The following is a 72089-nucleotide window of genomic DNA, read 5'->3' as shown; positions in this document are numbered from 1 at the left end:
AAGTTATGTACCATTTGTGATTGTTAAATTACTTTTGCAGTTACAAAAGATAAAGTGTGATATTTTTTTCTTGTAACATTTATAAATATGTATACCTATAGCTTTAAGAATCATCAAGAAAGACTGAAACCATACAAAGACTGAAAGAAACACGCAACAAATTCACACTCATCAACGGTCAGTAATTGCATATTGTTGCATCAATTCTTTTATTATAGAATGAATATGAAATGAAAACTCTTTTTAATAACCTGTATGTCACAGCCAAAAATTACAAATATTCCAATGGGCATGAGGATGAAGGTAATACCTTCGGTATTCCTTCCCTCCTCATGGGAGGCAGTATAATAATGGTAATTTTCGCCTCACAAACGTTAGTATACGCTCAATAGTAAACGCCTGATGGTCTGAAGTTATCTAACTATTGTAATGTAAAAAAAAAAATGAACTATCGCATAGCAGCGACAGAATCTAGTATTCTTTATCTTTGCCGCTCCTGCACGGCGGCTGTGTATCTCTATGTACACGTACCGATTAATGATGTAAAAATAGTTCTATTGTTTCAAGACAAATGAGACCTTGAGCGCTTCAGCTTTTACTGTTTCTATTCCTAGAAAGGCGGACACGGACTTTCTGCGTTCCGCAATCTGTGTTTTATAATTTGTGGAAAATATTCTGTAAAAGTGCTAATTGTCTTCTCAATCAGAAAACATGTATGTTTATGTAATTAATTACGAGCAGGCACTATCAATAGGACATTAATCTCAAATATTGCCTGTTACGTGCAAAGTTTTTGTTAATATGCACCAGCTATTGTAACTGTAATATAAAATGGTACGTAGCATTAAAAACGTGTTATATATGAAGTGTGCTTATTTAGACAAATTAACCTTACGTATCTCCATCTCCGCATTACTAGAATGTTAATTTCTAGAACTTAATATCACGCTGATGGACCGAACGCAGCATTGAGGCAGGAGGAACACGATCGTTTTCCTATTTCTGAATCTCGTTATCCTATCATTTCTGAATCAATCAGTCCTGTCCTTTTTAATTGTGTAGTGTTGTTTTTCTTTTAGTCAGTAAATCTTTTGCTCCCTTAGTGTCGATCCGGGTATGACTGCATTGCAGTCATGAAAACGCACGGAAATGATAATGTTGCTTCCTACCAATCTGAAATAAATTAATCTGCTGCTCTATGTCCAAAGAATGTCAGGTATTTAAAAATATTTACCAGGTGAAATAATCATTACAGTGACTTGTTACAATAAGACAATACAATTAATCTCTTATTCTGTTGCCAAGTTACACACAAAATTTCATCTTCAACACTACACTAAAGCAGACTTGCAATACAATTAAAGTCATTACGAACAGCTTCAAGTTATTTTAAAGGACAACTTCGAAATAAAACAGATTTCAGATTTAAGGTTTATTCTGCAAGTCTTCATATACACGGACGGAGATACAGTTTATGTGATAGCGCATTTGCCTCTTGAAGTCGGCACGCAGCGGTGACGTCATGTCCTGTCTCGCGTCAGCTTCGGTTACCGACGGCTTTTACACATCAGCTTTTGCTCCACTGGCGACTTATACCCGGCGGCGACGTCGTAGGAATCTCAAAGTCAGACTCACGTTCCTCTCCCAGCTGCGTTCCTTCCAGACTATTGCCTGAACTCTCCTAGCGCCTATTCTTTTATAGACTTTCGACAATGCGAACGATAGTTTCCGTGGAAATGTGTCCTGACGTCAGTGCTTCTCCCATTGTCTACAACAATTTCCTCTTTAACCCGGCGGTGCACGCACCTCCAAACACGACGGCAATACACGCAGCTGGTCTCACAGACCCTTGCAGTTTCTATCTTTCTGAATTTGCATTTATATGTATATTATGGAGGGAATCGTTAGTAAATGAAGTAATATCATTAAAAATCTGTTTAGTAAATATATTTAAGGGATAAATTTAATATTTTGGTCAAAAATATTTATACAAATAGAGATACATAAAATTTAGTTGTTACGAAAATAATGCATGTAGTCAATCAGTCTTGGCATACAGTAACAGAATATTCAAGGCAAATGTATTTCTTGCAGTTCTTACAAATATATCTTGTTTTTCTGTTTTTGCTTCTGCAGTCCACACGCCGTCCTCGTGAAGCCGCAGTTGATTCCACTTCAGAAATTTTCACACTGCAAAGCTCTCAAATTCTCTCAGTTATCTTCCTTGGCAATATTTTTGACATTACTCTTTGCTGAAGATGATCGTGCAAAAGCGCAAAAGAAAGCTGCCTCAAAAACTCTCTTCTTCTCAGTTGTTCTTTCTGATTTGAGTTGAAAATAACAGCAGCGTTTATCGCACCTGTGTTCATGATGCTATAAAAAACAACCATTGGCCATCTTCTTGTGTTTCTAGCTACATTATATGTTGCACTCATTCCGTCTACACCGTCAACTCCACCCTTAGTAAGCTTATAGAAAGTGATAATTCCTGATTTTTTACCATTCCCTGTATTTTCGTCAATATTTTCATTGTGGTGCATCGTTGACAGTAGTAATACCACTCTATTTCGTTTCGGAACATAAGAGACTACGGTGCAATCTTTCTGAAACCCAAACATACATGACTTTTCTTGTCGATTTTTAGTGTTAATAAATCCGCTTGGGACTTGTCTCTAGTTCTTCCTGAGAGTACCAACGTTGGTCGTCTTCTTCGAAATCAATGTGTTTGCAAGCTCGTAACTTGTAAAATAATTGTCGCAAGTTATGATGGACTATATTCAGGATAGGTTGGCAAAGTCTCTGAACAAGTTCAACTGGTCTGTTGTCCTGTCCGCAAGGGCTTTCAGGCTGTTGCCCAACATACACCTCCATGTTGAATGTGTAAAAAATTCTGGGCATCCACTACTGCAAAAACATACTTGTTTGCCTTATTTGGCATGTACTGTTGGAATCTGCATCTTCCACGGAATGCTTCTAGTTTATCATCAAGCTGTCGCATATTCAGAAACTGTATAAGCCTTCTGAAAGTTTTCAACAATTAGACTGAACACCTGTCTTATCACCGCCATTTGATGTTTCCTCCCTTTCCATTCTCGTTCGTTTATCGTCGAAACTGAGGCAGAAAACGAAATCTGTTTATGCCCATTGTGAGATGAAATATTTCAACTCCTGTGCCATCTGTTCGCCACAAATCTTGTAGACTTAGTCGATGGGCACGCATTACACCAGCGTAGTACAATAATCCCAATAAGGCCTTTATTTTAGCTTTATTAGTTTGTTGTGCATCTCTTGCCCTTGAAAAGTTTCTCTGAATACTTTGAATGTACCTATTAGTGCAGTCAATGAGTATGTGTATAACGTTTTCATCAAAAAACATTTTCCAGCAATGTAGAGGATTTGTAGCACGTCTCGTAGTACCTTTCACACCTGGTAAATGAGTTATGACAACGTGTGCGGGAGTTCTTTGGCGAAGCACGTGAGTCCCATACTGTTCCGTCTTTACCGACAAACGCATCACTGTCAGCACCGCAATCACTGTCTTCTGATTCATCACTCGACGTCTTTTGTTCAGTGTCGGAATCACTTTTCCACTCTGGGTCCTGGATTTCTTCAAAGTCGATTCCTCCATCTTCAGAATCACCATCGTCACTTTCAACCATCACTTCTTCAATCAAGTTCCTAATTCTCTCCTCCTGTGCCTCGTAAGAATAAGCCATGATGCAGTTACAACACGAACAACACACTAAAATAAGGTACAGAGCACGAAAAAATTGTTCTACCACTAAACTAAGCAGGTACCGAAACTATGCGCGAGCGTGGATAACCTTGGCGGAGCTAACAATAAACTGACACCAGTGCACGCAGCTGGCCTGTGAGACCCTAGACCTCTTTTTTGTGAGCTAACCGGAAGTGCTATTGCTGAAATACCAGATATACCATACCAAACGACTCCTATTACACTCACTTAAAGATACTGAGAAGATAGCTTCTTGGAAACAACTTTCAGACATTGCATTAATGTGGAAATATTCTCCTTGATCTGACATACCACCTGCGTGTACTGACGGGTTAAACAATGGCATTATCCACCAACTGCCACGCAAAGAAAGATTTATAAATTATTTTTCAGAAAGTTTGAGATTCAGCCCACCACACGTTTCTTACGCTAGTTGCACTCGTTTCTCCAGTACGACTTTCGACTGCTTCGTGATCATAGGTGCGTCCAATACTACTGCCTTTGACTTCTTGGGGAAACATGAAGTGGCAATCGATTAATAAGTCATTGTACTACCGGAGGATATTAGTAAGGAATTTCGTTTTATGACTGTAAATTCTTGCTTTTGTGTAACGTCTTTCCGCAGTCGAGAGAGAGGTGTCAGCTACATAGTACTCAACACGACGCTATATGAAATTTATGCTCCTTATTTGCTTGAATGATTAGTACTTGATAATTTCTTTGTCACATAACAGCACCACCTGTCTACAAGAAAGTTATCGCAAGTGATCCGCAAAATCATCGTCCAGCATCTACGACCACCATTTGTCGTAGAATTTTAGAACGTATTCTGGCCTGAAATGTTATGAGGTATGTCAACAGAATGACCTTTTAGAACCCAACCAGCATAAATTCCGAAAACATCGACCATGTATAACTCAACTTGTGCTTTGCTCCCATGAAATCCTGAAATCCTTGGATCAAGGCATTTAGAGTAGATGCAACATTCTTTACTCTCGATGATCATTTGACTCTGTAACACATGAAAGTTTATTAATGAATGTTCGATCATAGGAATATTAAATAAATTTGTCACTATAGTGAGAACAGGCGATCTACGGATCGGAGCGTGGAACGTCAGATCCCTTAATCGGGCAGGTAGGTTAGAAAATTTAAAAAGCGAAATGGATAGGTTAAAGTTAGATATAGTGGGAATTAGTGAAGTTCTGTGGCAGGAGGAACAAAACTCCTGGTCAGGTGACTACAGGTTTATAAACACAAAATCAAATTGGGGTAATAGGGAAAATAGGAATGCGGGTAAGTTACTACAATCAGCATAGTGAACGCATTATTGTGGCCAAGATAGATACGAAACCCACACCTACTACAGTAGTACAAGTTTATATGCCAACTAGCTTTGCAGATGGCGAAGAAATTGAAGAAATGTATGACCAAATAAAAGAAATTATTCAGATAGAGAAGGGAGATGAAATTTTAATAGTCATGGGTGACTGGAATTCGGCAATAGGAAAAGGGAGAGAAGGAAACGTAGTAGGTGGATATGGATTGGGGCTAAGAAAAGAAAGAGGAAGCCGCCTGGTAGAATTTTTCACAGAGCACAACTTAATCATAGCTAACACTTGGTTCAAGAATCACAAAAGAAGGTTGTATACATGGAAGAACCCTGGAGATACTAAAAGGTATCAGATAGATTATATAATGGTAAGGCAGAGATTTAGGAACCAGGTTTTAAATTGTAAGACATTTCCAGGGGCAGATGTGGACTCTGACCACAATCTATTGGTTATGACCTGTAGACTAAAACTGAAGAAACTGCAAAAAGATGGGGAATTTAAGGAGATTGGACCTGGATAAACTGAAAGAACCAGAGGTTGTACAGAGTTTCAGGGAGAGCATAAGGGAACAATTGTTAGGAATGGGGGAAATAAATACAGTAGAAGAAGAATGGGTAGCTTTGAGGGATGAGGTAGTGAAGACAGCAGAGGATCAAGTAGGTAAAAAGACGAGGGCTAGTAGAAATCCTTGGGTAACAGAAGAAGTACTGAATTTAATTGATGAAAGGAGAAAATATAAAAATGCAGTAATTGAAGGAGGCAAAAAGGAATACAGACGTCTCAAAAATGAGATCGACAGGAAGTGCAAAATGGCTATGCAGGGATGGCTAGAGGACAAATGTAAGGATGTAGAGGCTTATCTCACTAGGGGTAAAATAGATACTGCCTACAGGAAAATTAAAGAGACCTTTGGAGATAAGAGAACCACTTGTATGAACATCAAGAGCTCAGATGGAAACCCAGTTCTAAGCAAAGAAGGGAAAGCAGAAAGGTGGAAGGAGTGTATAGAGGGTCTATACAAGGGCGATGTACTTGAGGACAATATTATAGAAATGGAAGAGCATGTAGATGAAGATGAAATGAGAGATACGATTCTGCGTGAAGAGTTTGACAGGGCAGTGAAAGACCTGAGTCGAAACAAGGCCCCCGGAATAGACATCATTCCATTGGAACTACTTACGGCCTTGGGAGAGCCAGTCATGACAAAACTCTACCATCTGGTGAGCAAGATGTATGAGACAGGCGAAATACCCTCATACTTCAATAAGAATATAATAATTCCAATCCCAAAGAAAGCAGGTGTTGACAGATATGAAAATTACCGAACTATCAGTTTAATAAGTCACAGCTGCAAAATACTAACACGAATTCTTTGCAGACGAATGGACACACTGGTAGAAGCCGACGTAGGGGAAGATCAGTTTGGATTCCGTAGAAATGTCGGAACACGTGAGGCAATACTGACCCTACGACTTATCTTAGAAGCGAGATTAAGGAAGGGCAAACCTACGTTTCTAGCATTTGTAGACTTAGAGAAAGCTTTTGACAATGTTGACTGGAATGCTCTCTTTCCAGTTCTGAAGGTGGCAGGGGTAAAATACAGGGAGCGAAAGGCTATTTACAAAATGTTTCCGAAACCAGATGGCAGTTATAAGAGTCGAGGGACACGAAAGAGAAGCAGTGGTTGGGAAGGGAGTGAGACAGGGCTGTAATCTCTCCCCGATGTTATTAAATCTGTATATTGAGCAAGCAGTAAATGAAACAAAAGAAAAATTCGCAGTAGATATTAAAATCTATGGAGAAGAAATATAAACTTTGAGGTTCGCCGATGACATCGTAATTCTGCCAGAGACAGCAAAGGACTTGGAAGAGCAGTTGAACAGAATGGATAGTGTCTTGAAAGGAGGATATAAGACGAACACCAACAAAAGCAAAACGAGGATAATGGAATGTAGTCGAATTAAGTCGGGTGTTGCTGAGGGAATTAGATTAGGAAATGAGCCACTTAAAGTGATAAAGGAGTTTTGCTATTTGGGGAGCAAAATAACTGATGATGGTCAAAGTAAAGAGGATATAAAATGTAGACTGGCAATGGCAAGGAAAGCGTTTCTGAAGAAGCGAAATTTGTTAACGTCGAGTATACATTTAAGTGTCAGGAAGACATTTCTGAAAGTATTTGTATGGAGTGTAGCCATGTATGGAAGTGAAACATGGACGATAAATAGTTTGCACAAGAAGAGAATAAAAGCTTTCGAAATGTGGTGCTACAGAAGAATGCTGAAGATTAGATGGGTAGATCACATAACTAATGAGGAAGTATTGAATAGGATTGGGGAGAAGAGAAGTTTGTGGCACAACTTGACCAGAAGAAGGGATCGGTTGGTAGGACATGTTCTGAGGCATGAAGGGATCACCAATTTAGTATTGGAGGGCAGCGTGGAGGGTAAAAATCGTAGAGGGAGACCAAGAGATGACTACACAAAGCAGATTCAGAAGGATGTAGGTTGCAGTAGGTACTGGGAGATGAAGAAGCTTGCACAGGATAGAGTAGCATGGAGAGCTGCATCAAACCAGTCTCAGGACTGAAGACCACAACAACAACAGTGAGAATTTATTGATAGGGGGGACGCAGTATATTTTCTTCAACAGAGAGTCATCGACAAGCGTTAATGGGTTTACAGGAATATCCCAGATGTTGAGGCCCCTGCTATTCATTATTATATTAATGACGTTGCAGACAATCGTAATAGTAGCTTCAGATTTTTCGCAATTGATGTGGTTATTTATAAAGAATAAAAATTATGAAGATAAGATTTAACGGAGGTCCAAGGATTGTAGAATCACTTTAAATGTTCAGAAATAAAAATTGTGTACCCCAGAAAATAAACTACAAATGCTCAATCAGAGAATACCATCCATACGAGTTATAGGCCAGAAGAGGTTATGTCAAGACTATCTGGTGTACAGTAACTCTATTAAATTGAGCTATTAGGATCTTATTTACAATTACCACTAGACGAGCAGTCTCACCAATTCAGGGATTGCACATATACTAAAGGTTGCCTTTCGGAATCGCTAGTGTACCTCTTTCTAAGAAATTTAATGTAGTTAAATTTTTCACTGGGATATGTTTTTGCTAGAGGACGTAATTTTCGAATTATTCGATGAAAACGTACACATGTGATCTTCAAACGCGTTTTTCTCGAATAACACTAAAAACGTGGCCTCCAGCGGAAATGGATCCAAGTACAAAATTTAACTATATAAAATTTCGTACAAAGAAGTCCTGTATGTTTTTTCTGTAAGACTAATAGTTTTCATTAACGAGTGAAAGAAAATGAAATTCTCTTGCGCAGTTTTTAAGGGCATGGTATGTCTATGAAATCCAGCAATGGGGACACCTGAATCATCTTGCATCGAATCGTAAATGACATTAAATGACACAGCAATATGTGGAAGCTATAAAGACAATCTATTTGCCTATGAACCTAAGGAGCCTTCAGCAATTTCTCGACTAAATATAATAATTTATGCCAAATCCAGCCCAGATAGCCAGACCCTTTAACAATCAACGCAAGTAAGATGCAAAATATTGTCACAGGAGTGGCAGGAGGCTTTTTACAAGTTAAAATATTATCTACAATCAGCTCGTTTCCGGAATCTTATGACCCGTCAAAATGCCTCATACTGGCCGCCAACGTGTCTGAACATGGCATCAGGGCAGCTCTTTCTCACATACGCTATGCTGGGTATGAACAAGTCATCACATACGCAGCTAAAATGCTCAATTTAGAGCAGACTCCAGGAGGAATCCAATGCTGTGATACGTATTACGTAAACTGAAGCTACATCGGGCTACATCAGGACTTTGTGCGGAATCAGTGGCGACGAGTGAAAACTGTGTGTCAGACCAGGACTGTATCCGGGATCTCCTATTTACTAGCAGCTGTGTTAACCATTGTCACCCACACAGTATTCATCGAAAATTCCCGGACTAACTCGACATGCTCGCTGGTCGACTCACATTTCCACCTTGTAACACCTGTCTGCAGTCCCCATCCACGCCTTCCATGCATTTCGGACATATCCAAAAGGACAGTGACCACACGGGGTCGGACATACCCGAAAGAACAGGTGACATATATTCATATACTTGATTCGCCTCGAAATGAAATTACAACCTACAGTGAGAATGCACATTTACGTTCGACCTCTAGCAGGAATCTAAAATTAGTGAACATTGGGGACATGGACAAGGACTGTGGATAGGTGGCGCTGGATGGGAGTGTGAGTCGGCCAGCGACCATATCGAGATATTCCACGCAAAAGTGATAAATTCCTGGTCCAGGTGGCGCAGTGGTTAAAGTAACTGCCTAATAAGCAGGAGATCCTGAGTTCGTGTCCCAGACCGGCACACATTTTCACTCACCGCTGCTGATTCCGCACAAAGTCCCGATACAGATGGTATCCTTTCTTCTCTCCTCTTTCCTCCTTCAGTTTACGTAACCATTAATTTCCTTGTTCGGTCATAAAAATCGCCTTCCAGGAAAAACAGCACAACGTCTACAATGGTGAGCCCTCTTCTTCAACTATTATAATTATTCGATTTAATGCATATGTCTATAAGCCTTTTTCTAGTTTTTATCAGTAATATCCCCTGTGAAAATAAAGCACAGTTTTTCTCAAAGGTCTGACTTTTTAACACATTACATTGCGTTATCGGATCCCACTTTCACTTGTGCATTTAAGCAAAACATATTTGTGCTTGACAAGTGGATGTTCAAATTCCATAGGAGCATCACTTTCAGTAACGTACTTATCCGTTTCTCCCATAAAATCTGGAATTGAAACAAAGAGATGGTGTAGGCATATATTACGACCGCCGGCCGTTGTGGCCGAGCGGTTCTAGGCTCTTCAGTCCGGAACTGCGCTGCTGCTACGGTCGCAGGTTCGAATCCTGCCCCGGGCACGGATGTGTGTGATGTCCTTAGGTTAGTTAGGTTTACGTAGTTCTAAGTGTAGGGGACTGATGACCTCAGATGTTGAGTCCCATAGTGCTCAGAGCCATTTGAACCATTTTTTTTTAATTACGACTTTGAAACGTCCCCTTTGAAAAATTTATACAAGACTGTGCTTAAACTGACACACAATAGTCTTTAGCGCAACGCAATCTGACTTTCAATAATCCCTACAAGAGAATGGCCCTGACTAACATTAACCTATATGTTTCACAAATCACTTACCTCACAAAAATCTTCGTTACTCGAACTACTGCAATGCAGCGAGCGCCACTACTGCCAGCTAACTAAAAGATTCAAACTACGGAAGTCACTAACTACTGATAGGCACAGTTAGCAAATGAAAGATTTTAATAGAGAACAAACAATGTATTCACCTTTATAGTCATAATATATATATATATATATATATATATATATATATATATATATATATATATATATATATATATCAGTTCATGAGACCAGTTCTTACAAATTTCAAAACTCCGCCATCTCTCTCCCCACGTCCACCACTGCTGGCGGCTCCTCCAACTGCGCAACGCTACGCGCTGTTAGCATCCAGCTGCCGCTGCCCAACACTACAATGACAGACAACAATGCAAACCAGCCACAGACTGCACACGGCACAGCCAGTGATTTTTATACAGAGCGCTACGTGGCGGCGGCGTTACCAATAAAAAAAACCTAAACAGCCTTCTTACAACTTTCATAAGAGGTGCTGTTGACTTGTATTTAAGTCAGTGAAATTTGCAGTAGATGTCTGTCCCCCAACTAGCTTGTTTTGAAGTAAAGCGCCAGAAAATATTTCCTTCTTCTCTTAAATTGTGTCTCAATAAGACGCACTGTAGATCACATCCAATACAAAAAACAACCGATTTGCTCCATTTGCCGAAGCTGGAGGAAGTAGACAATATTCAAAAACTCACCCTCTACGTTAGGATAGTTACAGTAAGACTGTCCTTCTGTTGGGTATACAAATGGTCACTAGCCCAAGGGCTATACAAAAACTTGATCCTACCTTTCTATCACCAACAGAACCCGAGGTATGAGCCCCGGAAAATGTCTATTTTTATGCTCGGCGTTTTGGAACATATTGGTAGAGCATACTATCGCGTGTGTAGCAATTTAAACAGAGTTATTTTGATATTTCTCATTTTATAAATCACTATTAAAAGCTATCATATCATCAGTGATTCATAGTAAAAGACACAAGATTTCGCGGTTTAATACTAATATCAGGTTGTATATCAGTCAGGCAGGCGACAGTACATTCGCGCCTATTATGTGAATTTAAGAATTGCTTTGTGAAGTATAGTTCGGAACTTAAACTTCATCGTGTTTGGAAGCATGTATTAGGAACTCTGAATAGGTGTAATAATTTTGCAGAATAATGAGTAAAATGTGACCGTGGAGTGCTGCAGAGTAAACGCGGACGAGTGAGAAAAAAGAATGCGTTAAATTCCTGTTTTTCTACGTATACTCTGACTTCTGAATTAATAAAGCCCACGTGGCGATTTATGCAAGTAGGGATCGAGCACTAAAGGTCCGAAGGGATCGAGCTGTGGAATATTTGAGCGAGCATTCTGTCACAGATAATCAGTTTCATAATCTTTCCGGGAACAGGTTCGGTTGGATACCATAAGCTGGCTAGCTGGCTGGCTGTGACTGTGACGGCGTGTGACTGTCGAAACTGCAAATTAAGATTAGAACGGGCTTGGCGGTGTTTTTCTATCAGACAAGTGACAATATATTGATGTTTTCGCTCAGAAACTATCTACCGTTTAAGAGCATAATTAACCGAAGATTAGAAAAGCAGTAGATACCCCTTTTAGATCAATGTAGTGTTACTGGTTCTACTGTAGCTTATCCACTAAAGAAACATTATTCGTTTCCTAAAAGGACACACCGAAGAAGGTTGCGCAGTGGTTAGCACACTGGACTCGCACCCGGGTGGACGACGATTCGAACCCGCATCCAGACATCCTGAGTTAGGTTTTCCGCGATTTCTCTTACTTGCTTCAAGCAAATGCCGGGATGGTTCCTTTAGAAGGGCACGGCCGATTTCCTTCCCCATCCTTCCCTAATCTGATGGCAACGATGACCTCTCTGTTTGGCCCCTTCCCCCAAATCAACCAACTTAAAAGGACAGGCGTATGGACAGGGCTGTAGTGCAGAAGAAGAAATCACCGATAGGTGAGTGGACGTTTTATGCAGGAAGAACTTTTAACGGCTCCGTCGCAAACGGATTACTCTGTGCTGGGTTGAGATCTCGATTTGTTATGTGTCACCACACCATAGACAACAGAGACTTGCGTGCTGTGGAGCCACAGTTAACTGGGACACTGAATGGGATTTTGTGATATCCAGCGAGGAGTATCGCTTATAAAGTGGTCAAAATATATGTTGCGTACTGTAGAAACTTTAATATTGAACTTTGTGATCGAGAAATACTCTGGCTTATGAATACATTGGACTGTCTGTAACGTAATTCTAATGGAAACAGTCCATGCTGTGGGGGAGCAGTGTGTGCAGCTTATAGAGACAGTGTCATCTGTGAACATTGTGTTACGTGCGCTGTGTGTCATTGCGAGAGTTATGTTGCTTCAGGGCGGTTCGGACAACAATAGGCTCCATATAGTCACCCTACTGGGCCAGGAAATGAGACAGGTAGATATCACAGCGAACGTTGCAGTGAGTCAACATGATGTCTCTAGAACCTGGAACAAGGTTTTAGCGACAGGATCAGTGGAGGTTAGTCACGTTAGTGGCCGCGGAAGTCGTCCTGTCCCACCTGAGACCTCACAGGTCGCGGTAGAGGCTGCTGTGTATGGACGGGACAATATCCCACAGACTGATATCGACAATTTGCTAAGGAGAATGCCTAACTACATTCAAATGCGTCTCCAGTTATGAGGAGCTACAGGTGGTTCATAAACAACTGTTATGAGAGATGGCAGTGATATGATACTGTAGTGTTTGCAGCTGAATATTTTTTAAGGTCTTGTTTATGTTTTTTGCTTGCGTTTATCAAGTGGAAATGTGTTTGTCTACTTCATTTTTGTTTCTTATGTATGTACGTGACAGAACAAAATCAGTTGTGATGCATATATGAAGACCGAAGCGACGAATGAAAATTTGCCTCAAGGCCAAGATTCGAACCCAGGTCTCGTGCTTACTGGGCAGATGCGCTAACCACTGCACCACCCTGGTGTCTTCAAACAGCTTTGTACAACTTGCTTCAGTCTGCATTTATAAGTCATGGATGCTCGAGACTTGGAAAGGTCTCTGGAACCATATAGTTCCATTTGATTAAAATCAGCTTCGTTTCCTGTCATCTGGTATTGACAATAAAGCAGCATCAGTATTTGTTTTGACCACAGTATCTGTAGCAGCTACACCGATGCCAGTGTGTCCGTAGACGAGACACAGAAAACTCGCAGGTAGAGGCAAGTCTAGAGATCCGTGCCCGTCTCGGATTCGTGGTGTGGGGAGGTTATTGGATACGTCATCAGGACAGACTTGCCAGTCGTTGATATGAGGCTGAACGCCTGACAGTGTGTTGCAGGGATGGTTAAGCCTATTGGCACATTATTCGTGGCCAGTGCACGACATGGCATATTAAAGCAGTTTAATGCAGGACCCCATGTTGCAGTTCACACCACAAAGGCTTTGAAGTGTATGTGGATCATTGACTGGCCTGGCTTGTCTCTTGAATTTTTCCCGCAGGATGCGACTGGAAGGCTTGTACTGTATTTCAACATCATCCACCAGCCAGCAGTCTTTAAGAATTGACACAGCTTAGGTATCAGGCACTGCATGATATTCCAAAGATGACATTCGGAGGCTGTTTGCATACCTGCCACAATAAATGAAATATCTGGATTTCCTGTCTATTGTGAACAGTCAGGCTTCCATGTCTGTCACAAAATTTCTTTGTCACTAATGTTCACACAGAAGATTTCTGAAACTTGCTCGAAAAGCAGAGGATAGAGGTTTGATTTTCGCCCTGACACACACTTTATTAGTCACCAAGCGTGAATTACTCTAAGAGGCGATCAAAACTTTTACGTTTGACGACGTTGCTGCAGTGTACATGGATAGTCCAGTAAGTAGGTTTCGATCAGTCTCGAAATGCAGACCACAGTGACAATTAAAAATCTTTCATTTGCAACAGTTAGATACACCTTCTAGTTACTTCTCTACATAGTCGCCGCTCCAACTTGGATATTCGTCATGGAAGACAGCCGCCTATGCTTTATGCCAATTCTCTACCCTGGTCTGCAGGTTGTCGTCTGTGCCAAAATGTTGTCTTCGTAGTCAGTTCGTGTGAGCAGAGATGAAAATCAGGGAGCCGTGTCCGGACTGTATTGTGAATGATCAAGTGCTTCCCATCGAAAAAGCTGCAGAAACGCCTTCATTTCCCCTAAAGTGTGCGGCCGAGAACTGTCATAAAGAAGGAATGAGTGACAGTTGTGTTATGTGGAGATGCGTGAAAGCAGGCGAAATCTCTCCGCAGGCATCCATACTTGGCGGGAGACACCTTTTTGTAGGCACTTTAAGTGCTCACTGTGCCCACAGAACTGCAAAGTGCAACGTGACGCGCCATCGACGGGCGTACTAGAGACAGTGGCCAACACATAAGTGCAAAGCGTCATCGGATTTTCGCTGTGGTTTCCATTTCGCGACCGATCGGAATTTACTTTCTGGACGCCGCTCGTATATACAAAGTAGCGCGACTCCGAGTTGGGTATATAAGCACCAATATCTATGCAAGGGCATTCTCGTCTTTCCAATGTGCTTGCGGTAAATGCAGAAACGTGAACTATGGTAACGTTATTGACAATGCGCACAAACAGAACCAACAGGCTGTTGTTCTTTGCTTGGATGCCAAAGGCCTCACACCGATTGACATACACTGGGGAATAAAGAATGTGACGGGTCGCAAGTTAGCCAACTCAAGCGAGAGACACTGGATCACCCGCCCTTTTGTCCTTATCTCGTCCCATGCTTTTATCTCGCTTGTGGTTCCCTAAAAAAGGTCTTGAAGAGTAGACGATTCCTGTCGGTCCAGTATATGCAGCAGAGAGTTACGGACGTCTTCACGAAGCAGGACATCGAACGTGTACCTTGAGCCTGGTGCTTCGGTACGATGATTACCTCATGGCGATTTTCTTTTATTGGCATACCACTTCTGGACTTTGAACGGAATCTTTTTGATTGGCCCTCTAAAACAAGTGTTTATATATTTCTTAATACAAATTTTCTACGAATTACGAATCTTTCCCGATATCCTTATACCTTGAGGTAACAAAAGTCATGGGATAGCGATATGCACATATACCGATGGCGCAAGAATCTCGTACACAAGGTATAAAAGGGCAGTGTATTGGTAGACCTGCTCTTGTATTCAGGTGATTCATGTAAAAAAGGGTTCCGACGTCATTACGGCCGCACGACGGGAATTAATAGACTTTGAACGCGGTGTGGTAGTTGGCGCTAGACGCATGGGACATTCCATTTCGGAAATCGTTAGAGAATTCAATATTCAGAGATCTACAATGTCAAGAGTGCGCCTAGAATACCAAGTTTCACCATGGACAACGCAGCCGCTGATGACGTTCACTTAATCTACGAGCAGCTGCGTTTCCGTAGAGCTGTCAGTGGTAATACACAAGCAACATTGCGTGAAATAATTGCAATGTGGGACATACGACCAACGTATCCGTCAGGAAAGTGCAACGAAATTTGGCGTTAATAGGCTGTCTTAGCAGACGACCGCCCCGAGTGCCTTTGCTAACAGTGTCTCTCCTGGTCTCGTTATCGTATCGATTGGACCCTGTAAGACTGGAAAACCGTGGCCTGCTCAGACGAGTCCCGATTTTAGTTGGTAAGAGCTGTCAGTAGGGTTCGACTGTGGTGCATGCCTCCATGAGGCCATGGACCTAAGTGGGTCAACAAGGCACTGTGCAAGCTGTTGCTTGCTCCGTAATGGTGTGGACTGTGTTTACGTGTAATGGGCTGGGCCTTGGTTATGTTCGACTACATGGAGACCATTGGCAACCATACATGGATTTCATGTTTACAAACAACGATGGAACTTTTACGGATCTTGATGCGCCTCGTCACCAGGGCACGACTGTTCGCAACTGGTTCGAAGGACATTCTGGATAGTTCGAGCGAATGATTTGGTCACCCAGATCGTGCGTTATGAATCTTGTCGAACATTTGTGGGACATTAATTACAGGTCAGCTAGTTCGCAAAACCCTGCGCCGGCAACTTCCAAAGACTGTTTGAGTCCATGCCACGTCGAGTAGCTGCACTGCGCCGGGCAAAAGGGGATACGACACGATATTAGGTTGTATCCCACGACTTTTGTCAGCCCAGTGTAGAGTGATCTACATCTACGTACATACTCCGCAATCCACCATACGGTGCGTGGCGGAGCGTACCTCGTACCACAACTAGCATCTTATCTCCCTGATCCACTCCCAAACAGAACAAGGGAAAAGTGACTGCCTATATGCCTCTGTACGAGCCCTAATCTCTCTTATCTTATCTTTGTGGTCTTTCCGCGAAATGTAAGTTGGCGGCAGTAAAATTGTACTGTAGTCAGCCTCAAATGCTGGTTCTCTAAATTTCCTCAGTAGCGATTCACGATGAGAAGGCCTCCTTTCCCCCAGAGACTCCCACCCGAGTTCCTGAAGCATTTCCGTAACACTCGCGTGATGATCAAACCTGCTGTTGTTGTTGTCTTCAGTCCTGAGACTGGTTTGATGCAGCTCTCCATGCTACTCGATCCTGTGCAAGCTTCTTCATCTCCCAGTACTTGCTGCAACCTACATCCTTCTGAATCTGCTTAGTGTATTCATCTCTTGGTCTCCCTCTACGATTTTTCTCTCCACGCTGCCCTCCAATGCTAAATTTTTGATCCCTTGATGCCTCAGAACATGTGCTACCAACCGGTCCCTTCTTCTTGTCAAGTTGTGTCACAAACCCCTCTTCTCCCCAATTCTATTCAATACCTCCTCATTAGTTATGTGATCAACACATCTAAACTTCACCATTCTTCTGTAGCACCACATTTCGAAAGCTTCTATTCTATTCTTGTCCAAACTACTTATCATCCATATTTCACTTCCATACATGGCTGCACTCCATACAAATACTTTCAGAAATGACTTCCTGACACTTAAATCTATACTCGATGTTAACAAATTTCTCTTCTTCAGAAACGCTTTCCTTGCCATTGCCAGCCTACATGTTATATCCTCCCTACTTCGACCATCATCAGTTATCTTGCTCCCCAAATAGCAAAACTCCTTTACTACTTAAGAGTCTCATTTCCTAATCTAATTCCCGCAGCATCACCCGACTTAATTCGACTACATTCCATTATCCTCGTTTTGCTTTTGTTGATGTTCATCTTATTATACCTTCCTTTCACGACACTGTCCATTCCATTCAACTGCTCTTCATCTACATCTACATCTACATGACTACTCTGCAATTCACATTTAAGTGCTTGGCAGAGGGTTCATCGAACCACAATCATACTATCACTCTACTATTCCACTCCCGAACAGCGAGCGGGAAAAACGAACATATAAACCTTGCTGTTCGAGCTCTGATTTCTCTTATTTTATTTTGATGATCATTCCTACCTATGTAGGTTGGTCTCAACAAAATATTTTCGCATTCGGAAGAGAAAGTTGGTGACTGAAATTTCGTAAAAAGGTCTCGCCGCGACGAAAAACGTCTATGCTGTAATGACTTCCATCCCAACTCGCTTACCATATCTGCCACACTCTCTCCCCTATAACGCGATAATACAAAACGAGCTGCCCTTTTTTGCACCCTTTCGATGTCCTCCGTCAAACCCACCTGGTAAGGATCCCACACCGCACAGCAATATTCTAACAGAGGACGAACGAGTGTAGTGTAAGCTGTCTCTTTAGTGGACTTGTTGCATCTGCTAAGTGTCCTGCCAATGAAACGCAACCTTTGGCTCGCCTTCCCGACAATATTATCTATGTGGTCCTTCCAACTGAAGTTGTTCGTAATTTTAACACCCAGGTACTTAGTTGAATTGACAGCCTTGAGAATTGTACTATTTGTCGAGTAATCGAATTCCAACGGATTTCTTTTGGAACTCATGTGGATCATCTCACACTTTTCGTTATTTAGCGTCAACTGCCACCTGACACACCATACAGCAATCTTTTCTAAATCGCTTTGCAGCTGATACTGGTCTTCGGATGACCTTACTAGACGGTAAATTACAGCATCATCTGCGAACAGTCTAAGAGAACTGCTCAGATTGTCACCCAGGTCATTTATATAGATCAGGAACAGTAGAGGTCCCAGGACGCTTCCCTGGGGAACACCTGATATCACTTCAGTTTTACTCGATGATTTGCCGTCTATTACTACGAACTGCGACCTTCCTGACAGGAAATCACGAATCCAGTCGCACAACTGAGACGATACCCCATAGCTCCGCAGCTTGATTAGAAGTCGCTTGTGAGGAACGGTGTCAAAAGCTTTCCGGAAATCTAGAAATACGGAATCAACTTGAGATCCCCTGTCGATAGCGGCCATTACTTCGTGCGAATAAAGAGCTAGCTGCGTTGCACAAGAGCGATGTTCTCTGAAGCCATGCTCATTACGTGTCAATAGATCGTTCCCTTCGAGGTGGTTCATAATGTTTGAATACAGTATATGCTCCAAAACCCTACTGCAAACCGACGTCAATGATATAGGTCTGTAGTTAAATGGATTACTCCTACTACCCTTCTTGAACACTGGTGCGACCTGCGCAATTTTCCAATCTGTAGGTACAGATCTATCGGTGAGCGAGCGGTTGTATATGAGTGCTAAGTAGGGAGCTATAGTATCAGCGTAATCTGAAAGGAACCTAATCGGTATACAATCTGGACCTGAAGACTTGCCCGTATCAAGCGATTTGAGTTGCTTCGCAACCCCTAAGGTATCTACTTCTAAGAAACTCATGCTAGCAGATGTTCGTGTTTCAAATTCTGGAATATTCCATTCGTCTTCCCTGGTGAAGGAATTTCGGAAAACTGCGTTCAATAACTCCGCTTTAGCGGCACAGTCGTCGATAACAGTACCATCGGCACTGCGCAGCGAAGGTATTGACTGCGTCTTGCCGCTTGTGTATTTTACATACGACCAGAATTTCTTCGGATTTTCTACCAAATTTCGAGACAATGTTTCGTTGTGGAACCTATTAAAGGCATCTCGCATCGAAGTACGTGCCAAATTTCGCGCGTCTGTAAATTTTAGCCCATCTTCGGGATTTCGCGTTCTTCTGAACTTCGCATGCTTTTTCCGTTGCCTCTGCAACAGCGTTCGGACCTTTTTTGTGTACCACGGGGGATCCGTTCCATCTCTTACCAATTTATGAGGTATGAATCTCTCAATTGCTGCTGCTACTATATCTTTGAATTTGACCCACATCTCGTCTACATTCGCATAGTCAGTTCGGAAGGAATGGAAATTGTCTTTTAGGAAGGCTTCTAGTGGCACTTTATCCGCTTTTTTAAATAAAATTATTTTGCGTTTGTTTCTGATGGGTTTGGAAGAAATGGTATTGAGCCTAGCTACAATGACCTTGTGATCACTAATCCCTGTATCAGTCATGATGCTATCTATCAGCTCTGGATTGTTTGTGGCCAAGAGGTCAAGTGTGTTTTCGCAACCATTTACAATTCGCGTGGGTTCGTGGACTAACTGCTCGAAATAACTTTCGGAGAATGCATTTAGGACAATCTCGGAAGACGTTTTCTGCCTACCACCGGTTTTGAACAAGTATTTTTGCCAACATACCGAGGGTAGGTTGAAGTCCCCACCAACTATAACCGTATGAGTGGGGTATTTATTTGTTACGAGACTCAAACTTTCTCTGAACTGTTCCGCAACTGTATCATCGGAGTCTGGGGGTCGGTAGAAGGAGCCAATTATTAACTTAATTCGGCTGTTAAGTATAACCTCCACCCACACCAATTCGCACGGAGTATCTACTTCGACTTCACTACAAGATAAACCACTACTGACAGACACAAACACTCCACCACCAATTCTGCCTAATCTATCTTTCCTGAACACCGTCTGAGACTTCAAGTCCTTTTCTGTCTCTGACAGAATTACAATGTCATCGGCAAACCTCAAAGTTTTTATTTCTTCTCCAAGGATTTTAATACCTACTCCGAATTTTTGTTTTGTTTCCTTTACTGCTTGCTCAACATACAGATTGAAACAAACCTACCAGTAATAAATCTAGCAGCCCGCCTCTGAATTGCTTCTATGTCCTCCTTCAATCCGACCTGATAGGGATCCCAAACGCTCGAGCAGTACTCAAGAATACTGTAAATACCGTTTCGCTGAACGTGTTTCCTCAGGTGGGTTGTACGTTCCTGTTGGTGGCCGTGTGCGAAGCTGCTGGTAGCGGAGGAGACCTGGCGGTGGTGACGGAGACCGGTGGGGAGGAGACGACGCCCACAGCGGCCGACAACCCGTCCGTGGACCAGGCGTGGCTGATGGAGGCCATCAGGGACGTGGCGTACTACCTGCGCCAACACAAGTTCTCAGACTTCGACAGGCGGTACTTCGCTAAGGATGAGGGCGCGCCCAGAGTCAGTACCGCCTTACACCTACCGATACCTTACAAACTTTTAATCCTTGTTGAAGAAATACCACAGTTTGTCACCATCGCAATTACTTACGAGGCTGACGAACATTTTTTGTAATTTACATCAGTTGTACTTAACGGATCCACCAGATGTGGAAAAAAGTCATAGACATTTACACTGGTTAGCCCACCGCCACGATGGATGCCGCCTGGTGGCATTCCAGACAATGACACGTTAATAAAAGTATGTAAGCGGAATAGACACAGACAGGGCACCACCATAACGATGATATGAGCTGCAAATGGGAAATCCACTAAAATAAGTGACTTTGACAAAGGGTAAATTATTATGACGAAGAGCCTGTGAACAAGTGTCTCGAAAATGTCGAACCTGGTTGAATGTTCACGTGTTACTGTCGTGAGCATCTACGGAAAGAGGTAGAAGGACAGTGAAATTACTACTAGGTGCTAAATGGTTGGACGTCCACGACTCTTCACAGAACTTACTGTTCGCAGGCTTGCCTCCTCTGTAAAATAGGGCAGATGGTGATCTGTGGAAGGCAACGGCCTTGCCGCAGTGGCTACACCGGTTCCCGTCAGATCAGCGAAGTAAAGCGCTATCGGGCGTGGCCGGCACTTGGATGGGTGGCCATCCGGGCCGCCATGCGCTGTTGCCAGTTTTTGGGGTGCCCTCAGCCTCGTGATGCCAATTGAGGAGCTACTCGACCGCATGGTAGCGGCTCCATCATAACGACCGGGAGAGCGGTGTGCTGACCAAGCGCCCCTCCTATCCGCATCCTCAACCGAGGATGACACGGCGGTCGGATGGTCCCGGTGGGCCACTTGTGACCTGAAGACGGAGTATGCTGATCTGTTGCATTTCTGCCGAAAGACAATGCTGGTGCACGCACAAGTGATTTCGGAGCCCACCGTTCATCTCACGTTGTTGAACATGGTGCTCCACAGCAGACAATCCCTATGTGTTCACATGTTGACCCAACGAAATCGTCAGTTACGACTGCGGCGCGCACGGGACCATCGGGATTCGATCGTCGATCAATGGAAACGTGTCGCTCTTCGAGTGAATCTCTTTTCTGCTGCCCTAGCTCGATGGTCGTCTCTACAAACACCACCATCGATGGGAATTGCGACTCGAAACTTGAAGCGCGTCTAGGATGCAGGCTGGCTGGAGCAGTATTATCCTATGAAAAACATTCTGCCGCACTTGTATGGGACCTGTAGTAGTAATAGAAGACACGCTGACAGGTGCGAACCACCTGCATTCCTGCATGCTTGATGTCTACCACAAAGGCGATGTGGTCTTTCAGCAGTATAATTGTTCGTGTCTCAGGGCCAGAACTGTTAAATGGCTCTAAGCACTATGGGACTTAACATCTGAGGTCACCAGTCCCCTACATTTAAAAACTACTTAAACCTAACTAATCTAAGCACATCACACACATCCATGCCCGAGGCAGGATTCGAACCTGCGACCGTAGCAGTCGCGCGGTTCCGGACTGAAGCGCCTAGAACCGCTCGGCCACAGCGGCCGGCGCCAGAACTGTGCTACAGTGGTTTGACAAGCACTGTAGTGAACTCACATTGTTGTTTCGGCGACCAAATTCGCCTGATATAAATCCTATGGAACCCATCTTGGTTGCTATCGGGCGCCGTCATCGCTTACGCGTATAAGCGTACCGTTATTTACGCGAATTACATGACCTGTGCGTAGACATTTAATGCCACATACCTCCACAAACTGCCGGATCCCTGATACGCAGAATCAGTGATGTAATTCGTTCGAAAGGCTGACAAACACGCTATTGAGCAGGTGGTCACGGTGTTTTGATTCATCAGTGTATTTAAGTGCAATACAAATAAATAATTTAATTTCACGAAGCAAAGCCTGTTGTACTGCTATGATAATCCTAGTTATAAAACAATTTAAATGCATTAAGTTTAAGAGTTTCTGTGAAACTTCGAAATGGTGTCAAAGGAACTGCCCTTCAGCAAGTTTGTTAATCCGCGACATTATCTACATGCTGTTTAATATGATCTGGTAGGTTGTTGAATTACGTGTGTGCCCATGTATCAGATATCTTTCTGTACGAATTTCAACCCTTTGAAGTCTTTGTAAGGGGTGTCTTTCGTTCTAGTGTTGCATTACTGTTCACACAATTTGTTTTTAGAAAAGAATATGCAAGGTGATTCCATGTTGGTGTTACGAACTTTCAAGGATGATCGAGAAGGGTAAATGTACCATTTTGAGATAAGGCCAGGGGTCCGGAAACTACCGAGTCGAAAGCTATAAACGAAAATCGTTCTAGTACCTCTAACAGCAGACCTCTTCTGCTGACAGCTCTTTTCTTCAGATATTTTGGGAGAAGGTGGTATGGACCAAAACAAGAAAAAAAATCCAGTAAACATGAGCTGTAAAATACATACCTCAATAGCAATGAGCAGTATTTCAGTACAAGAAATTGGTTATACGGTAGCGAAAACATTTTTTTTCTTGCATTGGCCCATACCACCTTCTCTCCAAGTATCGAAAGCAAAGAGCTTTCAGTAGAAGAGGTCTACCGTCAGAGGTATCAGAACGATTACCGTTTATAACTTTCAACTCAGTCGTTTCCTTTACCTCAAACTGATATAGTTACGCTTCTCCGTCACCCTTGAAAGTTTGTAGCATCATCACTGAATCACCCTGTACATGCAGGGTCGTCAGAAACAGTCTGGAAGCTTGTAAGTGTGTTGTAGGGTAGGTTGTGGTGCTAAATAAATGTTGAGGAAAAAATTCGATACGTTGCGTCGTTTCAGAGTTAATTAGCATTGAATTTAGCCAGTAGACCGAACGCGCGCAAATTGAAGCGGACTGCCCAGAGACGGTGTGGCCAAACGTGTTCTTCATTTGGTTTACTAAAACCAAACAAGAGAGCGATACAAAAATAGGACATGAGACGGTACTAAGAATCGAACCCGAGACAAAGACTGAGGCGCCTCGTGTGTTATCATGTGCACTATGAGATCAACTGACACTAATGGTATTTGCGCGCTGCTTGCGCCCAGCGGCCTGTTAGCTAGCTAACTTCAATCAAAATTAACTGGGAAACGGCGCAACGTATCGCATTCTTTTCGTAACAAGTTATTTCTCGGTACAACCCACCCTGGAACGCTCTCATAAGCTTTTCAGACTATTTCTGACCACCCTATATATTGTTTCAGTGGATGGAGACAATTGTAGGCCACGAACAATTGGGTTACGATGTTACATTGTGAGTAGGCTGTTTAGGTTTTTTATATTGGTAACGCCACGTAGCGCTCTGAAAATCACTGGCTGTGCTGTGTACAGTCTGTGGCTAGATGGCATTGTTGTCTGCCATTATAGTGTTGGGGAGCTGGATATTAACAGCGTGTAGCGTTGCGCAGTTGGAGGTGAGCCGCCAGCAGTGGTGGACGTGGGGAGAGAGATGGTGGAGTTTTGAAATTTGTAAGACTGGATGTCATGAACTGCTAAATATATTATGACTATTAAGGTAAATACATTGTTTGTTCTCTATCAAAATCTTTCATTTGATAACTATGCCTGTCAGTAGTTAGTGCCTTCAGTAGTTTGAATCTTTTATTTAGCTGGCAGTAGTGGCGCTCGCTGTATTGCAGTAGTTCGAGTAACCAAGATTTTTGTGAGGTAAGCGATTTGTGAAACGTATAGGTTAATGTTAGTCACGGCCATTTTTTTGGAGGTTTTTGAAAGTCATACTGCGTTGCGCTAAAAATATTGTGTGTCATTTTAAGCACAGTTATGTATGATTTTTCTAAGGGTACGTTTCAACATGACCTCTACAACGCACCCAAAGTTCCGGACATTCTTCCTTAGGGAGTCAAATATGCTACGTTGAAAAAGGGCATTGCTCTTGGTTATGACGAGTTACCTGTAAATATTCTGCAATTTGCTGGTGAAAATTCTTACAAGCACATGTTCACAATCTTTACTCTGTCTACTATCCGTACATCCATTCCAGTTTCATGGATCGAAGCAACAATAATACTACTCCACAAGAAATGCAAGGTCCACGATATAAAAAAAACCTATCGTCCCATAAGCCTGATCTGCGCGTTGTACAAAAATAGTATTATATCGTTTCAGTTACATTCGCACACAGCTCAGCCCACTGAGCAGGCAGAATTCCGCAGCAACTTCAGCTCACTAGGCGGTATTTTTATTTGCGGGGATGTGACAAGCAGAGCAAACGCTGCCACATATCTCTACGTATAGCTTTTGTTGTGTTAAAAATCCTGCTGTCGTGAAAAACTTAGCAAAGCAAGGGATGGAGGTGACCTACATTAAAATCCTGTAGCATATGTACGAAACTTCTATAGCTTTTTTTAGAGGTTTGGAACCAACTCAAGAGTTTCCAAATCAAAGAGAAATGAAACAAAGCTGTCTCATTTCTCGCCGTCCTGGAAAAGGCAATGTCGAAATTAAACTTTGAGGAAGAAGGAATCAGAATCGGCAGGAAGAACCTTAACAGCCTGAAATTTTGCAGATGTATCTGTACTATTAGCAAATGATTTTGAAGAATTCACCCAGGAATGTCAGGCAGTGAAGACGTAACATAAACCTGTACAAGACAAAAGTTATGTCCAATGTATGGTGCACATTAGGAAAAGTACAACTCGAAAATACACGGCATTACACTGTCAGAGAATACATTTGTCTTAGCCAACTTGTAAATGTGACTGGAGACATAAGATGGGAAGTCTTTCGACGCATCAATCTAGGCTTGCAAGCATTCAGAAGACAATCAACCATCTTCAGGCCACATATGGCAGTAAAACTAAAAAAAACTGTTTTTGATTAGCGTGTCTTCCGCGTCTTCATTTACGATTGTGAAGCCTGGACACTTCATGAATATACAGCACGGGAATTTAGAACTGTACAGCGAGCATAGAATGGTCTATGTTGGTATCTGCAAGGAAAGACAAACAAAAAGGGCAGAAGACATTAGCTCAACTACCGACCTCAAAGACATCCTGCACATTCATTGCACTATGAACTAACAATAGGCCGGCCACATTGCCAGAAAAAATAATGGCTGATGTACAAAGACGTCTCAGAGTTGGATTCCAACAGACAAGGACAGGCCATGAGGAACACCGCCAGACCGAAGGGACAATTACTTTTGGAAGATCGCTGGAATTAACTACAATACTGGCCATTAAAATTGCTACACCAAGAGGAAATGCAGATGATAAACGAGTATTCATTGGACATATATATTATACTAGAACTGACATGTGATTACATTTTCACGCAATTTGGGTGCATAGATCCTGAGAAATCAGTACCCAGAACAACCACCTCTGGCCGAAATAACGGCCATGATACGCCTGGACATTGAGTCAAACAGAGCTTGGATGGTGTGTACAGGTACAGCTGCCCATGCAGCTTCAACACGATACCACAGTTCATCAAGAGTAGTAACGAGCAAGTTGCTAGGCCACCATTGACCAGACGTTTTCAGTTGGTGAGAGATCTGGAAAAGGTGCTGGCCAGGGCAGCAGTCGAACATTTTCTGTATCCAGAACGGCCCGTACAGGACCTGCAAAATGCAGTCGTGCATTATCGTGCTGAAATGTAGGGTTTCGCAGGGATCGAATGAAGGGTAGAGCCACGGGTCGTAACACATTTGAAATGTAACGTCCACTGTTCAAAGTGCGGTCAATGCGAAAAAGAGGTGACTGATACGTGTAACCAATGGAACCCCATACCATCACGCCAGGTGATACGCCAGTGTGGCGATGACGAATACACGCTTCCAATGTGCATTCACCGCGATATCGCCACACACTGATGCGACCATCATGATGCTGTAAACAGAACCTGGATTCATCCGAAAAAATTACGTTTTGCCATTCGTGCACCCACGTTCGTCGTTGAGTACACCATCGCAGGAGGTCCTGTCTGTGATGCAGGGCCAAGGGTAACCGCAGCAATGGTCTCCGAGCTGATAGTCCATGTTGCTGCAAACGTCGTCGAACTGTTCATGCAGATGGTTGTTGTCTTGCAAACGTCCCCATCTGTTGACTCAGGGATCGAGACATGGGTGCACGATCCGTTACAGCCACGCGGATAAGATGCCTGTCATCTCGACCGCTAGTGATACGAGGCCGTTGGGATCCGGCACGGCGTTCCGTATTACCCTCCTGAACCCACCGATTCCATATTCTGCTAACAGTCATTGGATCTCGACAACCGTGAGCAGCAATGTCGCGATACGAGAAACTGCAATCGCTATAGGCTACAATACGATCTTTATGAAAGTCGGAAACGTGATGGTACGCATTTCTCCTCCTTACACGAGGCATCACAACAACGTTTCACCAGGCAACGCCGATCAACTGCTGTTTGTGTATGAGAAATCGGTTGAAAACTTTCCTCATGTCAGCACGTTGCGGGTGTCGCCACCGGCGCCAACCTTGTGCGAATGCTTTGAAAAGCTAATCATTTGCATATCACAGCATCTTCTTCCTGTCGGTTAAATTCGCGTCTCTAGCATGTCATTACGGTTATGGTAATGACGATGATAATGGTGACGTTAACGAGTTGGGCGGATTTCGTGCCTCAGTGATACAAACAGCCGTACCGTATATGCAACCAAAACGGAAGTGTTATCTGTTAGGAAGCCAGACAGACGTATGGTGCCTGAAGATGGGAAGCAACCTTTTCTGTAGCTGCAAGAGCAACAGTCTAGATGATTGACTAAATGGCTTTGTAACATTGGGCAACATAGTCCTGCTGTACTGGATGCGAAACATTGAAATCAAGGGGAGACTTCAGCTACTGTATTTCCCGAGAGCAAGCAGCTTTAGTATATGGTTAAGTTATAGTGGTATCATCTTGGGTAAAATGTCCCGCCTTCGGATCTCCGGGCGGGGAGTATTTAGTAGGATGTCGTCGACAGGAGAAACAAGACTGGCATTCTATGTGTCAGAGTGTGGAATGTCAGAATCGGGTAGGTGGCTATACAATTTAAAAAGGAAAACGGAGAGTTTGAAATTCATATAGTGGAAATTAGTGAAATGCGGTGGCAGGAAGGATAGGATTTCTGATCAGCTGGGTAAAGGCTTATAAATATAAAAACAAATAAGGGTAATGCAAGCATGGATCTAATAATGGATAAGATAACAAGAATGTGGGGAAATAACTATGAGCAGCACAGTGAACACACCATCGTAGCCACGTTAGATACGAAGCAAACGTCCACCGCAACGATGCAAGCCTATATGTCAAATAACTCCGCAAATGATGAAGAGAATGAAAAAATTTATGAAGACATAGAAGAAATTATTCAGGTAGTTAATGGAGACGAAAATTTAGTTGTAACGACACTAGAATTCGATAGTAAGATAAGGACCAGAAGGAAAAATAGTGAACGAGCGAAAGAAGCGAAAAAGCGTCTTAGTGGAATTTTGCACAGCGCGTAATTTAATCAATGCTAATACGTGGTTTAAAAATAAATAAAGAAGGTTGTATACGTGGAAGAGTCCAGCATCCAAACGAAGGTTTCAAACATTTGAAAGCTCCTGGCAGGTTAAAACTGTTGCCGGACGGGGACTCGAACCTGGAACCATTACGTTTCGCTACCGACTTCTGTATCGAATGAGCTCTCAAAGTACGACTCTCAGCCCGCCTCCGAAGCTCTACTTCTGCCAGTACCTCATTTCCTACCTTCCAAATTTCCCCAGCGAAACTTGCAGGACCAGCACTCCTGGAAGAAAGGATATTGCGGAGACATGCCTTAGCCACAACTTGGAGGATGTTTCCAGAATGAATTTTCGTACCGCAGTGATGTGCAGCTACAGAAAAGGTTGCTTCCCCTCCTCAGGCACCATACGTCTTTCTCTCTTCCTAACAGATAACACTTCCGTTTTGGTTGCATATACGGTACGGCTGTTTGTATCACTGAGGCACGAAATCCGCCCAACTCGTTAACGTCACCATTATCATCGTCATTACCATAACCGTAATGACATGCTAGAGACGCGAATTTAACCGACAGGAAGAAGATGCTGTGATACGCAAATGATTAGCTTTTCAAAGCATTCGCACAAGGTTGGCGCCGGTGGCGACACCCGCAACGTACTGACATGAGGAAAGTTTTCAACCGATTTCTCATACACAAACAGCAGTTGATCGGCGTTGCCTGGTGAAACGTTGTTGTGATGCCTCGTCTAATGAGAAGAGATGCGTACCATCACTTTTCCGACTTTGATAAAGGTCGGATTGTAGCCTATCGTGATTGCGGTTTATCGTATCGCGACATTGCTGCTCGCGGTTGTCGAGATCCAATGACTGTTACCACAATATGGAATCGGTGGGTTCAGGAGGGTAATACGGAACGCCGTACTGCATCCCAACGGCCTCGTATCACTAGCGGTCGAGATGACAGGCATCTTATCCGCGTGGCTGTAACGGATCGTGCAGCCATGTCTCGATCCCTGAGTCAACAGATGGTTACGTTTGCAAGACAACAACAGTCTGCATGAACAGTTCGACGACGTTTGCAGCAATATGGACTCTCAGCTCGGAGACCATGGCTGCGGTTACCCTTGGCGCTGCATCACAGACAGGAGCTCCTCCGATGGTGTACTCAACGACGAACCTGGATACACGAATGGTAAAACGTCATTTTTTCGGATGAATCCAGGTTCTGTTTACAGCATCATGATGGTCGCATCCGTATTTGGCGATATCGCGGTGAACGCACATTGGAAGCGTGTACTCTTCATCGCCATACTGGCGTATCACCCGGCGTATTGATATGGGGTGCCACTGGTTAAACTTCTCGGTCACCTCTTTTTCGCATTGACGACACTTTGAACAGTGGACGTTACATTTCAAATGTGTTACGACCCGTGGCTCTACCCTTCATTCGATCCCTGCGAAACCCTACATTTCTGCAGGATAGCGCACAACCGCATGTTGCAGGTCCTGTACGGGCCTTTCTGGATACAGAAAATGTTCGACTGCTGCCCTGGCCAGCACCTTTTCCAGATCTCTCACCAATTGAAAACGTCTGGTCAATGGTGGCCGAGCAAGTGGCTCGTCACAATACGACAGTCACTACTCTTGATGAACTGTGGTATCTGGTTGAAGCTGCATGGGCAGTTTTACCTGTACACGCCATCCAAGTTCTGTTTGACTCAATGCCCAGGCGTATCAAGGCCGTTATTACGGCCAGAGGTGGTTGTTCAGGGTAATGATTTCTTAGGATCTATGCACCCAAATTGCGTGAAAATGTAACCATATGTCAGTTCTAGTATAATATATATGTCCAATGAATACCCGTTTATCATCTGCATTTCTTCTTGGTGTATTATAAGAGTCGAGGTGCATGAAAGGAAAGCAGTGGATGATAAGGCATTGAGACAGAGTTGTAGCCTTTCTCCGATGTTGTTGAATCCGTATATTGGGCGAGCTGTTGAAAAAGCCAAATAAATTTTTTTGAAAGAATTTAAGTTCAGGGGGCGGAAATAAAAACCTTGAGGTTTGCCGATGACATTGTAATTCTGTCAGAGGCAACCAAGAACTTGGAAGAGCACTTGAAAGTCATAGACACTGTCTTGAAAGGAGGTTATAAGATGAACGTCAACAAAAGCAAAACAAGGATAATTAAAAGTAGTCGAATTAAGTCAGGCGAAGCAGATAGAATTGAATTAGGAAACGAGACACTTGAAGTAGTAGATGGGTTTTGTTATTTGAGCAGCAGAATAACTTATGAGTAACGAGGGAGAGAGGACATAAAACATACACTGGCAATAGCGAGAAAAGCGTTTCTGAAAACTTGCTAACATGGAACATAGATTTTAGTGTACGGAAGTCTTTCCTGAAAATATTTGCATGGCGTGTAGCTATGTGTTGAAGTGAAACATGGACGGTTAACAGTTTAGACAAGACGAGAATAGAAGCTTTTGAAATGTGGTGCTACCGAAGAATGCTGAAGATTAGATGAGTAAACCATGAAACTAGTGATGAAGTTCTGAATAGAATTGGGGAGCAAAGATATTGTGGCGCAACTTGACTGAAAGAAGGGACCAGTTGACAGGACACATTCTGAGAAATCATGGGATCAGAAATTTAGTATTAGAGGGACTTGTGCGGGGGAAGGAGGGGAGGGGAGGGGAGGGGAGGGTGAAGAATCATAAAGAAAGACCAAGAGATTCGAATGCATCAATGTTGCAGTAGTTATTCAAAGATGATGAGGCTTGCACAATATAGAGTATCATGGAGAGCTGCTTCAAACCACTCTTCTACTGAAGATAACAATAACAAAAACACAAGAACATATACGCTGTATATTAACGGAAATGGAAAGCGTATTGACCGACTGCTACCTAATTGATGTTTCAGTATTTTCATGTCTGTGGGACATGTTAATCACAAATCCATGGTTATGCGAGTTTGTTTTCAGTATCTTCAGTACTGAAAATATCCATTCCTACAGATCAAGAATTCTGCGATTACATTATCGCTCTTTTGTGTGTTTAACATTACTGGAATTTATCACAACTTCCACCTGAGCTACATATACGAAACTCATAAGCTCCCATTTTTTACTCTAGCAACACGTTGTCTGCTTTTGCGTCTTTCATTGGCAGTCCAGAATAAACCTTTCATTGACCACTAAAAATAGCCACTATGAGTTTTTAAAAGCTTATAGTGTTTGAAAGTGTACTTATTCTAAAGGAAACTTTAAACCAACATCCTTATCTGCACAGGGATTTTTCGGCAGTTTTCCAACGCCGCCTCTGAGGTCATTCCATTGGGAAGTGCAGCAATACTGCGGGACAGACTTCTACGACTGCATCAGATATTTGCAAGAGGTAAGAATAACCGAACACTGTCACAACAAAAAGCCCACTGCGGCAGCTATTTTAAGTATGAGATGTTAATGAAGAAACACTTCGCCTTCTGTGTTTCCATCGTTCAGCACTATCACCTTTCGCGACCTGTGAAAACAAGCAGGAAGAACTGTTCCTAGCAGTGGAAGTGGCGAGTGCAGCTACGACCGTCTCTGTAACCAAGCCGTACAAAACATTAGCTTCCTTCAGTGCACATCTCGTTAATAACGTGTAAAGCCATCTTTGTTCTTGAAAATGACCACAGTTCACTGACGAAGATAGTCCACGAGTTTCCCCAAGTATGGCATATTTCGCTGCCGCCCCTCTATGAATCTGCTGAGATGCAAAGTTCCGAGGATATTGATTGCTAAATTTCACCCGAAGTTCCAAATAGTCCCAGCAAGTGCTGCCTTAACGCGAAGAAATTCACATAGGAGAAGAAATCGTGTAAATTCACATCAAACGTGACAGATGACTGATGAAAAAGAGGGAAGATTAATCTTTATGCGCATTTACACTTTACTGTGTGAAGTACGAGTTGTGTCTTCGGTATTATTGCTTAGTGTTCATGACTGCGGAATGCTGCACACAGCCTACCCCTCTCTAGTAGCAGAAAAAGAACATCCTAATATCCTAACAAGACACATCAACAGAAACATTGTTCCGTCTGTCGGTCCGCGCACGACACTGCACGGTACCAGTATGTTTGAAAAAGCCGCGCGCGAAAATGTGGTTTTTCAGGGAATCATGATAATCTCAGGGTTCTGTTGATCACAGATATAAGGGGTCAAGTGCTTTGGATAGCCCTTAGCCTAACGACCACTTTTGTACATATTGGAAGAAGGGCATACTGTAACTATCCCTCAGTACAAGGTCAAAATTTAAACATTACTCATTTTCTCCAGCCTAGGCAAACTTTTGGTCCTTTTGCATAAGATGTGGGCCTTAGGCAGCTTCTAAGAGCACTATTTGCTCATGGGAAGTTCCTTAGAAAACCCCTAAAAACGATTATTTTTGAGTACGAAAAGTACCAATTGTATATATGGCCATTTCTATCATTTTTATTCGTGTCAGATGGTCGAATATTTTACAATATGTTCTTAAGATAATGGTCTCGGGAAACTTCAAAACTTCTTTTGATATCATTATACATTACCAAGATTCAGAGTTTCGAAGTTACTGTATTCATGCAGAAAACCCCAAAAACCGCCGATTTTGCACCGTTGGCCAAAGTTATATAAATAACTAAGCATGCCAAATGGATCAGATTTTTACTGTACGCTCTTTAGTTATTCTTCTAGGAACACCATTTCCCAGTTCTTTAAAACCTATGTCCTTTATCCAAAGACGTCCGAAAAACCATTATTTTTGGTTACCAGAAGACCCAATTGCGGGGATTGCCATTTCTGTAATTTCTGTTCATGGCAAATCGTAGAATTACCAGATGTTCTTAAGATGATGTTCTCGTGAAACCTTGGTACTTTTTTCGACATCATCATCACTTACCGAGATCCAGAGCTTCAAAGAAACCATACTTATGCTTCTGAAATATGCGCGTAATATCCCGTCTGAGATGTAAATATAGTTTTAACTGACGTAGTGAACACATGGCAAGGATTTTAGCGTCATTGCAAAGACTCTGAAGTCATTGAAATATGTTTATAGTCTCCATTATTTCATAAATAAAACATTATGACGCATTTTCTCTGTAATATGGGCACTTCAAGCCAACACAGACAGAAGCCAGAGAAGTACTGCAGTGACAAAAAATGGGTAAAAAGAGTATTAATATGCTTCAAAATTTTAAAATGACTCCCAAAAATTATGTAAAACCCGAAAGACCACAAATTCAGTAAAATTCTTTTAAGAAAGTTTATATTCTTTTAAGATACAAATCATAAGCCAGGCGTTTTCTTTTAATTGCGATCGATGAGCAAAGTATCCAGAAAAAATGTAAAGCATATGTATTATCGTACTTATTTGTTGTTTACACACTGAGGTGACAGAGGTCATGGGATAACTGTATGCACATATGCAGATAGAGGTAGTAACGGCCACACAAGATATAAAAGGGCAGCGCATTGGAAGAGCTGACATTTATATTAAGGTGATTCAGTGAAAAGGTTTCCGACGTCATTATGGCTGCACGACGGGCACTAACAGAATTTCAAAATGGAGTGGAAGCTGGAGCTACGCGCGTAGAACATTCCATTTCGGAAATCGTTAGGGAATTGAATATTCCGCGATCCGCAGTGAGAAGAGTGTGCCCAGAATATCACATTTCAGGCATTACCTTTCACCACGGACAAAACAGTCACCCACTGTCTTCACTTGAAGACCGAGAGCAGCGGTGTTTGCGTAGAGTTGTCAGTGCTGAAAGACTTGCAACATGCGTGAAATAACAGCAGAAATCAATGTGGGACGTACGACAAACGTATCCGTTAGGGCAGTGCGACGAAATTTGTCGTTAATGGGCTACGTCGTCACTGTGCAATTGGTCGTGGCTCCATAATGGTATTGGCTCTGTTTACATGGACAGTTATAAACAGAGCCTGCAGCGGCTATAGACAAAGCCTGCAGCGCCTCTTCTGGGCTCGTGATGTCTTCTGTTGGACGCTAGACGACTGGAAAACCATTACCTGGTCACATGAGTCCCGATTTCTGTTGGTAGGGTTCGAGTGCGGCGCAGTCCCCATAAAGCCACGGACCCAAGTTGTCATCAAGCCACTGTGCAATTGGTCGTGGCTCCATAATGGTGTTGGCTCTGTTTACATGGAATGGCCATGGTCCTCTGGTGTTCTGCTACTTGGAGACCATTTACAGCCATTCATGGGCATCATGTTCCCAAACAACGATGGAATTTTTATGGATGATAATTCGCCATATCACCGGGCCACAATTGTTCGCGATTGGTTTGAAGAACATTTTGGACAGTTCGAGAGAATGGTTTGGCCGCTAAATCACCCGACATGAATCCCATCGAACATTTATGGCACATAATCAACAGGCCAGTTCGTGCGCAAAATCCTCCACCGCCAACACTTTCGTAATCATGGACGGCTATAGACGCAACGTGGTTCAAACTTTCTGCAAGGACTTCCAACGACTTGTTGAGTCCATATCACATCGAGTTGCTGCACTGCAACGAGCAAAAGGAGGCCTAACACTATATTAGTAGGTATCCCACGACTTTTGTCAGCTCATTGTATGTGTCAAAATGTATTAATGTGTCGAAGTACATAAATAAATTGTCAAATTTTACTGACGTATAGAATTTTGAACACTTGGATATAGGGCGAAAAGGTGTGTTGGACCTCGCAGAATTTTTGAGGTGCCGAGGTGTGGTAGAGAGAGTGGTAGTGGGAAGAAAGGAGAAAAGGAGACAGTGTAAGTCAGAGAGGAGACACTGGCAATACCATGTACTGTAAGTCAATGTGAGAAAAAGGAAGCAGTGTTGAAACAGACAGTGGCAGAGAGATGGAGATGCTGAGTATGAAGGCTTAGCTACAAAGAGAGACTGTATTAAAAATGTGTGAATATGTTGGCAAGCCCAAATTGTTAATGAGGAAGGCGGAATGAGTATTAAGGCAGCTGGTTCCCCACTTTTCCGTCGTATTCCTTTAAAGAAGAACGAAAGTACTTTTTTTTTTCTCCGAGAGGAGCATTTTTCCACTGGTTCTAAGAGTCTGTTTGAAAGAAGGCAGAATCTACAACAGACAAACTAGTCGTGACTACTTACGAGGCTATAAGCTCGCCAGACAAAATATTAAGCGTATCTTTAAAAGACCACACAGGTCCCTTTGCAGCACAGTAAGTGTTGTAGAACTGGTACCTGGCAGTCATATGACGCTCCAGCACTGACGTAAGCCGTAGCAGTAAAGTGGTTTGTAAGTACCTGTCGATCGTATCGATTCAGCACAATAAAATGGATGCTGAGATGTAACAGAATGCACACAGGAGTTGTCGAGTTTGCACGTGCCCACTACCACACCGTAAGTGAAGTTGCTCAGTTTATTGGTGTATCAACGCGGAGTGCGTTAAGCGTGCCATTGCGAATGGTACAGGGCTCGCAGTCACGTATCACAGAGCCAGAACAGAGGCCTTATAAAGATCATAATCAAGAGGAAGCGGAGACAGGTGTCACGACTTCGGAATGACAATCGGTTTCAAACCCGACAGGAATATCCGTTGTCAATGAAAGCATGTCCGTGAACAACATTACAGCTGCCGTACAGGACGACTAAGAATCAATTTCTCGTCAAGCAGTGTAGAACAGTGTGTAGACACTTATATAGATTCTGTCTTTACGCATTGCCTGAGTTAGTGAGATTAGTAACCCATATCTGCATCCCATATCTGCATCCCATGCAGTGTTAACACATTTTGTGCAAAATGAACACTCCTCAGGCATGTCAGTGCACTGCGTCACCAGTGATTCGTAAGGCGAACTGTGGAGGGCCCCTATAACTCTATGAAATACCCTGTAGTTACTTCTTGTGACGCAGTGGGTGTAGATAGAGGGGGAATCACTTACGCGACCTTCAGCTTGTAGATCTATGAAGGAGTAAGGTGGATGAACAGAATCCGGGGACCTACCATCCCTCTAGCTTCTACCCAAGACATGTCCCACCTCCACCCTGTTGCACCCCCGGAACACAGTTTATCCCTTAATAACGCTCTACTGCACTTAGAAGTGGTACGCACATTAAATACCTGTGTTTGACCCATCGCATTTAAAGACAAACATTAATTTTATACCGATGGTACAATATTCTTAATAATTTGGGATTTTTTCATCCCCTGATCTCAGAAACTATTAGTCCTAAAAAAAGCACGAAGAGACATTTTTGCATGAAATTTAGGTTAGTTTAATTTTGTACTGGGAAACATTTTTACCAGAGCCGCTGTTTACGATATATTAGAAAAAAACAATAAAAAACTGTCCTTTAAACCTAAACCCACGAAAACACACCCGACCCGTCAGGATTTCTAAAATGTTGTTCAGGACACTCCTTCTTAGCACTGTGCAAAAATTTTCGATTATACGATTTTTTATTCTGATTGATCTTTTTTTAGTCTTCGTTGACGGCCGGCCGCGGTGGTCTCGCGGTTCTAGGCGCTCAGTCCGGAGCCGCGCGACTGCTATGGTCGCAGGTTCGAATCCTGCCTCGGGCATGGATGTGTGTGATGTCTTTAGGTTAGTTAGGTTTAATTAGTTGTAAGTTCTAGGCGACTGATGACCACAGATGTTAAGTTGCATAGTGCTCAGAGCCATTTGAACCATTTGAACCTTCGTTGACGGGACTTGTTGGTACAGCCCATGTGAAAGTGCACAACGGTGTTGCAGAGTGCAGTAAGACCCGTAATGACAGAGGCCTAAGTATAGAAACTCAGCCGACCGGTGTGGACGAGCGGTCCTAGGCGCTTCAGTCTGGACCCTTGCGACCGCTACGGTAGCAGGTTCGAATCCTGCCTCGGGCATGGATGTGTGTGATGTCCTTAGGTTAGTTAGGTTTAAGTAGTTCTAAGTTCTAGGGGACTGGTGACCTGAGCTGTTAAACCCCCTAGTGCTCAGAGCCATTTGAGCCATACAAGCTCATATTTACTGCCGAATACGTGGCCTACCAGAAGAGTAAGCAGTACTTAGACATTTTGTAGCATCGTCGGATGACATTAACGCAAATTGATTCCTATCCTCAATTTATTCCTGACGGGTCGCTCTATAACCCCCTGAAGTTTCAACTTATCGTTTTGTTTCATCGTGTATACGTGAATGTAGATGTAGTGATCCACTTATTTAAAGCTACGTCCCATATTCACTAGTCATTACATCACACTTCAGGCATGTAAATGACACTGAGTAGAACTGATGATGAGTATATACAGCCTGTTCTCTACAAGCTCCGAAATACTGTGTTACACGTTGTGGGAACGTCTTCGTTGCCTAGTGTAACGGCACAAACCAAAGGCAAGGGCTCATTGCTGAAAGAGTACTACCTACATCAACATGCTGATGCAGCATTACTTCAGACCACTGCTTAGTAGTCGCAGCGCACCTCCCCTGACGATGACCAGCGAAGTTACCGTAACCAGGGACACTTCAGTTGCAGCGGACTTGATATCTTCAGTGGCCACTGAACAATAAACCTGAGCCGCGCTGCGGCTCGCGTTGGTGCTGTTTGTAGGTTTTCGTCCTCTGTTTGAGGGCACACCGTATCGTTTAGTTGACATGGCTGCGGTTGTTTGTCTTCTCGTGTTGACTAGCGCCACTTGGTTTCGCACGCGTTGCCTGTCCGTTAGTGACAGCAGCGGCGGTTATCAATATGTAGTAACTGTGGCCTTATCTTTGGGGTGACGTTGTTGTTCTTCCGGGTCGTGTCAGTGTGCAGTTCGGTTGGGTCTCAGGAGGACCCAGGTCTGCACAGTGCGAAAATACGCCGCGACCGCTGGCGGCGCGCCTGGACTGCTTGATGGAAGGGCTGTGGTCACGAGGGTGCACGACCTCGTCGTAAACCGGATCCTGCAAGCTTTAAGTTGAGTGCATTCGAATTCAAGTAGAAAAACCTCCATCATTGTGAGATCTTGAGATACTCCAATGACATGGGTTGGTGTTGCTGCTCGTAGTGTTACCGAGGTGAAGAGCAGCGAGTGGAGTGCTGAGGGAAGGCGGATCTCATTAGTTTTCCTGGACTTTTAATTAATATTTATTGCGTTTAGCTTGTTACTATTTGTTAAGTTCAACCAGCAGTATTTTTCCCTTCCTCGCGGCCACTATCGTCCCAGTTATCTGTCTTGGGCGTTAGTGTATGTAGCGGCAGTGTAGTTTCATCGCCTAGCCGCTGCTGTCCAGTGAGGCGTGTAGTTTGGACAGCTTTCTTGATTGTAGGTTGGTTGGCGATTCTTCTATTCAGGTGGTAGTGATTTCTTTCTCATTCCAGGCACTCTAATTACAGTATTCTGTGGGCGGAGTCCAAACCGCCGGTTCCAGCTTTGGCGTATTTTTACGTCTTTGTATTTGGTTTATTGGACGTCAGGTAGCTTCAGCAAGATTATCATTAGTCATTGATTAGACTGCCACTAATCCGAGTTACCATCTTGTGAAGTGAATGGAACTCTTGGTTGCCTATCTCATCCCTCGCGAAAGTGTTTTTTGCCAGACCTACTCACAGGTCGATAAACTCACAGGTCGATTCGTGGTGCACTGTCTGTGACTGGCCCTTGTGTTTTATTATTGTATTTGCTGTTTTATTGTATGTTTCTAAATTTTTTTATATAATTGCCCTTCTTGGCGTTACAGCAGGTTTAAATGATTGAGATACCAAGTTTACCATCATTTTGTTTCACCTGTTTGGTGATCAGTCGCTTGTCCTTTTAAATTAACCTTTGCTGTTGTATTTGCTGCTTTACTCTATGTTTTTAATTTTTTTTATGTAATTGCAAGTCTTGGCGTTACAGCAGGTTTAAATGGTTGTGCTACCAAGTTTACCATCATTTTGTCACACCCGTTTGGTGATCAGTCTTTTAAATTAACCTTTGCTATTGAATTGCTGTTTTACAGTGTGTTTGTTAAATTTTTTTGTAATTGCAGTTCTTGGCGTTAAAGGTCTTCAGCCGTGTCTGTGGTTATTTGCCTTAAAATTCTAATTGAGATCACACTGGCTTGTTTTTAAAACATTATTCGCTGTGTGTGCATTTTATGCCCGTTTAGTACATTGTAACGCACTGAAAGCACTATTAATTACGCAGTTGTTTATTCTTTCATTAATAGCGTGTGATATCTTTATTTATTGCTGAGCCTGGAATTATCGTTTTAAAATAAATGTGTGTAATTGTAAAAGTGAACCAATAGTAACTGATTACGGCCCCGTCCACAATCGTAACAGAAACCTGCCTTCCTTGACTACTAGGTTTCAAAACCTACTCTGGTACATGTACACACTGGCCATTTGACCAAGCTGGGCATCGAATCAGCGAGTCATTGAGTCGGCGTCCGCTATATAATGTGAGTCCAGCACCACTCAGCCAATATGCCGACAGAGGTTTCCAGCTAAGACCCTCCCAGCCACTGGGTGTCTGCCAGCGCCAGACACCGTTAGCTGGATGCAGTTCCGTGGTTCGTACTTGGATGCCTCCACTGCCAAGCGTCAGGGCTTCCGCCAGCCAGCCTCAGCTGTCGGCAGACCATCTCGAGCTGCCTCGGCCCACGGCAGAGAAAGCACTGCCGGTCACCTGCGGTTGTACAAGTCGCAAAACCACCTTGCCCCTGTGATGAGCCAGATGTACTCACTGCTGGGTACATTTCCTCTATATATCGTGTATTGTGGTCCATAGGTTCGACACCTGGCACCAGTGGCTGGCTGACGTGGGTGCAAGTCTACTATTATAAAAGGTTGACAAGTAAATACAGAATTAGTACTGCTTCTTCGGACTTACGTTGCTCACCAACCTCCAACAGAGGACATCTGTACCCCTTCTCTGGTAAATCTTAAACAGTACAGCTTGCTGCACTGCTTGCTCAGATTTACAGGTGCATACAGAGTCCATTCTGTGGAAGCTCTTTTCATAACTTTAGGAATGTGCCCCTTGCAACGTTGTTACATTAGAGAGAATGGAGCGCAATATTTATCACGAAGAGGAGATGCAGGAAGAACGACGAAGATATTGGTCAAAAATGGTTCAAATAGCTCTGAGCACTATGGGACTTTACTTCTGAGGTCATCAGTCCCCTAGAACTACTTAAACCTAACTAACCTAAAGACATCACACACACCCATGGCCGAGGCAGGATTCTAACCTGCGACCGTAGTTAATTCTTTCCCAGTGTGACCAAAACACTCCGGATGAAGTGCATTCTGTACTCGAGGGGGAGGAGCCATTTTCTTATAGGCCATGGGCCAAAACCCAAGTATCTCGGTAGGGTGAGACGACGACTTCACGGGGACTGCGACTGTAAAGATGCTGGACGTCACATTACGTTGTCCTGCACAGTGGTGCACTATTTTATATGACCCACACAAAAACCCCAGTGGTACTACATCGGTCGGTCAGAAAAGCTTAATATTGCAACCACCGCGCTCACCCAATCTGTTTTCGAAGACTTCTCTCAAATGTCGGCTGGCCCCGACTGCCAGAGTGGAGTGCAGCGGCACATGCGGGGAGGAACGTATCCCAACAGTACGGGCAGTTCTACTAGCAAAACTTGTAAGCAACTGAGTAGATTCAGTGTAGAAACAGAAGGTTCGATCACGTCTTCTGCTCAGACATCCAGTGAAAACCTTTCCTGTTGACGATGTTCTTGAATGGAATGTACGCTCCTGGAAATTGAAATAAGAACACCGTGAATTCATTGTCCCAGGAAGGGGAAACTTTATTCACACATTCCTAGGGTCAGATACATCACATGATCACACTGACAGAACCACAGGCACATAGACACAGGCAACAGAGCATGCACAATGTCGGCACTAGTACAGTGTATATCCACCTTTCGCAGCAATGCAGGCTGCTATTCTCCCATGGAGACGATCGTAGAGATGCTGGATGTAGTCCTGTGGAACGGCTTGCCATGCCATTTCCACCTGGCGCCTCAGTTGGACCAGCGTTCGTGCTCGACGTGCAGACCGCGTGAGACGACGCTTCATCCAGTCCCAAACATGCTCAATGGGGGACAGATCTGGAGATCTTGCTGGCCAGGGTAGTTGACTTACACCTTCTAGAGCACGTTGGGTGGCACGGGATACATGCGGACGTGCATTGTCCTGTTGGAACAGCAAGTTCCCTTGCCGGTCTCGGAATGGTAGAACGATGGGTTCGATGACGGTTTGGATGTACCGTGCACTATTCAGTGTCCCCTCGACGATCACCAGAGGTGTACGGCCAGTGTAGGAGATCGCTCCCCACACCATGATGCCGGGTGTTGGCCCTGTGTGCCTCGGTCGTATGCAGTCCTGATTGTGGCGCTCACCTGCACGGCGCCAAACACGCATACGACCATCATTGGCACCAAGGCAGAAGCGACTCTCATCTCTGAAGACGACACGTCTCCATTCGTCCCTCCATTCACGCCTGTCGCGACACCACTGGAGGCGAGCTGCACGATGTTGGGGCGTGAGCGGAAGACGGCCTAACGGTGTGCAGGACCGTAGCCCAGCTTCATGGAGACGGTTGCGAATGGTCCTCGCCGATACCCCAGGAGCAACAGTGTCCCTAATTTGCTGGGAAGTGGCGTTGCGGTCCCCTACGGCACTGCGTAGGATCCTACGGTCTTGGCGTGCATCCGTGCGTCGCTGCGGTCCGGTCCCAGGTCGACGGGCACGTGCACCTTCCGCCGACCACTGGCGACAACATCGATGTACTGTGGAGACCTCACGCCCCACGTGTTGAGCAATTCGGCGGTACGTCCACCCGGCCTCCCGCATGCCCACTATACGCCCTCGCTCAAAGTCCGTCAACTGCACATACGGTTCACGTCCACGCTGTCGCGGCATGCTACCAGTGTTAAAGACTGCTATGGAGCTCCGTATGCCACGGCAAACTGGCTGACACTGACGGCGGCGGTGCACAAATGCTGCGCAGCTAGCGCCATTCGACGGCCAACACCGCGGTTCCTGGTGTGTCCGCTGTGGCGTGCGTGTTATCATTGCTTGTACAGCCCTCTCGCAGTGTCCGGAGCAAGTATGGTGGGTCTGACACACCGGTGTCAATGTGTTTTTTTTTTTTTTTCCATTTCCAGGAGTGTATTTTCATACACCCACTGATGACGATTTCAGACAAATAGTATCATCCGTAACTAGGATGAAGTGTGGTAAGTTCATAATATTGGGGCACTGGCACAAGAATTTGGCCAGCCACAGTGGCCGAGCGGTTCTAGGCGCTTTAGTCCGGAACCGCGCTGCTGCTACAGTCGCAGGGTCGAATACTGCCTCGGGCATGGATGTGTTTGATGTCCTTACTTTGGTTTGGTTTAGGTAATTCTAAGTCTAGGGGATTGATGACCTCAGATGTTAAGTCCCATAGTGCTTAGAGCCATTTGAACCATCCGAGCACAAAAATTTGCGTGCCATAGACAATCCTCTGTTTTCGATGTTTGACTCCTTTGTGCATGATGATGATGATGTAAACTAGTGGTCCAACAAGTGACATCGAGTTCGTGAGCTGTTGCTGAGATGCTACACTCCTGGAAATGGAAAAAAGAACACTTTGACCCCGGTGTGTCAGACCCACCATACTTGCTCCGGACACTGCGAGAGGGCTGTACAAGCAATGATAACACGCACGCCACAGCGGACACACCAGGAACCGCGGTGTTGGCCGTCGAATGGCGCTAGCTGCGCAGCATTTGTGCACCGCCGCCGTCAGTGTCAGCCAGTTTGCCGTGGCATACGGAGCTCCATCGCAGTCTTTAACACTGGTAGCATGCTGCGACAGCGTGAACGTGAACCGTATGTGCAGTTGACGGACATTGAGCGAGGGCGTATAGTGGGCGTGCGGGAGGCCGGATGGACGTACCGCCGAATTGCTCAACACGTGGGGCGTGAGGTCTCCACAGTACATCGATGTTGTCGCCAGTGGTCGGCGGAAGGTGCACGTGCCCGTCGACCTGGGACCGGACCGCAGCGACGCACGGATGCACGCCAAGACCGTAGGATCCTACGCAGTCCCGTAGGGGACCGCAACGCCACTTCCCAGCAAATTAGGGACACTGTTGCTCCTGGGGTATCGGCGAGGACCATTCGCAACCGTCTCCATGAAGCTGGGCTACGGTCCCGCACACCGTTAGGCCGTCTTCCGCTCACGCCCCAACATCGTGCAGCCCGCCTCCAGTGGTGTCGCGACAGGCGTGAATGGAGGGACGAATGGAGACGTGTCGTCTTCAGCGATGAGAGTCGCTTCTGCCTTGGTGCCAATGATGGTCGTATGCGTGTTTGGCGCCGTGCAGGTGAGCGCCACAATCAGGACTGCATACGACCGAGGCACACAGGGCCAACACCCGGCATCATGGTGTGGGGAGCGATCTCCTACACTGGCCGTACACCTCTGGTGATCGTCGAGGGGACACTGAATAGTGCACGGTACATCCAAACCGTCATCGAACCCATCGTTCTACCATTCCGAGACCGGCAAGGGAACTTGCTGTTCCAACAGGACAATGCACGTCCGCATGTATCCTGTGCCACCCAACGTGCTCTAGAAGGTGTAAGTCAACTACCCTGGCCAGCAAGGTCTCCAGATCTGTCCCCCATTGAGCATGTTTGGGACTGGATGAAGCGTCGTCTCACGCGGTCTGCACGTCCAGCACGAACGCTGGTCCAACTGAGGCGCCAGGTGGAAATGGCATGGCAAGCCGTTCCACAGGACTACATCCAGCATCTCTACGATCGTCTCCACGGGAGAATAGCAGCCTGCATTGCTGCGAAAGGTGGATATACACTGTACTAGCGCCGACATTGTGCATGCTCTGTTGCCTGTGTCTATGTGCCTGTGGTTCTGTCAGTGTGATCATGTGATGTATCTGACCCCAGGAATGTGTCAATAAAGTTTCCTCTTCCTGGGACAATGAATTCACGGTGTTCTTATTTCAATTTCCAGGAGTGTAGTTAAAACCATTCTTTGGAAACAACGGAGAATCTGTGATCTGAGTCTTTCCGGGCGAATGTGCTGTATCCAAGGTTCTTAGGTGTCCAGCCGGATCCGATCGTCGAAGTTCCACGATATTTCGGAGAATAACCGTTCCGCCATCATTAGGTGGTGCTGCTACATTCCAGCAGCACCATCTGATGATGGCGGAACGGTTGTTCGCCGAAATATCGTGGAACTTCGACGATCGGATCCGGCTGGACACTGCTGCATTCCAGCAGCACCACCTGATGATGGCGGAACGGTTATTCGCCGAAATATCGTGGAACTTCGACGATCGGATCCGGCTGGACACCCGAGAACCTAGGATACAATGGAGAATCTCTTCACAAAATTCCAGCATCCTCCTTGCTCTTCGTTGTGGTCTATGAGCCGTTTTGGGTTCACTGATGACCAGTTCTCTCCAGCGATTGTCAACAGCCCTAAGGGTGTTGACTGCTGGTAGCATTCAGTTTGGGAAATGTTGAGCATACCAACTTCTCACACCCACAGGACTGAAACCCACTGCTGAATAAGCAATGTGAGTGTTGACTAGGAAGTTGCTTGGGTACTTGTTCATGGTGACTTTGGTGTGGTACAGGACACAGTGACTCAAGGACACTGGAGCACAAGAACCATGCCATAACACATTTCCAGCTTAGTCGAAAAAAACACTGATAAACTCGCTTTTAACATGTGCACTTACTGGGCAGTCTTGTGTGACCTTTCTCTGTATGGGTGGCGTTTACGTTAGTAGCTCCACAATACTGCGTTTGCTTCTTGTGAGTATATGGAAAAAAATTATCGATTCGATGTCCGCTGCCCTACTCTGACCAAATTATCAGGCTATTATCCTCCACTCTAATGTACAAGGTAGTCATAAAGAAACATGAAATATTTCAAAAAATCGGTACAAATAAATGGCCTACAACAACATTTTATAAATTTTCTACGAGTCCACCTTTCGTCATACAGCACACATCTAACTGGTAGTCCAAATCTGCTATACTCCACCCAGAGTACCAACAGTGATGGTAAGAAAAGCAGCTGCAATGGCGAATCACAAGTCTTGGAGGTTGTGCGGTAGAGGTGGAACATAAATATTACCCTTGATGTAAACACACAAGACAATGTAGGTCTCTACATCGTCACGTACCACACACGGTCCACTGTCGATTCTGACTCGCCCAGATGGCCCGAAATCGCACAAGCAACCATCCTTCGCGAATTTGATGTTATAAAGTGGTGGCGCCTTTAGAAACGTAACACGGAAAGCTCTTAGCACACTAACTAGTGATTGGCAGTAAGCAAAGACTAGTGCACAAAACGCTGTCTTTGCCTGGTAAACTGCCATTTTCTTCTGCAACTTCGGTCGGTGCTGCTCCTGTCGACAGATTTCCAAACTAACTTGCTGGCACCCATATATATATATATATGCACTCAAGCTCATAAATTAAGGATAATCCTGATATATGGTGAAACAACACTCTGGTGGGCGGTTTGCGGGTTTAAATCACCTCGGAGTTTGACCAGGCGGTGCATTTGACCTGACGTCCTCGCACGGTCGCGCTGACAGCAGTCCACATACGCAGAGGTGTGTTGGTGCAGCGAGTAAGTGTACAGACGTTGTCAGACGTGCTAATGGTGACTGTGTGTTGAAAATGGCTCAAAGAACACATATTGATGACGTTATGAGGGGTAGAATACTGGGGCGACTGGAGGCTGGTCAAACACGGTAGCACCGAGCGAGGTGGCGCAGTGGCTAGCACACTGGATTCGCATTCGGGAGGACGACGGTTCAATCCCGCGTCCAGCCATCCTGATTTAGGTTTTCCGTGATTTCCCTAAATCGCTCCAGGCCAATGCCGGGATGGTTCATTTGCAAGGTCACGGAAGACTTCCTTCTTCTTCCTTCCCTAATCCGATGAGACCGATGACCTCGCTGTCTGGTCTCCTCCCCCAAAAACAACACCAACAACCCTCAAACACGGTCGTATCACGGGTCCTCCGTGTGCCACAAAGTGTGATCTCAAAATTATGGCAACGATTCCAGCAGAGAGGGAACGTGTCCAGGCGCTACAGTACTGGACGTTCACAGTGTACAACACCACAAGAAGACCGATATCTCACCAACAGTGCCGACAGACGGCCACGGAGTACTGCAGGCACCCTTGCTCGGGACCTTACCGCAGCCACTGGAACAGTTGTCTCCAGACACACAGTCTACAGACGACTGAACAGACATGGTTTATTCGCCCGGAGACCTGCAAGGTGCATTCCACTGACCCTGGTCACAGGAGAGCTTGTAAAGCCTGGTGTCAAGAATGCAGCACATGGTCATTGGAACAGTGGTCCCAGGTTATGTTCACGAATGTGTCCAGGTATAGTCTGAACAGTGATTCTCACCGGGTTGTCATCTGGCGTGAACCAGAAACCAGATACCAACGCCTTAAAGTCCTTGAAAGGGACCTGTTTGGAAGTCGTGGTTTGATGGTGTGGGGTGGGATTATGACTGGTGCACGTACACCCCTGCATGTCTTTGACAGAGGAACTGTAACAGGTCAGGTGTATCGGGACGTCATTTTGCAGCAGTATGTCCGCATTTTAATGGGTGCAGTGGGTCCCACCTTCCTTCCTGATGGATGATAACGTACGGCCCCACCGAGCTGCCATCGTGGAGGAGTACCTTGAAACAGAAGATATCAGGCGAATGGGGTGGCCTGGCTATTCTCCAGACGTAAAACCCATCGAGCACGTCCGAAATGCTCTCGGTCGACGTATCACTGCACGTCTTCAAAGCCCTACGACACTTCAGGAGCTCCGACAGGCACTGGTGCAAGAATGGGAGGCTACACCCCAGCAGCTGCTCGACCACCTGATCCAGAGTATGCCAACCCGTTGTGCGGCCTGTTTACGTCTGCATGGTGGTTATATTCCATACTGATGTCGGGGTACATGGGCAGGAAGGAGTGGCGTTTTGTAGCCTTGTGTTTCGGGACGGTTTTCTCAATTTATAACCAATACCGTGGACTTACTGAACTGTGTCGTGTGTGTTCCCCATGTGCCTATGCTATTAGCACCAGTTTTGTGTACTGTCACGTTGTGTGGCACCACATTCTGCAATTATCCTTAATTTATGAGCATAATGAGTTAGTCTTTGATGTACTGTATCATTTCTCACGTTACTTTTTATCCATTTATTTACGCCCCGGTGTATCAAATGTTTGATGGACGTAACAGTTACCCTGAATAGTAGCAGCAAGTAAATACGCATGCGCAGGACGCAGTGCTGAGAGTTTGACGGTATGGCCGGCAGAAGGCGCTGCAGGCTGGGCTACGCCGCCAGGAGGACACGACGGTGCTGATGCGTCTGCACAACTGGACGCTGGCCGATGCCGACGTCGCCGCCGCCGACGCCGAATGCCGGCGCCTGCGCGACAAGGACTGGATAGAGGCGCAGCCATTCCGTGGGCCACTCGAGAGATTCCAGTGGCGGGTACCACAGTTTCAGACTCATCTTGTGGCTCACAAACGCACGTCAGCCCAATCAGCTTCCTAGACAAAATACATAATGAATATATAAGCTTCTTCCGGTATTGTATTACACATAGTAAGAGTGTTACATAAAAATATAGTGCTTGCAGTGCGTGTAGATTTCCTTGGGCTATGAAGGAACGCTTGATGGAGACATTCCACTATTTCAACTACAAAATTTGGGCGTCCAGAGCAATCTATGTCCTTGAACTGTCCTGAACGGTGTAGACTCAAATATATAATGCCTTGCCCCCCCCCCCCCCCGTGTTTGTACGTATAACCGATGAAAATAATCAATTTTTAAGTTTTGTTTATGCCACTGCAAGTTTCATTGTGACGCACCAGGCGACAAGATGGTAGCAGTTTGCAAAATGGCGACTAATTAACAGAAAGCAGTTAGTGTGTTGCAATATGTCACTACCATGGAGAGTGCGTTCCGAAGATAGTACAGCATACAGGCGTTAGCCCACCAAAGTACCGGGTGATCAAAAAGTCAGTATAAATTTGAAAACTGAATAAACCACGGAATAATCTAGATAGAGAGGTAAAAATTGACACACATGCTTGGAATGACATGGGGTTTTATTAGACCAAAAAAAAAGTTTTTCAAAATGTCCGACAGATGGCGCTGGACAGCAAAACGTCAGTGACTGCGCATGATAATCGTGTATAAAAGGAGCTGTAATGAGAGAGAGAATCAAATGGGCCAGAAGGCGCTTTTAGTGAAGCTGTATTATCAGAATGGGGAATGTGCTAGTTTAGCGTTACGATCCTATCGCTGTAGGAAGGGGATTCGAACGGGTAAAGGTCCGTCGACAAATGCAGCTGTGGCAGGAATGATTTCGAAGTTCGAAGCCACGGGTTGTTTAGACGATAGACCCGTAGTTGCCGACCGAGTACAAGGCGTAATGGTGCTGAGATAGTCCAGGAAGAAATGGAGACTGTAGCGGGTTCGTCTACGCACGGGGAAGTCAGCGCTCGTGCACTCGCACGTCGTACCGGCATTCCATACACTACTGCTTGGTTGGCACTTTGGCGTACCCTCCGATGCTCTCCGTACAAAATCCATCGGCATCCTGAACTGTTACCTGGCGATTTAGTGAAGCGGAGGGCATTTGCGGTGTGGGCGTTTCAAAAGATGGCGGAAGATGACGATTGGTTGAGTAACGTGTTGTAGACCGACAACGCTCATTCACGCTCCGAGGATCTGTCAACGCTCAGAACTACAGAATTTGGGCTACCGAAAATCCTAGAACTGTCGTAGAAATTCCATCGCACGATGAAAAAGTCACGGTGTGGGTTGGATTTACCACATCTACCGTTATCGGGCCTTTTTTTCTTCGAGGAAATGCGTGATTCTGGTTTTGTAACTGCTACCGTGACGGGTGAGAGGTTCGCCGATATGTTACAGAATCGCATCATCCCCAACCTGGCTGATAAACACCTGCTGGAACGTACGATGTTTATGCAGGATGGCGCTCCACCCCATATTGCTAGACGCGTGAAAGATCTCTTGCCCGCGTCGTTTGGTGATGATCGTGTGCTCTGCCGCCACTTTCGTCATGCTTGGCCTCCCAGGTCCCCAGACCTCAGTCCGTGCGATTATTGGCTTTGGGGTTACCTGAAGTTGCAAGTGTATCGTGATCGACCGACATCTGTAGGGATGCTGAAAGACAACACCCGACGCCAATGCCTCACCATAACTCCGCACATGTTTTACAATGCTGTTCACAACATTATTCCTCGACTAGAGCTATTGTTGAGAAATGATGGTGGACATATTGAGCATTTCCTGTAAAGAACGTCATCTTTTCTTTGTCTTACTTCGTTATGCTAATTGTAGCAGAATGAAGCGCCACATGTCGGACATTTTTTGAACTTGTGTATTTTTTTGGTTCAAATAAAACTCCATATCATTCCAAGCATGTGTGTCAATTTGTACCTCTCTATCTACATTATTCCGTGATTTATTCAGTTTTCAAATGTATACTGACTTTTTGATCACCCGGTACGTTGGTGGCCTAACGCCTGTATGCTGTACTATCTTCGTAACGCACGCTCCATGGTAGTGACATATTGCAACACACTAACTGCTTTCTGTTGATTAGTCGCCATTTTGCAAACTGCTACCACCTTGTCGCCTGGTGCGTCACAATGAAACTTGCAGTGGCATAAACAAAACTTAAAAATAGATTATTTTCGTCGGTTATAAGTACAAACGCGGGGGGCGAAGGCATTATATATTTGAGTCTACACAGCGCAACACAATTAAAGCGTTATTTTCGTTATTGTCTCGCATTGCGACGCAGAAGTTTGAAATTTGTCTAAGGTGCCTACAACTTTCCTCAGTAATAATACAAAAGCGAGGCGCCCTGCGCCGTCATTCTCGAGCTTCGGGACAGTTCAGGCACGCTAAGAAATGCAAGTGCTCAGAAGTTCATGTGATGTTGAAGGTAGGTCAGTGATGTCACACTGGCACCAAGTTTCGCCAAAATTCTGTCCAACGCACCGTGCACGTGTCACACGATGGGAAGGGCATCACCCCCCCTGGTTCCCACATTTCAATTCTTGTTTTGGTGCCTATTTATTTATTTATTGAGATTAGAGAATGATCCACCAACTTGGTAACTATAGCGGGTCGTTTGCTACTACAAACTGGACAATTTCAGAATTTTAGTACTTGTGTTTTTTATATAATTAAAATTACTTGTGTAATCTGATCATTCCATTTGAGATCATTTCGAATAGTCACTCTCAGATACTTGACGGATGTTACCACTTCCAAAGACTGGGCATTTATTTTGTACTCGTACATTAATGGGGATTTTCGTCTTGTTATACGCAGTAGGTTGCACTTACTAATATACAGATAACTGCCAGTCATTACACCACGCAGTTATTTTCTGCAAATCCTGATAGATTCGTTCACAACTGTCGTGTGATACTAATTTCCTGTAGACTACAGCATCATCGGCAAACAGTCTAATGGAGCTGTCGATATCATCAACCAGATCGTTTATGTAAATCGTAAAACGCAGTGGGCCTATTATGCTGCCCTGGGACACACCTGAAGTTGTGCTTGCTTCTGTTGAAATCACCCCATTCAGGATGACATACTGCTCCCTGTCTGCTAGAAAACTTTCTATCCAACCGCTTATGTCATCGGATAGACCATAAGCGCGCACTTTTTGGAGCAAGCGGCATTGCTCACGTTCAAGTTTCGTCGAGTGGCGTTGAACGGTGCCTATAGGTTCTATCCTGTACACTGGAGCTACTCTCCGAAATTGTGCGTCAACAGTCAATAGTGCTGCTGGCCCAGAGTATCCTTGGAGGTAGATTGATACGTCCGAGTTGTCAGCAGTGTTAAAGGTTCTCAACAACGTCGCCCTACTGCTCATTGCACTGAGAACTGTCATTTTCAACCACGAAATGTGTGGAAATCAACTCTCCCAGGAAAGGGGTGGTTTCATTAGCGCCCTTCATGCGCAGAGATGCAGTTTTATGTGTACAGTGGCCAATGGCTTTCTGAGAGGCGCCTGAACACAAATGCCCATGGCACGTAGTTCCCTTAGCAATATTCGATTTTCAGGTCGAGTGGACGTACCTTTAATGAAAGCAGAAATTCATATGGTTCAAATGGCTCTGAGCACTACGGAACTCAACATCTGAGGTCATGAGTCCCCTAGAACTTAGAACTACTTAAACCTAACTTACCTAAGGGCAGCCACACATCCATGCCCGAGGCAGGATTCGAACCTGCGACCGTAGCGGTCGCGCGGTTCCAGACTGTAGCGCCTAGAGCCGCTCGGCCATCACTGCCGGCAAAGCAGAAATTCCTGCCTGGTTTGAAACCGAATGTAACTGACAATGCGTTCCAGTAGTCACTCGCTCAATTTACAGTGTGGTCATGGGCACGCACAAACACGATTTTTCCTTTCCATCATTCCGTCACGTCTCCACTTCGACTCACTTCATACTTGAAGTGGTCCCAGGTTATGTTCACAGTCGAGTCCAGTTATAGTCTGAACTGTCATTCTCGCCGGGATTTTCATCTGGTGTGAACCAGGAACCAGATACCAAACCCTTAATGTCCTTGAAAGGGAACTGTATGGAGGTCGTGGTTTGATGATGTGTGGTCGGATTATAACTGGTGCACGTACACCCCTGCATGTCTTTGACAGGTCAGGTGTATCGGGACGTCATTTTGCAGCAGTATGTCCGCCTTTTCATTGGTGCAGTTGGTCCCACCTTACTCCTGATGGACGACAACGCACGGCTCCACCGAGCTGCCATCGTGGAGGAGTACCTTGTAACAGAAGATATCAGGCGAATGGAGTGGCCTGCCTGTTCTCCAGACCTAAACCCCATCGAGCACGTCTGGGATGCTCTCGGTCGACGCATCGCTGCATCTTCAAACACCTACTACACTTCAGGAGCTCCGACAAGCACTGGCGCAAGAATGGGAGGCTATACCCCAGCAGCTGCTCGACCACCTGATCCAGAGTATGCCACCCCCTTGTGCGGCCTGTGTACGTGTGCATGGCGATCATATCCCATATTGACATTGGGGTACATGCGCAGGAAACGATGCAGTTTTGTAGCACATGTGTTTCGGGACAGTTTTCTTATCACCAATAATGTGGACTTACAGATATGTGTCGTGTGTGTTCTTTATATTCCTACGCTATTAGTGCCAGTTTTGTGTAGTGCCACGTTGTGTGGCACCACATTCTGCAGTTATCCTTAATTTATGAGCTTTACATGTCAACAGCGTCGGCACTTGTAGGGTGGGCCAGACTACTTGTTGGCTGTGACTGTGTGCTGCAGACCAGCGCGAGCCTATTCCTGTGCTGGCACACGCTCCGGGGCCGCGCCGAGCTGGCGGCGCTGGGGGAGTCCTGCGACGACTGGGCCTCCTGTCTGCAGCCAGACGGCCGGAGCGACGTCAGGGCGAACGACACCCAGCCGTTCGCCTGCGCCCTCTACTCCTTCTGTCCAGGTAGCGGGCAGCCGAGGATAGAGAGCCTGTATAGGGAGAGAGTGGCCATAGCTGAAGTTGCCCGTGATTGGTTGATTAGCTTTGGCGCCATTTTCTGCCAAACGTCTCTCGCGCTTCCTATGTTCGCCGTGCTTTTGAGTTTAATTGAAGTTCAGAGGACTTTTGGAAACGATCGAAAAGTATATGAATTACTGAGAAACTTATGCGTTGTGCATGCACGTTCGATTTAGTTGTATATCTTGTTCAGTGCGTAATTAGCGTTTGCGATCTTAAATACGAGTTGAAATAAAGAAAGCGTTTTGTGATGAAGTCTGTAGGCCTACATGTTTCAAGTAGGTAGGCCTATTACAATTTACTGCATTTTTAAGCTCTTATTTCTTTAACAGTTCGTGCATACTGGTAGCATCACAAGCTTTTCTGAAGCCAATATCTGACAGTCCTTGCTGGAAACAGAAAGTTCCTGTAATTGTTGTGCCATGCTCATTCGACTTTATAGCGTCAAACTTTATTTCGTTCCGAATCAGAACAGTAGGCATCATTTTGGTTTCAGTTTTATTGACTGACTGTTGACGCAGGCAAGTTGTAAGCACGTTTTCTGCAGTTGTCGTGGTTGCTGAAACATTATTCGTAGTAAATAATTGTAGGTACTCTTGAAGACAGTTTTTAATAGGCCTGCTTACTGTGGGTAGAAGGGACACGGTAGTTTTCTTGTTATATTTGGTCGTTATTACAGTAGTGTATATTTAACATTACCTGTTTTTTGTATTCTTTTTCGTTTGGTATCTACGAGAGGTATTCAGTATATATAATGTGTGTCTGTGTGAAAGAAAGTCGTAAGCAGTTGTTTACTTGTGACATGCGAAAAGTTTGAAGACGTGACAAGAAGTACTAATACGTCTCACACCTTTCGCATGTCACAAGTAAACAACTGCTTACGACTTTCATTCATCTGACGTAATACAGTTACGTTAAATCTTGAGCGTCATGCACTTCCGATACAAAACAAATGCTATACACTATATTTTTTTATTTACGTTACTTTCATTGCAATATGTCTAGTAAACGAACTTTAAAGGAGATAAATGCAAGTAACGAATAATTTTTACAGCCACTGTATCAAATTTTCCTGTGCGGTACGTAGTAAGCTACTATGAGTATATTATAGCTGTAAAGAAAGGCATTTAACGAATTATTTCGCCATATTGTCTTGTGCTTTTGATTCGGTGAGTGTGTACTCCAATACTGGCCATTCAAAAGTTCCGCCCGCAGTTTGGCAGAAAAATGGTCGTTGGTCCTGTTGGCCACTCTCTCCCTATACAGGCTCTCTCGCCGAGGAAGGCCAGCAGCGCTATTAACTTTATGAGGAAATCGTGGAGACAATTTTACAACATGTGTCATACCAGAATTCGAACCTGGAGTTCCTGCCTATCCAAACAGTTCCTTTAACCATTAGACTATCTGAGAATACCTCAAAGACTGCCTCAAACTTTCACTGTCTCTGATGCTTCTGCCTATGATTTCTGAACACTGTGCCGTAGGGATCTCCATTGGGGTAGATGGGAATAGCACCACTTAAGGGGAGCTCAGTTGGGTCAGACCCATCTACATCTATACTCTGCAACTCGTGACTGGCAGAGGGTCCATCGAATCACTTTCAGCCGGCCGCGGTGGTCTAGCGGTTCCAGGCGCGCAGTCCGGAACCGCGCGCCTGCTACGGTCGCAGGTTCGAATCCTGCCTCGGGCATGGATGTGTGTGATGTCCTTAGGTTAGTTAGGTTTAAGTAGTTCTAAGTTCTAGGAGACTGATGACCAGAGTAGTTAAGTCCCATAGTGCTCAGAGCCATTTGAACCATTTGAATCACTTTCACAGTTCCGTATTATTCCAATCTCGTTAGCGGGCGGTAAGAATATCTTTCCATTCGAGATCTAATTTCCCTTATTTTATCGTGGTGATAGTTCCTCCCTGTGTAGGTCGGTGGCAACAAAATATTTTCGCATTCGGAGAAGAAAGTTGGTGATTGGAATTTCGTGAGAATATTGCGTCGCAACGAAAAACACCTTTTTTTTAATGGTTTCCAGCCTAAATCCTGTATCATTTCTGTGACACTCTCTCCCATATTTCGCGATAATACAAAACGTGCTGCCTTTCTTTGAACTTTTTCGATGTATTCCGTCAGTCGTACCTGTTTAAGGGTCCCACACCGCTCAGCAGTATTCTAAAAAGAGGACGGACAAGCGTAGTGTAGGCAGTCCCCTTAGTAGGTCTGTTACATTTTCTAAAGTGTCCTGCCAATAAAACGCAATCTTTGATTAGCCTTCCCCACAACATTTTCTTTGCGTTCCTTCCAGTTTAAATTGTTCGTAATTGTAATACCTTGGTATTTAGTTGAATTTGCGGCTTTTAGATCAGACTGATTTATGGTGTAACCGAAGTGTAACGAGTTCCTTTTAACACTCATGTGGATGACTTCACACTTTTCGTTATTTAGGGTCAACTGCCACTTCTCGTACCACTCCGATATTTCTTCGAAATAGTTGTGCAGTTTGTTCTAATCTTCTGATGACTTCATTAGTCGATAAACGACAGCGTCATCTGCAAACAACCGACGAAGGCTGCTCAGATTGTCTCCCAAATCGTTTATATAGATAAGGAACAGCGAAGGGAACGCCAGAAATCACTACTGGTTTACTCGATGACTTTCCGTCAATTACTATGAACTGTGACCTCCCTGACAGAAAATCACAAGTCCAGTCATATAACTGAGACGATATTCCATAAGCACGCAATTTCAATACGAGCCGCTTGTGTGGTACAGTGTCAAAAGCCTTCCGAAGATCCAGAAATACGGAATCGATCTGAAACCCCTTGTCAATAGCACTCAGCACTTCATGTGAATAAAGAGCTAGTCGTGTTTCACAGGAACGATGTTTTCTAAACCCATGTTGACTGTGTGCCAATACACTGTTTTCTTCGAAGTAATTCATAATGTTCGAACACAATATATGTTCCAAAATCCTGCTACATATCGACGTTAACGATATGGGCCTGTAATTCAGTGGATTACTCCTACTACCTTTCTTGAAATTTGGTGTGACCTGTGCAACTTTCCAGTCCTTGAGTACGGATCTTTCGTCGAGCGAACGGTTGTATATGATTGTTAAGTATGGAGCTAATGTATCAACCTAATTTGTGTACAGTCTGGACCAGAAGACTTGCTTTTATTAAGTGATTTGTGTTGATTCCTACTCCGAGGATATTTACTTTTACGTTACTCATGTTGGCAGCTGTCCTCTATTCGAATTCTGGAATATTCACTTCGTCTTCTTTTGTGAAGACATTTCGGAAGGCTGTGTTTGGTATCTCTGCTTTGCCAACTCTGTCTTCAATAGTATCTCCATTGTTAACGCGCAGAGAAGGCATTGATTGTTTCTTGCCGCTAACATACTTCACATACGACCAGACTCTCTTTGGATTTTCTACCAGGTTTCGAGACAAAGTTTCGTTGTGGAAACTGTTATAGGCATCTAGCATTGAAGTCCGCGCTAAATTTCGAGCTTCTGTAAAAGAACGCCAATCTTTGGGGATTTTGTGCCTGTTTAAAATTTGCATGTTCGTTTCGTTGTTTCTGCAACAGTGTTCTAACCCGTTTTGTGTATCCAGGAGGATCGGCTCCGCGGTGCCCTACCTGCCACAGCCGATATACAAGCTGGGCATAATTCTTTCTCTGACTACAAAAATTTATTTATAAGGAACTATGCTAGATACGTCTGCGCAGTTTGTTGCAAGTTTGTTGGCCGTGGAACGTCTAGGCAATGTTCAATTTTATATTGAAGTGCCTTAGTTATTCCGAATTATGATGCAGCGTTATTTACGACGTGCATGCATGCCCAAAGGAACATTACATCGTAATTCAGAATAACACAGACACTGCGATATCGTATTTATCCACTACACCATCTCTACAGCTTGTTGTATTCATACTGTAAGACTCAGCATATCAGTAACTGTTGAACTGTATGCTTTATCCTCAACGTAGCTGCTAAAAAGAGTTAAGAGCTCGTATGTCAGATGAACGTGGTGGCCACGACGTTTTACCGTCTCTGCAGATCCATTTGTCCAGAAATGTTACATCCAAGAACTGGTGAACAAATACTCCCCATTGCGGCGGTGAATCATCATTCCTATGACTGAGGTGCAAAGTATACTTTCAACATGTACAGGTAAATAATTGCCGTAATGGTAGGCTAAGTGAAAATGAAACAACGGAAAAAAGTTAGCTTCTCCGGTTGCGAACCTCAGCCGACCAGGGGACAAATCAAAGGGGATCGAATTTCTTATGCAGCACCAGGCAGCAACTATCTCCTCGGGGGAAAACTGTAGCGCTCATGGGCAAGAGAGGGAACAACATCAACCATCCGAATCCCCAGGCACCACACAGCCTGGGAGCAGACACAGTACAGAATTCCAGACGGCAGCCACCGCCGCGAGAGATTCCGCGACAGGGGAAAACAGCGGAAACGGGCCCGGACGGAAGACGAAACGCCGAAAGACAAATAGCACCGCCAGAAACGGTCGCAGTAGGCGCAGACGGCGTAGGGAATGCAAGACACCACCCAGTCATAAATATGGGACACAGCCAGATTGTTCACCTGTCACAGCAAACAGCTGATGAAGACGCCGAGTTACCACGTCGGGCCGGCCGGGGTGGCCGAGCGGTTCTAGGCGCTACAGTCTGGAACCGCGCGACCGCTACGGTCGCAGGTTCGAATCCTGCCTTGGGCATGGATGTGTATGACGTCCTTAGGTTAGTTAGGTTTAAGTAGTTCTAAGTTCTAGGGGACTGATGACCTTAGAAGTTAAGTCCAATAGTGCCAATAGTGCTCAGAGCCATTTGAACCATTTCTCTCTCTCTCTCTCTCTCTCTCTCTCTCTCTCTCTCTCTCTCTCTCTCTTTTTTTTTTTTTTTTTTTTTTTTTTTTTTTTTTTTTTTTTTTTTTTTGCCACGTCGGAATATTGTATTGGGATGACGCAGACCCCCAGCAGTACAACCGGTGCTACGAGATGACACCGAATCGCGGGTGAAGTCCAAGAAAAGACAAAAAATAGTAGACTGGAAATCTCTGTTCAGTCAAAAGAGAAGCGAAAGCATTTTTCACTACCCATTCTTTCCACAAATTATTATCCAAATGCAAGATTTCGAGGCTTTTTTTAACCGTTTCACACGTAACAATCTTAGCTCTATTTTTACAGCATGTGGGTGACTGGTACACTTTGATGCATACAGATGTGATTGTGGAAGTTGTACAGAGTGGGTACAATACAGCTAAGGTGTGACATGGTATGGGACAATAATAATACTTTATTGCATGAACATTTACTCAGTAAAAAGTACACGTCTGTTCTGGATGGAAGCTAAGAAAGCACTCAAGTCCATGGTAAAGACACAGAGTTTCACTTATGGTACGTCAGCAATGCGTATCACAGAGGACGTCCTCACAGAGCCTCTTCCTCCCCCCCCCCCCCCCCCCTTCCCCCACAGTTCAGAGAGCTGAAGGAAAGTCAAGAGTGCAATTAGTGTTTGCCTCAATGGTGGGTACTAATATGAATGACCAATCGTGCCATGGCTGGCACTTCTTCTAGGCACAACTGGACCTATTTTCAAAGTGACGTTATGCAGATGCATGCAACCAGTTGTGCCAAGACTGGCACTTTCACGAGTCATGACCATTTTTCGAAGCGGCTGTTGCTGTGGGTGTGGTATGAGCGCTGAACAATTCATATAGCTGTAGCTGGTGTGGGAAGCATCTGGTGTCTCCACACAGGTCGCCAATGGTACAATTGAAGGAACGGGGTGGGATGTTGGTGGCGAGGATGTCGGCATATGGAGGCTACGATTGCCAGAGAGACTTTGATCTGATGAAAAGAGTGGCATATGTTGGGGAGCAAGTGCAGTTGACATGAGCTGGTGATTTATCTGCTGAATCGAACTTCAATGGGAGTTGTCGTGCAGAGACCATACATGACAGAATGGGGGCTGTGGGGAGGCAGAATTGCAGGGTACCAATGTGTTTTGGATCGTGGTTGAAGTGGTTAGACACAGATTCAATCGGAGAGTCCAGCGTTGTTGTGTTGAACCAATGTCGGGAAGAGCCATTGTAACTGTCAGTGGTGGTTGAAGACGAACTGTACAGTTGGAAGTTGTGGAAAAGGCACCATATAGCATTTGGTACCTGTGAGTGTTGTCGCATCATAGAGCATTGTCAGAATGTGGTAGTCAAATGTGGAACCTAGTGAACATAACTGGTGGGGTAAGTGTTGTCATGTGAAGATTGGCAATGGACAACAAAACTGTCCTGTACTGCTGTGGGTCATGTAGAAGAGACATGGCGACAGTGTGCTGTTCAGCTGGAGAGGCATGCCTGATGATAGTAGGGATAGCATAGCCAGATGGTGGGGCGTGACATGGTGTACGAATGTGTGTGCTTAACTGTGTGTCACAGGTCAGTGATAGTGGGGTGCTGGGCAGAGGGGGAAGTGGGCAGAATGAGATGACAGTTGGGCATGGCTGGTTGGTGGATCTGATGCCTCACATGCACTTCCACTGTCATTGTCATGGCAGTTGTGTGCCAAGGCCATGAGTTGCTCGTGCACCAGGACAGTGGCAGCAGATATGTCGTTATTACTCGCAGGAGCAATGTGTTCTTCATGCAAAGTGTGTACAGTGATGCATGACAGTTGACATAGCATTGGTGAACCACTAGGGACTCGTGAGCTGAGGAGCCACAATGCTTGAATTAGTTGATGGATGTACGATTCTCTTCCTCTTGTTTGTCTTGAACGATTATTGTACCAGGTAGGGAAAGAGATGCCAGGGTAAAAGGTCCTGGAATGCTGTGGCCTGTCTCAAAGTACAGGAGCATGACATGTTGTATGAGTACTGAGGCGTAGAATTTGCATAAGAAGTCCATCGCTAGGCTGACTGTATGATGTCCATAAGTAGAATGTCCATGTGAGGTGGTGAGACAGTAAGCGGTTTTAGTGTCCATGTTATGGATCCCTACACTGGCCGGCCAGGGTGGCCGAGCAGTTCTAGGTGCATCAGTATGGAACCGCGCGACTGCTATGGTTGCAGGTTTGAATCCTGCCTCGGGCATGGATGTGTGTCATGTCCTTAGATTAGTTAGGTTTAAGTAGTTCTAAGTTCTAGGGGACTGATGACCTCAGAAGTTAAGTCCCATACTGGTCAGAGCCATTTGAACCATTTTGATCCCTACACTGTGATCAACAAGCTGGTAGCCTCATGCAGCTGCAGTGTCATAGGTTTATCTTTTGTCAATGAGCCATATATTGTAGATGGTTGATGTCAAAACTTATTTCTGCCAAAAGGTGGTTCACAGGAGGGAAGGAGGCAAGCAGCACTGCTGAAAACAAGGTTCTTGCAATTGGGACCAGTGGAGATAGAAGCTGCATGGAACACTTGTCAGAGTCCAAGTCAGCAAGGAGATTGTGTTTATGTGCACAATCTTAAAATTGAAGCTGGTAGCAGTCATTGTCCTTGGAGTGAGAGAATATTCGTGCCATGTGGAGCATTTAGAAAAGTAGAACAGTATTCTGAACTAGATGAATTTGTTGTGGGCATCATCAAGTAGTTATAAGACAGGCAACAGTCACCTGCAGTGACACCAAACTGATCCCATGTGGGTGAGGTAAGGCATGAATTAAGGTTGCTGGGTGAAAGGTATAGTCAGTCACAAGCTGCAGATAGATGGGTGCAACACAGTCGACAATGATCTGTGCAGGCAAGGGTGCAGCATGCATATTGGGATTCTGTGCAGGCCGAGGTGCGATGTGGGTGATGACAAAGTGGAACTTTGTTGATGTTGCATTAAAGTTATAGGTCTACCCAGAGCCAGTGACATCAGAGTCAGAAGCATGTTGAGGCTGATGCTGTGGCAGATGGCTGCCAGCATTGTTATCAACAATATCAACATGTTGTCAATGTTCCATGGAATATTCTTGAAGTAACTGTTTCTTTGTTATGTCAATCATTACAAACAAGCTTTTGACAATCATGGACCAAGCTTAAAGTTGGTCCAGGCAAAATTGAATATGTTCCTGATCTGTCTATGATGAGGGACAAATGTTCAAAATCCATACAGACAGCAGTTGCAAAGGCAGGTTGAATTAATTTGTGTTTGGTGCAGAAGAAACAGTATCAATGGTGAAAGAAAATGAATCTGGGCAGCTGGAATGTTGCAGTTCATCAGTTGCATAGTGTTTGTGCAAAATGGGAATGCCAACAAGGTCCCAAAGTAGAAGTTTTGTTGCTTTCAATGGTTTGGGATTATTGTCAGAAGTTGAACCATGGTATTGAAGCACATTACTTGTGGAACTGATCACAGCAAGTGGTCAAAGAGTTAATGGAGAAACACTGCACTGTTAAGAATGGGAAATGTTGGTGTGTTGTGCAAATTTTGGAACATGGACAGTTATACATGGATCACATTGTCGAAGTGTAACATTTAGTTGAGTACATATCTGGCATAATTCTTGGTTGTTGCAGGTCACCAATGTGGAAGTAGTGTGGTGCAGATACAATATAATTTAGGTATGACATGGTACAGAATGATAATAATGTTTACTGCATGAATATTTACACAATAATATGCACACTTCTGTTCTGCTTGGAAGATAATAATGCACTAAAGTCTGTGGTTAAGTCACAGATATTCCACTTGTACATCAGAAAATAATATTGCTGTGGATGTTCCCACCTCGTCATCTAAAAATTAAGTTAGCAGTATTTGATAAACAATACCTATTTAACAGAACTTAAGAAAAAAACTAACAGTTTCTCAACGTTATTGTAAATACACAGTATGTGGTTTTAAACTATAGCTGTACCAAGATGATCTCCGCTGCCCCTTGTAATACTACATCTCTGCAATTCATTCTACACTAATCATCATGTGCGTATGAAAGACATGTCCATATGGGTATGACTGGCAGGCCCTGCAGAAATGACTGCCCAGTGAAATTTTATATAAGAAGTAATTGGGTTAAACATTTAACACAGTCATTAGTAGAGAAACTTAAGACTCTCAATGCTTTAACCTGTGTTAGAGTTTCATTCACAACAACAACAAAATATCTTATAAATCAAGTAAGGCATAGTTCCCAAGCTCTTTGACATCAGATGATTGAGTATGCAGTTCATGGCCAATGGCAAAGCATACATTTGTTTGCATTGAGTTTCAACTTGTTCTGTGATACACAGGCAAAATGACTCAAAAGTTCCCTTCATATCATCCAAAGGAAGCACTTTCTTAACTTGTTATTTCCTTACACAACAGATCGTATGAACCGAAACATGGAAGCAGCAAACATACTGGCTGGAGAGGCAAATACATAACATATTCCTCTTTTTTTGCTTGCTCTCTACACCTTTGTGTGTCACCCCAGTCCTTAATCAGTAGAAATCTGATAAAAGTAGAAGCTTTCAGTTAAATAACATACTTGTTTTAGCATGTACTCACTGACCTTTGAGAAGTAGTGAAATAGCAGCAGTTCTGTCATTGAACATGTTATGGATTTTTATTTGTACTTGGAAATGATAACTAGCAAAATTAGTCATCAATAAAGTATTATTCATCACATATAGAGGTAATAGGAATTTTGTTAAATATATTACAGATGTGGAGGGAGCATGTTTTACAAAAGTAAAAATATTTTTTTTCACCTCTATACCTCTCCAGATTAATTTTCAGACGACCTTTTTCTTGCTTTTTTTCACTCAATGTTTGCAAATACACCCCTCCTCGTCTTTGTGCCTGCACCATATGCAGGGGGTCTATCTTTTACAGCTCTGCTGTCATGTCTGCAAACACAATATTAGTGAATACCTAAAATAGCATTTATGATAATGTGCTATCCAACTAACATTTTCACAAGGGTAACAGTGGATCAATTTATTCAGAATAGTTTGTAATACTGGCCACTAGGAGAAGAGCATGGTACAATTGCTACTCTACCCACAACAAAGGAGTTTTAGTTACCATCCAATTTTATGCCACAAAAAGAATGTAGATGTTTAGTGTCAGTTAATAGTTAACACAATAAAGAGATTAGTTTTGAGCAGCTGTTTTACTTTGTTAATGTATACCTTCTGTTGTGACTGTGTAATAACCAGAGAAGAATATTAAAACTTCTGTTATTCCATGTACCTGAGATCTCAATCTTGATGTGATTTATGAAAGGTGTTGAACAAATGGATACAGTGCCAACTTAAAAATGCTTGTAACAGATCCCTGTTGCCCACGGCTAAAGCATGTGTCAGCAATAGAGGAGTGCTGGCAAGATGCTGAAGGAAACCCTTGCTGGGAGGAAGCACCAGAGGGCTCTAAGGAGTGCTTGCTGCCTTTTGAACTCAACACTGACCTAGATGAACTGAGACTTAATCACTGGAATCTTTCTTGCCAATGTAGTCAGCCTGGGTTTGTCTGGAGTTCCAGATTTGGCATATGCATTGGTTAGTAGATTTTCCATGTAACCATGTGGGTAAAAATGTATCACTTACCGAGAAAAAGAATGCAATAATTCTGGCTCAAAAATTTTAGTCTGAAATACATGTTCATGCACCATTCTAATGTCTTTTGTTTCCAAATTATATTACATTATATTATTTTATAATTTGTACATTAAAGAGACTAAAAAGTTGTTGAAAATGCTAGTAGGATTTTTGCATCTTGCTTAGTTCTCGCACAATTTCATTTGTAACTGTCTGTAGATCCAATCAAGAAGGAGATCCTTCAAAGATGTGCAATGAGCCAAGATATATGAGTGGTGGACCACAACACCACACATTAACATACCAGTACTTAATATGTTGTAGGAAAAACTTTGGCATTCAGAACAGCTTCGTCATCTTGGAATAGACAAATACAATTCCAGTAGGGTTTTCAAGAGAATTTTATACCATTCTTCAGTAAAATAGCGGCATGTTCAGGATACAAAGATCATGAACACTTTTCTCCAAAGTAGACCACAAAGGCTCAATACTGATGCCCATGGTAGCCAGGGGAGATATGACAATTCATCCTTGTGCTCACAAAATGAGTCCTGGATTATGTGAGCTGTGTGAACAGGTCTTAGAATGCATGGACATTCATGATAAGCCATATGGTCTCATAATCCTTGCTAGTAATGTGCACTAGCAAAATAACCATGGGGTCCAAGTAATAGCATGATAATAAGACTGCCAAAATTATTGTGCAACCCCCACAGTGTTTTATTCTTGGCACATAAGCTCAGTGAGAAGTTGGACACAGTGTGAAACAAGGCTCATCTGACATTGTTTCTTCTATTGCTCAACACTCAAAGTTATATGGCTTCAGCACCACATTTTGGTGTTACAAGCATTTGCCTCATTGATGAGTGGTAATGATATTCCAGCTCACCCTGCAGTTTCCTGCTTATGGAACTCCCTTCATGTTGTTTTGGTGCTGGCAGAGCTCACAAGTGCAACATTCAGTTCTGCAGTGACTTTTGTGCATGTCATCCTCCTTTTTTTTTTTTTTTTTTTTTTCAAAATCCTCTTCAAAAGCTGTCTGTCATGCACATGCAACACACACTTTTGTCTGCTTTGTTACTTAGTGGAAGATGTTTCTCCCTTTTCACTGTATGTGGTGTAAATCTTCAATAAGGTGCCTCTTGAAACACTAAACACTTCAACTTCCTTGGTTAAAGAAGCACCCGCTATACAAGCACCAACAGTTTAGCCTGTACACATTCACTTAACTCTGACATAGCTGCACAGAACACTGTTCTGACCATGACTGACATATGCAGCTTGCTGAGAATATTGCACAGTACTATTCATGACCACGTACAGCAGCATAACCTGCACATCTGCATTTATGTTCAAACCTGCATTTCTCATGGTGTTTCCATATTTTTGTCTAACCCTTTTGATTAAACAAAGACAAACACCATTGTCTTCAAATGGAGCCTCACAGTCTGCATGGACAAATACGTCATTAAAATACAATCTGCCACACTATTAATAATATACTATCATTACATTATTCAATACTCTTTGCACTTGTGCCAGCTAAGCTTAACAAGAAAAATTAGATGGAAAGGTGTTACTTTAAGACAAAATATAGGAGCTGCTGTTGTATCAGTTATAGTAAATAGATGTTGGTCATCTTTTGTTGGTAGTAGAATATTAATTTTATCACATTGGTTTTACTGAGTGAAAATAGGGTTGTAACTTAATCTGTGATAACATACATAATGCATCATACTCACACTATTTATAACTGGTTTCTCCTAATTTTTTAGCACTTCTTTCATCCTACATCATAATAAACAGGTTCTCGTTTCGTGGTACCATCTACAGAAGACAATGTAAATAAATGAATGATACATACAGCATTACTTTTAGGCTACAGATAGAATCAATCTTCCTATTTAAAATAATAGGTTTAAAATTTGTCTGTGTCTTATATTTGTTCACTCACTGTACAGTATTCTACTTGTTGTAAGAATGAGAGCTTCCAAACTGTTAGCATTATAACATACTGTACTTCATCATTGAAAAAATTACCATCAGTATTAACAATTAAACTTGATTCTGGCTTAAAAATAATTAAGTACTCTCTAGTAACCCATTCTATTATATACACTGTGAAATTATCTAGGATAGTAGCAAGAAAAAGAAAATACTATGTATATGTGTGATAAATACTGAGAAAAGAGAGGAGCAGTTCATCAATAATGTTAATGTTTTCTGTAGAAATATTGTTCAACTTCCATATACCAGTATATTATTATTTGTTACAGATATTGATGAATGTTTGGAGGGTACACACAATTGTAAGAATGATACTGAAGAATGCCTAAACCTGCCAGGCACTTATGACTGTACCTGTGCTTATGGTTACATATACAATGACATAGAGGAATCCTGCATATATAACAGTCTCCTGAATTCTGGCCTAAACAATGAGTATTTAAATGCAAAAGTGAATATAGCTTCAGCTTTAAGAGGTATTATTATGTGTGACTATTATCTTGTAATTCATTCCTACTATTCATCACTTTATGATTTACATGTAATGTCTCTCCTATAGGCTAGTTCATTGTGGTGCAGAATTCACATCTCTTCAAGTTTCTCTAGGTTAACAAGTGAGTGCACAAGATCTACAATGTCACATTCTCATGTTTATGAGAGAGATGAACAAAGACACAACAGTAATCTGGTTTTGCTCCTTGTCGCCATCTCATACATAAGATACCAACTAAACTGTGTCCCAATGGCAGGTTGCATCCATCATCTCACACATTTTTCTTCTTCTTCTTCTTTCGTTTCACCCTCTTTGGGGTATGCTGGATCAATCATTTCTTTGTGCGTTGTTCTTTTTTTTAGGGCCCAGTATTTCTTCATTCTTTCTGATCTTCTTCTCCTTTATTCTTCCGAGATGAAGGGTTTGGACTTTTGTGTGGATTTGTCTTCGAACCTTATATTTTCATCTTTAGTAATTAATTTAGCAGTTCGATCAATAAGTGAATTTACTGAAATCTTTAATTCCACTAGGTCTTTCTCAGTTTCTTTAAACCAGTTCGGCTTCGTTTTTCGGTTACGGAAGAAGTCAAAGATTTGTTTAGTTAATCTGTTGGAATTCATTCTGAGAAGATGACCATAAAAATTTATTCTCCTTTTTCGCATAGAATCTGAAAGTTTTTCAATTTTCTTGTAGAGAGTTTCATTTTTTATGTATATAATCTTATTGTCTTGAAATTTTGACCCAATGATTTTTCTTAAAATTTTTCTTTCCTTTACCTCAAGTTTTTCCATTTGACATTTGAAATTCATGTTAAGTGTTCCTGCTGCACACAGTGCTTCTGGCTTAATCACTATCTTGTAATGTGTAATTTTGGACTGCCATGAAAGGGATTTTTTGTTGTATGTATTTTTTGTTAGTTGGAAGGCCAATTCAAAAATATTTTTTTCTGGATTCCATTGCTTTGCTTTCCCCAGCATTCCAACTAATCCATTCTCCGAGATATTTGAATTCTTTTACTATTTCAATCTTCTGTTCTTGAACGTTGAGGTATTTACATGAGTGTTTGATGTTTGTCAATATCTTAGTTTTTTCAGAGGAGATGTGAAGACCAATTTTAGCTGCTTGTTTCTTTAGTTCAAGGATTTGCTCCCGTGCTTCTTCCATTGTTTCAGCAAACAGGGCCATATCATCTGCAAAAGCAATGCAATTTACTTTAAGGTTCTTCTTTTTGCAACCCAGTCTTATACCACTCTTAATATTTATGTTCCATTCTCTGACTACTTTCTCAAGCGCACAATTGAACAGCAACGGTGAGAGCCCATCGCCCTGTCGCACTCCCGTTTTTATTTCAAAGGGTTCCGATAGATCGCCCGTAAATTTAACTTTCGAAAATGTATTTGTAAGGGTCGCTTTTATAATATTAGTTGTTTTCTTATCCAAACCCATTTCTTCCAGGACTGACAACATAGATTCTCCATCAATCGAATCATATGCTTTTTTGAAATCAATGAAGGAGATTACGTACGTCTTTGCCCTTGATTTTTGGTATGCCATAATGTTTTTGAGATTTAGTATTTGTTCTGAACATGATCTGCCCTTTCTAAAACCTCCCTGGTATTCCCCGATTTGCAGATCCAATTGCGGCTCTGCCCTGTTCAAAAGGACTTTAGAAAGAATCTTTTACGTTATATCCAGCAGTGATATTCCTCTGTAATTGTTGGGGTCTGTCTTCAAACCTTTCTTGTGGATAGGGTGGATGAGAGCTGTTCTCCATTCTGTGGGGATCTCTTCTTCTTTCCAGATTTGATCGAAAACACACTTTAGGGATGTAACTGCATTTTTGTCAGCCTTTTTCCATAGTTCGGCCACTATTTGATTTTCTCCGGACGCCTTGTTGTTTTTAAGTTCTGAAATGACCTTCTGTAGTTCTTCAGTTGTCGGTGGTTCCGAATCCGGCTTCTCACGGTTGTTTGGGATGGATTCAAATTTTTCAAGGTTGGGTTCATAATTCAAGAGTTTCTCAAAGTAGCCTGCTAGTATTTTGCAGTTTTCCGCGTTGTTGTGAGCGATGGTCCCATTTACATCTCGAAATTGGAGGGTGGGTGCTTTGTATCTTGATAACCTTTGTTTGAAAGTTCTGTAGAAGCTTCTTGTGTTGTTTTTAGCAAATTCTTCATCAATTTGGAGGAGAGTTTTGTTTTCATTTCTCTTCTTAATACTTTTTATATTTTTATCTAACTGTAATGAAATTCAGTCTACTTTCTTCTGTTTTCTGTGATTGCCAATTTTGCCATGCCTGTTTTCTTGTTTCAATGAGGGCATCACATTCCAGTGACCACCAGGCATGTTTTTTACTTTTTTTGTTAGGTGCTATCCGTTCAGCTGTAGTAATGAGGTTTTCCTTGATATCCCCCCAGCTTTGTGTCTGAATGGTTTCTGTTGCTTTTGTGAATTCATCTGATTTTAATATCTTTTCTGTGCTATACTTCTGACCCTTAATTTGTTTCATGCTGCATTTCCTGTTTGGGATGACTTTGAACTTAATTTTAGAGAGGTAGTGGCTTAATCCAAGTTTGCACCCCTGAGTACCCTAACATTCATGATTTCTTTGCTAGAAATCTTCTTGATTGCCACATGATCAAGTTGAAATTCCCCAAGGCTAGGATTTGGAGATACCCATGTCTTTTGTCTTCGTGGTAGTTTCTTGAAAGCTGTGGATTTAAGAATTAAATTGTGTGCTTGGCGAAGTTCTATTAGTCTCACACCATTTCTGTTTGTTCTCTTGTGTGCAGGATAGTTTCCAACTATTTTCTTATATCTTTTTTCTTTACCAATCTGTGCATTAAAATTTCCAAGAAGAATGATGATGTTTTTATCTGGAATTTTCTGAATAATGTCATCTAGATGATTCCAAAAGGCCTCCACTTTTTCTTTGTTTTTCCTGTTATCCTCATTTATATGGGCATGTGCATTGATAATTGTGTAGATTTTGTTTGTGCTTGTGAATGTAAGACTTGAGATTCTTTCTGATTGTGAATCAAAGCCAACTATTGAGTTCAAGATTTGTTTGTTGATTATAAAGGCTGTCCCAAGATGTGGTACATTTTTCATTACTCTCGGTCCCACTTTCCCTTTGTATATCCTAAAACCTTCGGAATCGAAGGTATCTGTATCCATGTATCGTGTTTCTTGAATGGCTGCTATGAGTAGGTTGTGGTTCTTTAGTGTATCTGTTAGATGTTTTAGTTTTCCGGTTTTCAACAATGAGTTTGCATTGATAGTTGCTAGGTATGTTGATTGCCTATGTTGAAATTTGGATGAGCTTACAAGACACTCCGACTTGTCTTTGTGCAATGTTGCAGACTCCCCGGAATCCGAATGTCTGCTGACGTACTGGCGTACGGTGGATCGTCCACCTGGGGTAAAATAGTTTACATCACACACTTCCATGATTGATGAAAGTTATTTTGGGTGTGGCCCAAAGGCCACAAAATATACAACCAAGATTGTGAGTCCGGGAGGTAGTTCTTCCGCTCTCTCCGCCGTTGGGAATCAGAACTTCCTCTTCCGCCTTTGAGACCGTTGACCAGTTTTCACCCAGTAACCCTAGGCAGGGGCCCTCACAGGGTGCTACCATCCGGAGCCAGATGGACCCAGGTTTTTTAACGAGGTGTCACTCCTCCCCCTCCTCCCTCCTCATCACTTGCAAAATGAGGCCCCGGACTTGGGAGCGGCAGTGGCAGAGTTCTCACACATTTTATTATGTACTGATATTTTTTTCCCCTTCCTTCCTCCCTTCACTGTTTACAAGCACATATTGAAACCAATCAGGCTAGGCATTCTTCATCCCAGTTTCAGCATGAAATGGTGCTTCTTTAACTGTACATTGTGATGTTTGGTTATGAGAGAAACTCCAGTGGGAAGGTGGCTTCTGTATATATGATACATGGCTTCAGCCAAGTAGCAAATGAAGAATAGGGTAACACAGGCAGAACATGCAGAACTGTACATTAACTAACTTAAGAATTCTTTATATACAGCTTTCTTTTTAGATACTGCAAATCAGCTATCTGAGAATCAGTTAGGCATTTTTTATTTGTAAACATCACAAATCATGGCATAGTGAGATTCACTCTGGCACTTACAGCAGTATTACTTTTTCTTTTATAGCAAGTTTTTGCAGTCTTGTCTCTCATTTACAATTTCACATGTCATCAATATAAGAATAGTGTGATACCCCAGTACTCATTGTCTTTTTCAGCATCAAAAATGTTCAATCATATTAAAATGTACCTTCATGCAGGAAGTTCTCAGAAACTTCATTAGCATTCATGCACAATAGCTAAGATACAGTTGACAAGAAAATGATATTCCACCATTCATCTTCACATATAAAACGAAATCTTCAGTTGTCTGTTCAGGAAATATAGCTTTCAAACCAACATAAAAGCCTAATGTTCTAGCATAGTTTCTACTGTAGGATTGCATGAGGTGCCTATGTTATGACCTCCAACCACATCACAATGTACAGTTAAAGAAGCACCATTTCATGCTGAAACTGGGATGAAGAATGCCTAGCCTGATTGGTTTCAATATGTGCTTGTTGGATACATTCTTTGCGTGTTTCGCTTGCGTTATCTAGGCACGGACTCGTGTTTCAGTAACTGTTGTTCAACATCGATTAGAATGGACAGGGACTGCGATTGCTGTGTTCGGATGAGGGCTGACTTGGCATCCCTTCGCTCACAGCTGCAATCGGCGCTGACTTCGGTCACGCAACTTGAGGCTGTGGCCAATGGTCACCACTGTGGGGAGCCGGACTTGGGTATCACGGGGATGTCAACCTCGTCCCGTCTGTCCCCAGATCGGTCTGCCGCTGTGGTTGCCCCGGTTGCTTCCCGCGGTGGGGCTGAGCCCTCGCCTGTGGTTGATTGGGAGGTCGTTCCAAGGCATGGCAGGCAGCGAAAGGCATCCCCGGAGGCTGATCAGAAAGCCTCCCCGGTGCATCTGACAAACCGGTTTCAGGCACTGTCTATGGCTGAGCCAGATGCAGCTGCCTGCCCTGTTTCAGAGGATCATTCTCATCCTTCAAGGTCCGGGCAATCGCAGAGGGTGGGCTTACTGGTAGTTGGGAGCTCCAATGTTAGGCGCTTAATGGGGCCCCTTAGGGATACAGCGGCTAAGGAGGGGAAGAAATCCAGTGTGCACTCCGTGTGCATTCCAGGAGGAGTCATTCCTGATGTGGAAAGGGTTCTTCCGGATGCCATGAAGGGCACAGGGTGCAGCCAGCTGCAGGTGGTGGCACATGTCGGCACTAATGACATGTGTCGCTTTGGATCTGAGGAAATTCTCTCTGGATTCCAGCGGCTATCTGATTTGGTGAAGGCTGCCGGTCTTGCTTACGAGATGAAGGCAGAGCTAGGCAGAGCTCACCATCTGCAGCATCATTGACAGAACCGACTGCGGACCTTTGTTGCAGAGCAGGGTGGAGGGTCTGAATCAGAGGCTCAGACGCTTTTGCGACCGTATTGGCTGCAGATTCCTTGACTTGCGCCATAGGATGGTGGGGTTTCGGGTTCCGTTGAATAGGTCAGGAGTTCACTACACTCAGCTGGCGGCTACACATGTAGCGGAGGCTGTGTGGCATGGACTGGGTGGTTTTTTAGGTTAGAAGGCCTCGGGAAAGTGCGGGATGGGCTGCAATGACAAAGGGTGCTTGGCAATTACAGGACGTGCTTGGATCAAGGAACAGTTGGAATTGTAGTTGTAAATTGTTGTAGTTGTGCTGGAAAAGTCCCTGAGCTTCAAGCGCTAATAGAAAGCACAGAAGCTGATATCGTTATAGGTACAGAAAGCTGGCTAAAGCCTGAAATAAGTTCTGCAGAAATTTTTACGAAGTCTCAGACGGTGTTCAGGAAAGATAGATTAGGCAGAATTGGTGGTGGAGTCTGTCAGTAGTGGTTTATCTTGTAGTGAAGTCGAAGTAGATACTCCGTGCGAATTGGTATGGGTGGAGGTTATACTTAACAGCCGAATTAAGTTAATAATTGGCTCCTTCTACCGACCCCCAGACTCTGATGATACAGTTGCGGAACAGTTCAGAGAAAGTTTGAGTCTCGTAACAAATAAATACCCCACTCATACGGTTATAGTTGGTGGGGACTTCAACCTACCCTCGGTATGTTGGCAAAAATACTTGTTCAAAACCGGTGGTAGGCAGAAAACGTCTTC

General features: G+C 43.7%; 1 pseudogene; it reads left to right on the top strand.

The window, feature by feature from the left end:
• Positions 1 to 13835: 13835 nt before the first annotated feature.
• Positions 13836 to 65929, top strand: LOC126267653 (uncharacterized; annotated as a pseudogene).
• The last annotated feature ends 6160 nt before the right edge of the window (positions 65930 to 72089 follow it).

Source organism: Schistocerca gregaria, chromosome 4 (assembly GCF_023897955.1).
Source record: "Schistocerca gregaria isolate iqSchGreg1 chromosome 4, iqSchGreg1.2, whole genome shotgun sequence".
Lineage (NCBI taxonomy): Eukaryota > Metazoa > Arthropoda > Insecta > Orthoptera > Acrididae > Schistocerca > Schistocerca gregaria.
Note: the sequence above shows the minus strand (reverse complement) of the source record. Positions and strands in the feature narration are given on the sequence as shown.